Source organism: Pseudophryne corroboree, chromosome 11 (assembly GCF_028390025.1).
Source record: "Pseudophryne corroboree isolate aPseCor3 chromosome 11, aPseCor3.hap2, whole genome shotgun sequence".
Lineage (NCBI taxonomy): Eukaryota > Metazoa > Chordata > Amphibia > Anura > Myobatrachidae > Pseudophryne > Pseudophryne corroboree.
In genome coordinates this window covers 192,201,029-192,273,117 of record NC_086454.1, presented here as the reverse complement: position 1 = coordinate 192,273,117, position 72,089 = coordinate 192,201,029, and the positions used below count along the sequence as shown (strand labels likewise).

Genomic DNA, 72,089 nt, shown 5'->3' with positions numbered 1-72,089 from the left:
ATATACGCAACGTGTGAGTATGTGCACGTACGGCAGAGCAAGCACGCGCACGGAAGCCACTCTTTGTGGTGTTTGCATGTGATGCATGTGGCTATAATATTTTCGACTTTGACATATTATAGTCAGTGTTTGAAGTAAAGTATCTTGTATTTGGGTCCTGATTCAGATCTGTTGTGCGAAATCGTACAGTAGTCAATTATCGAATGGCTGTGCATGTACAGCAATGCGCAGGCCCGACAAAAAAACAGCGATAGGATGGTGCAAAAATTTCAATCGCGAGGCGTTCTCAAGGTGATTGACAGGAAGAGGACGCCTGAGAATTCTAACTGCCCGTTTTCTGGGAGTGTCAGGAAAAACGCAGGCATTCCCATGTGTTTTCTGGGAGGGTGTGTGATGTCAGCTCTGGCACCGATGAGTAAGTTTCTATCGCACTGTAGGAGTAGGTTCTGGGCTACGCACAGACTGCACAGTATGGAAAAATCATTTGATGGTGAGTGAGTTGTGAATTTATTTGCAGATGTCCACTGTCTGGCATAGTTTTTCGCACAGCATACACATGCATTCGCACTCTTGAACGGGGAAGGTTTTCACTCTCCCTGGGCAGCGACTATTTGATCACAGCCCCCTGCAAGTTTGCAGCACAGCGATCACGTCTGAATTACTGTAGGCCCTTGGATTGGAAGATCCTTCTGTGAGCCTCTTGCATTAGCATGGAGGTGGCAGTCAGTGTAGGTCTGGACCACTGTCAATTTTTTCTGGAAGCTATATATTTTGTATTTTTAAAATATTTTTGTATGGGTAAAAAAAAACATCAATATCAAATACCTTTATTTTTATTATCTTGTAAAAATCCTTTAAACAGTACTGTATTAATTAAAATGCATCTTTTAAAACAATAGTTATCTTCTGTTAAGGCTATATTAGCAGGGCTGTGCAGGGCAAAAGTTTCCATTTGCCTCACCCTCATGGAAAATAGGCTTAGTGTGCGTCTGAGGCGCGCAGCAAAAATAGGGGCGTGGTTTCAAGGGGAGGAGGCGTGACCACAGAACAGTGCCATTTCACATTGCCCCGCACAGTAGTACCCCTTATACACATTACACCAGGTAAAGCCCCTTAAACAACACAGGAAAAAAACAAACCATAATTCATACCCTTTACATTATTTGTCATTTTCCCACCTAAAAAGTAGTGCCCTTTACAGATTATGCCACACACTGTAATGCACATTCCACATTATTCCACACACCCTAATGTCCATTCCACATTATGCCACACATCGTAACATCCATTCCACATTATGCCACACACCATAATGCCCATTACCAATTATGCCACACACCTTAATGCCTATTACAACTTATGTCATACACCAAAATGGCTATTACACATTATGCCACACACCTTAATGCCCATTACACATGCCATACACTGTAATGTCCATTACACATTATGCCACATATAGTTATGCCCCTGACATAATTTTATGCCCCACAAACAATAATGTCCCTTACAAATTATGCCCAACAGTAAAACTTTTAATTATTTTTAAATTACCTGCTTGCTGCCATGGGTCTCATGCTTGTTTCCAGGGTTCTCTTGCTCTTTGTCAAAGGTTTCTTGATCTGGGATCCATGCTCATTGCCAAGGGTTTCCTGCTCACTGCCAGGGGTCTCATGCTCATTACCAGGAGTTTCCTGCTTGTTGCCACAGGGTTCATGCTTATTGCCACAGGGTTAACATGTGCCCACCGCCCAGCCGCAACCCACACTCCGCACCCCAGCTGCAGCAGGTGATGTGGGCTGCGTGGGCACCCACTGCAAACTGAAGGAAACACTAAGATCCTAGAGGTCCTACTCAACCTCTAGTCTCACTCCCTTCTCTCCTCCAGACATTAGAGGTCAAGTAGGACCTCTAGCATCTGTGTGTTTCCCTCAATGGTATTGACTGCTGTGGGAGCCCATGGAGCCCACGGCACCTGCTGCAGATGAGGTGCGGAGTGCGCAGTGTGGGGTGCGGGTGGGCTGCCCTCAGGCCGCAGTGCCCTGGGTGGCCACCCCGGCTTTCCTGCACCTAAAACCACTCCTGCATCAGAGGATAAATATACCAAAACAGCAAATACTGCCTCAAAGGTTGATAAACAAGTTCCTCAAATGTGGATATATAAGATGGTAACCCAATTAATATGAATGTTTATTTTTAAACAAAGATGTAAAAGGGAACTGCTTGCAATCAGACAATAAATTATGTCTGTTTCCTATTAAAATGAGTTTCTTATATCATGCTGTGCTACGCTTTTTAATACAATCAACAATCTAGTTATCTAATGTGTGACTACGACACCACACTTGTAGAAGGGTCAATTGGAATTATGTGTTAAAACAAAAAGTAAATCTGTAAAAGTTATTACCTTTATTATACAAACATCAAAATAAAATAAAAAATCTGATATAATTCAATAAAATGTCATCGGAAAGTTAATAATAAATGTAATAATCGTATGCAACCTTGATTGCACCACACTTGTAATATATACTATATGTAAACCAGTCCAAAATATCTCTAGTAAAATTACTATAAAGTCCAGCTTCGTCCATCAACAACTAAATAGCTCAGCACCAGAGGCATCACTCACCTCTGTAACACCCGGTGCGGCAGCGAGGAAAAAGGGGGGTGGGGCTTTACATGAATGGGTGGGGCCTAAATAGAGGGGTGGGGCTTTGCGGACGGCAACTGGTTTTAACCTATTGAAGGCACCAAAAGGGGGTGGGGCTTTGTGGGAGGGGGCGGGGCTTCACATACCGACACCCACTTTTTTGTCACTTGGGGGTGTGGGAGGTGAGGGCTGACTCCCGGGGAGTGCTGTCCCTGCAGTGCGGGCTCCTACACAGTGACAGGAGCTGAGTGCTGCACATAATATAACAGTGCAGCACTCAGCTGCTGTCACTGTGCAGGAGCCGGCATTTTGGGGTCACCCCTCGGCGGGTGACACCCGGGAGCAGGCCACACACCCCTTGTGACGCCACTGCTCAGCACACTACTGCAGTTTTAGTGCTGTAGGTCAAACAACATGTAATTTAAAGATCAAGTGTAAAAGTCTCTGTTCATCATAAGCTAGTACAGTATCTGGAGGTAAAACAAGTGTACTGTATCTCACTAAAATGGGAACATTCAGTACATCAGACATTGGGGGTAATTCCAAGTTGATCGCAGCAGGAATTCTGTTAGCAATTGGGCAAAACCATGTGCACTGCAGGGGAGGCAGATATAACTTGTGCAGAGAGAGTTAGATTTGGGTGGGGTGTGTTCAATCTGCAATCTAATTTGCAGTGTAAAAATAAAGCAGCCAGTATTTACCCTGCACAGAAATAAAATAACCCAACCAAATCTAACTCTCTCTGCAAATGTTATATCTGCCACACCTGCAGTGCACATGGTTTTGCCCAACTACTAAAAAATTTCCTGCTGCGATCAACTTGGAATTACCCCCTTTGTGTGGCCGTTAGTACTTTGCAGCATATTGGGGGTTATTCAGAGTTGGTTGCAGTTTTGCTAAAATGGCAAAAACTGTGACTACTAAAATTGCATGCTGGGGGCCTCCTAGCACAGGGCAAGGCTGCCCAGCAGTGTGGCACTGTCCAGTGATGTGATCATATTGCAGAAAAACTTCAAATAGAGGTTGACACCTGCCTATGCACCGCCGCCATGTTTCCGACCAAAGGAAGCACAAGCGTCATCATCGGGCCACCCCTAAAATGGCCATGACACCCCAGCATTTCCTGGTCTACACCCCCCAATGAGGCATCACTTCCCCAGGACATCAGCCGCTTGTTAATCATGATTCGATCTCATCCTTCTGGGATGTGATTGCATCATGACAGCTCACGTATGCGCACAAAGGCCGCTGCACTTGCGCAGACATCCGAAAATCCCACCTCTGAATGGTCACCTCATGATAAAGGCTCATACTGAAACATTTTAGTATGAGCCTTTATCATGAGACCTACTGTAGACAAATTACATGGCCCTATGCAGGGCCGAAACTAGGGGGGGGCTAGGGGGGCAGGCGACCTGGGCGCCAGATTGGAGGGGGCGCCGAGACCCCCTAACACCCGCCGCGGCACTTACTTTTAAACCCCCTTCTCCCGAGTGCCCAGCTCGGGGGGCGGGGTTTCGCGGAATGACGCAATTGCGTCGTGACGTCACGGCGCAAACGCGTCATTCCACGAAACCCCGCCGGAGGAGGGAGAAGGGGGAGCCCGGAGCCGCGCAGACGAGGAGGGAGAGGCGGCTGAAGAGCGGCGAGAACCGCTTCAAATGTAAGTCAGCCCCTCTCCCTTCCTCTCTCTCTCTCTCCCTCCACCACCTGCCGCAATGTGTAAAATGGGGACCTGTGCCTGCCGCAATGTGTAAAATGGGGACACTTGCCAGCGTACTGTGTAAAATGGGGACCTGTGCCTGCCGCTATGTGTAAAATGGGGACACTTGCCAGCGTACTGTGTAAAATGGGGACCTGTGCCTGCCGCAATGTGTAAAATGGGGACACTTGCCAGCGTACTGTGTAAAATGGGGACCTGTGCCTGCCGCTATGTGTAAAATGGGGACACTTGCCAGCGTACTGTGTAAAATGGGGACCTGTGCCTGCCGCTATGTGTAAAATGGGGACACTTGCCAGCGTACTGTGTAAAATGGGGACCTGTGCCTGCCGCAATGTGTAAAATGGGGACACTTGCCAGCGTACTGTGTAAAATGGGGACCTGTGCCTGCCGCTATGTGTAAAATGGGGACACTTGCCAGCGTACTGTGTAAAATGGGGACCTGTGCCTGCCGCAATGTGTAAAATGGGGACCTGTGCCTGCCGCAATGTGTAAAATGGGGACCTGTGCCTGCCGCTATGTGTAAAATGGGGACACTTGCCAGCGTACTGTGTAAAATGGGGACCTGTGCCTGCCGCAATGTATAAAATGGGGACACTTGCCAGCGTACTGTGTAAAATGGGGACCTGTGCCTGCCGCTATGTGTAAAATGGGGACACTTGCCAGCGTACTGTGTAAAATGGGGACCTGTGCCTGCCGCAATGTGTAAAATGGGGACCTGTGCCTGCCGCAATGTGTAAAATGGGGACCTGTGCCTGCCGCTATGTGTAAAATGGGGACACTTGCCAGCGTACTGTGTAAAATGGGGACCTGTGCCTGCCGCAATGTATAAAATGGGGACACTTGCCAGCGTACTGTGTAAAATGGGGACCTGTGCCTGCCGCTATGTGTAAAATGGGGACACTTGCCAGCGTACTGTGTAAAATGGGGACCTGTGCCTGCCGCAATGTGTAAAATGGGGACACTTGCCAGCGTACTGTGTAAAATGGGGACCTGTGCCTGCCGCTATGTGTAAAATGGGGACACTTGCCAGCGTACTGTGTAAAATGGGGACCTGTGCCTGCCGCTATGTGTAAAATGGGGACACTTGCCAGCGTACTGTGTAAAATGGGGACCTGTGCCTGCCGCAATGTGTAAAATGGGGACCTGTGCCTGCCGCAATGTGTAAAATGGGGACCTGTGCCTGCCGCTATGTGTAAAATGGGGACACTTGCCAGCGTACTGTGTAAAATGGGGACCTGTGCCTGCCGCAATGTGTAAAATGGGGACACTTGCCAGCGTACTGTGTAAAATGGGGACCTGTGCCTGCCGCTATGTGTAAAATGGGGACACTTGCCAGCGTACTGTGTAAAATGGGGACCTGTGCCTGCCGCAATGTGTAAAATGGGGACACTTGCCAGCGTACTGTGTAAAATGGGGACCTGTGCCTGCCGCAATGTGTAAAATGGGGACACTTGCCAGCGTACTGTGTAAAAATTGGGGACCTGTGCCTGCCGCTATGTGTAAAATGGGGACACTTGCCAGCGTACTGTGTAAAATGGGGACCTGTGCCTGCCGCTATGTGTAAAATGGGGACACTTGCCAGCGTACTGTGTAAAATGGGGACCTGTGCCTGCCGCAATGTGTAAAATGGGGATACTTGCCAGCGTACTGTGTAAAATGGGGACCTGTGCCTGCCGCTATGTGTAAAATGGGGACACTTGCCAGCGTACTGTGTAAAATGGGGACCTGTGCCTGCCGCAATGTGTAAAATGGGGACCTGTGCCTGCCGCAATGTGTAAAATGGGGACCTGTGCCTGCCGCTATGTGTAAAATGGGGACACTTGCCAGCGTACTGTGTAAAATGGGGACCTGTGCCTGCCGCAATGTGTAAAATGGGGACACTTGCCAGCGTACTGTGTAAAATGGGGACCTGTGCCTGCCGCTATGTGTAAAATGGGGACACTTGCCAGCGTACTGTGTAAAATGGGGACCTGTGCCTGCCGCAATGTGTAAAATGGGGACACTTGCCAGCGTACTGTGTAAAATGGGGACCTGTGCCTGCCGCAATGTGTAAAATGGGGACACTTGCCAGCGTACTGTGTAAAAATTGGGGACCTGTGCCTGCCGCTATGTGTAAAATGGGGACACTTGCCAGCGTACTGTGTAAAATGGGGACCTGTGCCTGCAGCTATGTGTAAAATGGGGACACTTGCCAGCGTACTGTGTAAAATGGGGACCTGTGCCTGCCGCAATGTGTAAAATGGGGATACTTGCCAGCGTACTGTGTAAAATGGGGACCTGTGCCTGCCGCTATGTGTAAAATGGGGACACTTGCCAGCGTACTGTGTAAAATGGGGACCTGTGCCTGCCGCAATGTGTAAAATGGGGACCTGTGCCTGCCGCAATGTGTAAAATGGGGACCTGTGCCTGCCGCTATGTGTAAAATGGGGACACTTGCCAGCGTACTGTGTAAAATGGGGACCTGTGCCTGCCGCAATGTGTAAAATGGGGACACTTGCCAGCGTACTGTGTAAAATGGGGACCTGTGCCTGCCGCTATGTGTAAAATGGGGACACTTGCCAGCGTACTAGAGATGAGCGCCTGAAATTTTTCGGGTTTTGTGTTTTGGTTTTGGGTTCGGTTCCGCGGCCGTGTTTTGGGTTCGAACGCGTTTTGGCAAAACCTCACCGAATTTTTTTTGTCGGATTCGGGTGTGTTTTGGATTCGGGTGTTTTTTTTCAAAAAACACTAAAAAACAGCTTAAATCATAGAATTTGGGGGTCATTTTGATCCCAAAGAATTATTAACCTCAAAAACCATAATTTACACTCATTTTCAGTCTATTCTGAATACCTCACACCTCACAATATTATTTTTAGTCCTAAAATTTGCACCGAGGTCGCTGTGTGAGTAAGATAAGCGACCCTAGTGGCCGACACAAACACCGGGCCCATCTAGGAGTGGCACTGCAGTGTCACGCAGGATGTCCCTTCCAAAAAACCCTCCCCAAACAGCACATGACGCAAAGAAAAAAAGAGGCGCAATGAGGTAGCTGTGTGAGTAAGATTAGCGACCCTAGTGGCCGACACAAACACCGGGCCCATCTAGGAGTGGCACTGCAGTGTCACGCAGGATGTCCCTTCCAAAAAACCCTCCCCAAACAGCACATGACGCAAAGAAAAAAAGAGGCGCAATGAGGTAGCTGACTGTGTGAGTAAGATTAGCGACCCTAGTGGCCGACACAAACACCGGGCCCATCTAGGAGTGGCACTGCAGTGTCACGCAGGATGTCCCTTCCAAAAAACCCTCCCCAATCAGCACATGATGCAAAGAAGAAGAAAAGAAAAAAGAGGTGCAAGATGGAATTGTCCTTGGGCCCTCCCACCCACCCTTATGTTGTATAAACAAAACAGGACATGCACACTTTAACCAACCCATCATTTCAGTGACAGGGTCTGCCACACGACTGTGACTGATATGACGGGTTGGTTTGGACCCCCCCCAAAAAAGAAGCAATTAATCTCTCCTTGCACAAACTGGCTCTACAGAGGCAAGATGTCCACCTCATCTTCACCCTCCGATATATCACCGTGTACATCCCCCTCCTCACAGATTATCAATTCGTCCCCACTGGAATCCACCATCTCAGCTCCCTGTGTACTTTGTGGAGGCAATTGCTGCTGGTCAATGTCTCCGCGGAGGAATTGATTATAATTCATTTTAATGAACATCATCTTCTCCACATTTTCTGGATGTAACCTCGTACGCCGATTGCTGACAAGGTGAGCGGCGGCACTAAACACTCTTTCGGAGTACACACTTGTGGGAGGGCAACTTAGGTAGAATAAAGCCAGTTTGTGCAAGGGCCTCCAAATTGCCTCTTTTTCCTGCCAGTATAAGTACGGACTGTGTGACGTGCCTACTTGGATGCGGTCACTCATATAATCCTCCACCATTCTATCAATGTTGAGAGAATCATATGCAGTGACAGTAGACGACATGTCCGTAATCGTTGTCAGGTCCTTCAGTCCGGACCAGATGTCAGCATCAGCAGTCGCTCCAGACTGCCCTGCATCACCGCCAGCGGGTGGGCTCGGAATTCTGAGCCTTTTCCTCGCACCCCCAGTTGCGGGAGAATGTGAAGGAGGAGATGTTGACAGGTCGCGTTCCGCTTGACTTGACAATTTTGTCACCAGCAGGTCTTTCAACCCCAGCAGACCTGTGTCTGCCGGAAAGAGAGATCCAAGGTAGGCTTTAAATCTAGGATCGAGCACGGTGGCCAAAATGTAGTGCTCTGATTTCAACAGATTGACCACCCGTGAATCCTTGTTAAGCGAATTAAGGGCTGCATCCACAAGTCCCACATGCCTAGCGGAATCGCTCCCTTTTAGCTCCTTCTTCAATGCCTCCAGCTTCTTCTGCAAAAGCCTGATGAGGGGAATGACCTGACTCAGGCTGGCAGTGTCTGAACTGACTTCACGTGTGGCAAGTTCAAAGGGCATCAGAACCTTGCACAACGTTGAAATCATTCTCCACTGCACTTGAGACAGGTGCATTCCACCTACTATATCGTGCTCAATTGTATAGGCTTGAATGGCCTTTTGCTGCTCCTCCAACCTCTGAAGCATATAGAGGGTTGAATTCCACCTCGTTACCACTTCTTGCTTCAGATGATGGCAGGGCAGGTTCAGTAGTTTTTGGTGGTGCTCCAGTCTTCTGTACGTGGTGCCTGTACGCCGAAAGTGTCCCGCAATTTTTCTGGCCACCGACAGCATCTCTTGCACGCCCCTGTCGTTTTTTAAATAATTCTGCACCACCAAATTCAAGGTATGTGCAAAACATGGGACGTGCTGGAATTTGCCCATATTTAATGCACACACAATATTGCTGGCGTTGTCCGATGCCACAAATCCACAGGAGAGTCCAATTGGGGTAAGCCATTCCGCGATGATCTTCCTCAGTTGCCGTAAGAGGTTTTCAGCTGTGTGCGTATTCTGGAAAGCGGTGATACAAAGCGTAGCCTGCCTAGGAAAGAGTTGGCGTTTGCGAGATGCTGCTACTGGTGCCGCCGCTGCTGTTCTTGCGGCGGGAGTCCATACATCTACCCAGTGGGCTGTCACAGTCATATAGTCCTGACCCTGCCCTGCTCCACTTGTCCACATGTCCGTGGTTAAGTGGACATTGGGTACAACTGCATTTTTTAGGACACTGGTGAGTCTTTTTCTGACGTCCGTGTACATTCTCGGTATCGCCTGCCTAGAGAAGTGGAACCTAGATGGTATTTGGTAACGGGGGCACACTGCCTCAATAAATTGTCTAGTTCCCTGTGAACTAACGGCGTATACCGGACGCACGTCTAACACCAACATAGTTGTCAAGGACTCAGTTATCCGCTTTGCAGTAGGATGACTGCTGTGATATTTCATCTTCCTCGCAAAGGACTGTTGAACAGTCAATTGCTTACTGGAAGTAGTACAAGTGGGCTTACGACTTCCCCTCTGGGATGACCATCGACTCCAAGCGGCAACAACAGCAGCGCCAGCAGCAGTAGGCGTTACACGCAAGGATGCATCGGAGGAATCCCAGGCAGGAGAGGACTCGTCAGAATTGCCAGTGACATGGCCTGCAGGACTATTGGCATTCCTGGGGAAGGAGGAAATTGACACTGAGGGAGTTGGTGGGGTGGTTTGCGTGAGCTTGGTTACAAGAGGAAGGGATTTACTGGTCAGTGGACTGCTTCCGCTGTCACCCAAAGTTTTTGAACTTGTCACTGACTTATTATGAATGCGCTGCAGGTGACGTATAAGGGAGGATGTTCCGAGGTGGTTAACGTCCTTACCCCTACTTATTACAGCTTGACAAAGGGAACACACGGCTTGACACCTGTTGTCCGCATTTCTGGTGAAATACCTCCACACCGAAGAGCTGATTTTTTTGGTATTTTCACCTGGCATGTCAACGGCCATATTACTCCCACGGACAACAGGTGTCTCCCCGGGTGCCTGACTTAAACAAACCACCTCACCATCAGAATCCTCCTGGTCAATTTCCTCCCCAGCGCCAGCAACACCCATATCCTCCTCATCCTGGTGTACTTCAACACTGACATCTTCAATCTGACTATCAGGAACTGGACTGCGGGTGCTCCTTCCAGCACTTGCAGGGGGCGTGCTAATGGTGGAAGGCGCATGCTCTTCACGTCCAGTGTTGGGAAGGTCAGGCATCGCAACCGACACAATTGGACTCTCCTTGTGGATTTGGGATTTCGAAGAATGCACAGTTCTTTGCTGTGCTGCTTTTGCCAGCTTGAGTCTTTTCATTTTTCTAGCGAGAGGCTGAGTGCTTCCATCCTCATGTGAAGCTGAACCACTAGCCATGAACATAGGCCAGGGCCTCAGCCGTTCCTTGCCACTCCGTGTGGTAAATGGCATATTGGCAAGTTTACGCTTCTCCTCCGACAATTTTATTTTAGGTTTTGGAGTCCTTTTTTTACTGATATTTGGTGTTTTGGATTTGACATGCTCTGTACTTTGACATTGGGCATCGGCCTTGGCAGACGACGTTGCTGGCATTTCATCGTCTCGGCCATGACTAGTGGCAGCAGCTTCAGCACGAGGTGGAAGTGGATCTTGATCTTTCCATAATTTTGGAACCTCAACATTTTTGTTCTCCATATTTTAATAGGCACAACTAAAAGGCACCTCAGGTAAACAATGGAGATGGATGGATTGGATACTAGTATACAATTATGGACGGGCTGCCGAGTGCCGACACAGAGGTAGCCACAGCCGTGAACTACCGCACTGTACTGTGTCTGCTGCTAATATATAGACTGGTTGATAAAGAGATAGTATACTCGTAACTAGTATGTATGTATAAAGAAAGAAAAAAAAACCACGGTTAGGTGGTATATACAATTATGGACGGGCTGCCGAGTGCCGACACAGAGGTAGCCACAGCCGTGAACTACCGCACTGTACTGTGTCTGCTGCTAATATATAGACTGGTTGATAAAGAGATAGTATACTCGTAACTAGTATGTATGTATAAAGAAAGAAAAAAAAACCACGGTTAGGTGGTATATACAATTATGGACGGGCTGCCGAGTGCCGACACAGAGGTAGCCACAGCCGTGAACTACCGCACTGTACTGTGTCTGCTGCTAATATATAGACTGGTTGATAAAGAGATAGTATACTCGTAACTAGTATGTATGTATAAAGAAAGAAAAAAAAACCACGGTTAGGTGGTATATACAATTATGGACGGGCTGCCGAGTGCCGACACAGAGGTAGCCACAGCCGTGAACTACCGCACTGTACTGTGTCTGCTGCTAATATATAGACTGGTTGATAAAGAGATAGTATACTCGTAACTAGTATGTATGTATAAAGAAAGAAAAAAAAACTACGGTTAGGTGGTATATACAATTATGGACGGGCTGCCGAGTGCCGACACAGAGGTAGCCACAGCCGTGAACTACCGCACTGTACTGTGTCTGCTGCTAATATATAGACTGGTTGATAAAGAGATAGTATACTCGTAACTAGTATGTATGTATAAAGAAAGAAAAAAAAACCACGGTTAGGTGGTATATACAATTATGGACGGGCTGCCGAGTGCCGACACAGAGGTAGCCACAGCCGTGAACTACCGCACTGTACTGTGTCTGCTGCTAATATATAGACTGGTTGATAAAGAGATAGTATACTCGTAACTAGTATGTATGTATAAAGAAAGAAAAAAAAACCACGGTTAGGTGGTATATACAATTATGGACGGGCTGCCGAGTGCCGACACAGAGGTAGCCACAGCCGTGAACTACCGCACTGTACTGTGTCTGCTGCTAATATATAGACTGGTTGATAAAGAGATAGTATACTCGTAACTAGTATGTATGTATAAAGATAGAAAAAAAAAACACGGTTAGGTGGTATATACAATTATGGACGGGCTGCCGAGTGCCGACACAGAGGTAGCCACAGCCGTGAACTACCGCACTGTACTGTGTCTGCTGCTAATATAGACTGGTTGATAAAGAGATAGTATACTCGTAACTAGTATGTATGTATAAAGAAAGAAAAAAAAACCACGGTTAGGTGGTATATACAATTATGGACGGGCTGCCGAGTGCCGACACAGAGGTAGCCACAGCCGTGAACTACCGCACTGTACTGTGTCTGCTGCTAATATAGACTGGTTGATAAAGAGATAGTATACTACTAATATTATATATACTGGTCTGGTGGTCAGGTCACTGGTCACTAGTCACACTGGCAGTGGCACTCCTGCAGCAAAAGTGTGCACTGTTTAATTTTAATATAATATTATGTACTCCTGGCTCCTGCTATAACCTATAACTGGCACTGCAGTAGTGCTCCCCAGTCTCCCCCACAATTATAAGCTGTGTGAGCTGAGCAGTCAGACAGATATATAATATATATAGATGATGCAGCACACTGGCCTGAGCCTGAGCAGTGCACACAGATATGGTATGTGACTGACTGAGTCACTGTGTGTATCGCTTTTTTCAGGCAGAGAACGGATATATTAAATAAACTGCACTGTGTGTCTGGTGGTCACTCACTATATAATATATTATGTACTCCTGGCTCCTGCTATAACCTATAACTGGCACTGCAGTAGTGCTCCCCAGTCTCCCCCACAATTATAAGCTGTGTGAGCTGAGCAGTCAGACAGATATATATAATATTATATATAGATAATAGATGATGCAGCACACTGGCCTGAGCCTGAGCAGTGCACACAGATATGGTATGTGACTGAGTCACTGTGTGCTGTGTATCGCTTTTTTCAGGCAGAGAACGGATTATAAATAAAACTGGTGGTCACTATCAGCAAAACTCTGCACTGTACTGAGTACTCCTAATGCTCCCCAAAATTAGTAAATCAAGTGTCTCTCTAATCTATTCTAAACGGAGAGGACGCCAGCCACGTCCTCTCCCTATCAATCTCAATGCACGTGTGAAAATGGCGGCGACGCGCGGCTCCTTATATAGAATCCGAGTCTCGCGATAGAATCCGAGCCTCGCGAGAATCCGACAGCGTCATGATGACGTTCGGGCGCGCTCGGGTTAACCGAGCAAGGCGGGAAGATCCGAGTCGCTCGGACCCGTGAAAAAAAACATGAAGTTCTGGCGGGTTCGGATTCAGAGAAACCGAACCCGCTCATCTCTACAGCGTACTGTGTAAAATGGGGACCTGTGCCTGCCGCTATGTGTAAAATGGGGACACTTGCCAGCGTACTGTGTAAAATGGGGACCTGTGCCTGCCGCTATGTGTAAAATGGGGACACTTGCCAGCGTACTGTGTAAAATGGGGACCTGTGCCTGCCGCAATGTGTAAAATGGGGACACTTGCCAGCGTACTGTGTAAAATGGGGACCTGTGCCTGCCGCTATGTGTAAAATGGGGACACTTGCCAGCGTACTGTGTAAAATGGGGACCTGTGCCTGCCGCTATGTGTAAAATGGGGACACTTGCCAGCGTACTGTGTAAAATGGGGACCTGTGCCTGCCGCTATGTGTAAAATGGGGACACTTGCCAGCGTACTGTGTAAAATGGGGACCTGTGCCTGCCGCAATGTGTAAAATGGGGACCTGTGCCTGCCGCAATGTGTAAAATGGGGACCTGTGCCTGCCGCTATGTGTAAAATGGGGACACTTGCCAGCGTACTATGTAAAATGGGGACCTGTGCCTGCCGCAATGTGTAAAATGGGGACACTTGCCAGCGTACTGTGTAAAATGGGGACCTGTGCCTGCCGCTATGTGTAAAATGGGGACACTTGCCAGCGTACTGTGTAAAATGGGGACCTGTGCCTGCCGCTATGTGTAAAATGGGGACACTTGCCAGCGTACTGTGTAAAATGGGGACCTGTGCCTGCCGCTATGTGTAAAATGGGGACACTTGCCAGCGTACTGTGTAAAATGGGGACCTGTGCCTGCCGCAATGTGTAAAATGGGGACACTTGCCAGCGTACTGTGTAAAATGGGGACCTGTGCCTGCCGCTATGTGTAAAATGGGGACACTTGCCAGCGTACTGTGTAAAATGGGGACCTGTGCCTGCCGCTATGTGTAAAATGGGGACACTTGCCAGCGTACTGTGTAAAATGGGGACCTGTGCCTGCCGCTATGTGTAAAATGGGGACACTTGCCAGCGTACTGTGTAAAATGGGGACCTGTGCCTGCCGCTATGTGTAAAATGGGGACACTTGCCAGCGTACTGTGTAAAATGGGGACCTGTGCCTGCCGCAATGTGTAAAATGGGGACACTTGCCAGCGTACTGTGTAAAATGGGGACCTGTGCCTGCCGCTATGTGTAAAATGGGGACACTTGCCAGCGTACTGTGTAAAATGGGGACCTGTGCCTGCCGCTATGTGTAAAATGGGGACACTTGCCAGCGTACTGTGTAAAATGGGGACCTGTGCCTGCCGCAATGAGTAAAATGGGGACACTTGCCAGCGTACTGTGTAAAATGGGGACCTGTGCCTGCCGCTATGTGTAAAATGGGGACACTTGCCAGCGTACTGTGTAAAATGGGGACCTGTGCCTGCCGCAATGTGTAAAATGGGGACCTGTGCCTGCCGCAATGTGTAAAATGGGGACCTGTGCCTGCCGCTATGTGTAAAATGGGGACACTTGCCAGCGTACTGTGTAAAATGGGGACCTGTGCCTGCCGCAATGTATAAAATGGGGACACTTGCCAGCGTACTGTGTAAAATGGGGACCTGTGCCTGCCGCTATGTGTAAAATGGGGACACTTGCCAGCGTACTGTGTAAAATGGGGACCTGTGCCTGCCGCAATGTGTAAAATGGGGACACTTGCCAGCGTACTGTGTAAAATGGGGACCTGTGCCTGCCGCTATGTGTAAAATGGGGACACTTGCCAGCGTACTGTGTAAAATGGGGACCTGTGCCTGCCGCAATGTGTAAAATGGGGACACTTGCCAGCGTACTGTGTAAAATGGGGACCTGTGCCTGCCGCTATGTGTAAAATGGGGACACTTGCCAGCGTACTGTGTAAAATGGGGACCTGTGCCTGCCGCTATGTGTAAAATGGGGACACTTGCCAGCGTACTGTGTAAAATGGGGACCTGTGCCTGCCGCAATGTGTAAAATGGGGACCTGTGCCTGCCGCAATGTGTAAAATGGGGACCTGTGCCTGCCGCTATGTGTAAAATGGGGACACTTGCCAGCGTACTGTGTAAAATGGGGACCTGTGCCTGCCGCAATGTGTAAAATGGGGACACTTGCCAGCGTACTGTGTAAAATGGGGACCTGTGCCTGCCGCAATGTGTAAAATGGGGACACTTGCCAGCGTACTGTGTAAAATGGGGACCTGTGCCTGCCGCTATGTGTAAAATGGGGACACTTGCCAGCGTACTGTGTAAAATGGGGACCTGTGCCTGCCGCTATGTGTAAAATGGGGACACTTGCCAGCGTACTGTGTAAAATGGGGACCTGTGCCTGCCGCTATGTGTAAAATAGAGACACTTGCCAGCGTACTGTGTAAAATGGGGACCTGTGCCTGCCGCAATGTGTAAAATGGAGACCTGTGCCTGCCGCAATGTGTAAAATGGGGACCTGTGCCTGCCGCTATGTGTAAAATGGGGACACTTGCCAGCATACTGTGTAAAATGGGGACCTGTGCCTGCCGCAATGTGTAAAATGGGGACACTTGCCAGCGTACTGTGTAAAATGGGGACCTGTGCCTGCCGCTATGTGTAAAATGGGGACACTTGCCAGCGTACTGTGTAAAATGGGGACCTGTGCCTGCCGCAATGTGTAAAATGGGGACACTTGCCAGCGTACTGTGTAAAATGGGGACCTGTGCCTGCCGCTATGTGTAAAATGGGGACACTTGCCAGCGCACTGTGTAAAATGGGGACCTGTGCCTGCCGCAATGTGTAAAATGGGGACACTTGCCAGCGTACTGTGTAAAATGGGGACCTGTGCCTGCCGCAATGTGTAAAATGGGGACACTTGCCAGCGTACTGTGTAAAATGGGGACCTGTGCCTGCCGCAATGTGTAAAATGGGGACCTGTGCCTGCCGCAATGTGTAAAATGGGGACCTGTGCCTGCCGCTATGTGTAAAATGGGGACACTTGCCAGCGTACTGTGTAAAATGGGGACCTGTGCCTGCCGCAATGTGTAAAATGGGGACACTTGCCAGCGTACTGTGTAAAATGGGGACCTGTGCCTGCCGCAATGTGTAAAATGGGGACACTTGCCAGCGTACTGTGTAAAATGGGGACCTGTGCCTGCCGCTATGTGTAAAATGGGGACACTTGCCAGCGTACTGTGTAAAATGGGGACCTGTGCCTGCCGCTATGTGTAAAATGGGGACACTTGCCAGCGTACTGTGTAAAATGGGGACCTGTGCCTGCCGCTATGTGTAAAATAGAGACACTTGCCAGCGTACTGTGTAAAATGGGGACCTGTGCCTGCCGCAATGTGTAAAATGGAGACCTGTGCCTGCCGCAATGTGTAAAATGGGGACCTGTGCCTGCCGCTATGTGTAAAATGGGGACACTTGCCAGCATACTGTGTAAAATGGGGACCTGTGCCTGCCGCAATGTGTAAAATGGGGACACTTGCCAGCGTACTGTGTAAAATGGGGACCTGTGCCTGCCGCTATGTGTAAAATGGGGACACTTGCCAGCGTACTGTGTAAAATGGGGACCTGTGCCTGCCGCAATGTGTAAAATGGGGACACTTGCCAGCGTACTGTGTAAAATGGGGACCTGTGCCTGCCGCTATGTGTAAAATGGGGACACTTGCCAGCGCACTGTGTAAAATGGGGACCTGTGCCTGCCGCAATGTGTAAAATGGGGACACTTGCCAGCGTACTGTGTAAAATGGGGACCTGTGCCTGCCGCAATGTGTAAAATGGGGACACTTGCCAGCGTACTGTGTAAAATGGGGACCTGTGCCTGCCGCAATGTGTAAAATGGGGACCTGTGCCTGCCGCAATGTGTAAAATGGGGACCTGTGCCTGCCGCTATGTGTAAAATGGGGACACTTGCCAGCGTACTGTGTAAAATGGGGACCTGTGCCTGCCGCAATGTGTAAAATGGGGACACTTGCCAGCGTACTGTGTAAAATGGGGACCTGTGCCTGCCGCAATGTGTAAAATGGGGACCTGTGCCTGCCGCAATGTGTAAAATGGGGACCTGTGCCTGCCGCTATGTGTAAAATGGGGACACTTGCCAGCGTACTGTGTAAAATGGGGACCTGTGCCTGCCGCAATGTGTAAAATGGGGACACTTGCCAGCGTACTGTGTAAAATGGGGACCTGTGCCTGCCGCTATGTGTAAAATGGGGACACTTGCCAGCGTACTGTGTAAAATGGGGACCTGTGCCTGCCGCAATGTGTAAAATGGGGACATTTGCCAGCGTACTGTGTAAAATGGGGACCTGTGCCTGCCGCTATGTGTAAAATGGGGACACTTGCCAGCGTACTGTGTAAAATGGGGACCTGTGCCTGCCGCTATGTGTAAAATGGGGACACTTGCCAGCGTACTGTGTAAAATGGGGACCTGTGCCTGCCGCAATGTGTAAAATGGGGATACTTGCCAGCGTACTGTGTAAAATGGGGACCTGTGCCTGCCGCTATGTGTAAAATGGGGACACTTGCCAGCGTACTGTGTAAAATGGGGACCTGTGCCTGCCGCAATGTGTAAAATGGGGACCTGTGCCTGCCGCAATGTGTAAAATGGGGACCTGTGCCTGCCGCTATGTGTAAAATGGGGACACTTGCCAGCGTACTGTTTAAAATGGGGACCTGTGCCTGCCGCAATGTGTAAAATGGGGACACTTGCCAGCGTACTGTGTAAAATGGGGACCTGTGCCTGCCGCTATGTGTAAAATGGGGACACTTGCCAGCGTACTGTGTAAAATGGGGACCTGTGCCTGCCGCTATGTGTAAAATGGGGACACTTGCCAGCGTACTGTGTAAAATGGGGACCTGTGCCTGCCGCTATGTGTAAAATGGGGACACTTGCCAGCGTACTGTGTAAAATGGGGACCTTTGCCTGCCGCAATGTGTAAAATGGGGACACTTGCCAGCGTACTGTGTAAAATGGGGACCTGTGCCTGCCGCTATGTGTAAAATGGGGACACTTGCCAGCGTACTGTGTAAAATGGGGACCTGTGCCTGCCGCTATGTGTAAAATGGGGACACTTGCCAGCGTACTGTGTAAAATGGGGACCTGTGCCTGCCGCTATGTGTAAAATGGGGACACTTGCCAGCGTACTGTGTAAAATGGGGACCTGTGCCTGCCGCAATGTGTAAAATGGGGACACTTTTTCCTGCCGCAATGTGTAAAATGGGGACACTTTTTCCTGCCGCAATGTGTAAAATGGGGACACCTGTCTGCCGCAATGTGTAAAATGGGGAATGGGGACACTTGCCTGTCGTACTGTGTAAAATGGGGACACTTTTTCCTGGATATGAAATTTATGTTAGAAAAGGTAGTTTTTCAGGTAAAAAAGTTCTGAAAGAGAGAGATATATATATATATATATATATATATATATATATATATATTATAATATTTTTATTCATTTATTTATTTATTTTTTTTGTTTATTTTTTTTATTTATTGTAAAATATATTTTTTTTTGCGGGGGGGGGGGGGGGGGGTGTCAAATATCCTAGTTTCGGCCCTGCCCTATGTGGGCACTGCTATTATGTAGTGTTGGGACTGCTGATATCGGAGAAGCCTTGGCGCGGTTCAGCAGCTAAACATGTCTTTGTAAACACGTATGACTAATTCTCTGAAATTCTATTACCATATAGGTTCAGGTATGGTTACAGGTAATTTTTTTAGTGTGCTGGAGGGATGCTGGGGTGGGGGGGGGAGGGGAAGCACCCCCTCCCTCTCTGTCTGCCTTATGTCTGGAATCAGCTCACACCAGTAAGGTAAGGAGATGCTCTGTACTATGGGGGTAATTCAGAGGTGATCGCAGCAGCAAATTTGTTAGCAGTTGGGCAAAACCATGGACCTAATTCAGACCTGGTCACATGCAGGCTATTTTTTGCACTGCTGCGACCAGGTAATCTCCACCTACAGGGGAGGGGGTAATCACTGTGCAGGGGTGCGATCGGCTGTGCAGTCAGCTGTACAAACAAAAGTTTGTGCAGTTTCTGCACAGCCCAGGACTTACTGAGCTGCTGCGATGATCCTGGAAGAAGGTGACATCAGGAGCCCTCCCTGGAAACGGCTGGGAACACCTGCGTTTTCTTGGACACTCCCTGAAAATGGTGAGTTGACACCCCCGGACGGCCTCTTTGTCAATCTTCTTGCGTTCGCCGAAGCGAATGCTTTCTTTGTTAATTCCGTTGCTCCGTGGTGACGGCCGTCGCCGGTGACCGACAAGCCTGCATATTGCGGCCCACGCGCATGCGCTGTTCAGACCCAATCGCACGCTGCCTTTTTTCGCAGTCTGATTGACCCCTCATGTGCACTGCAGGTGGGGCAGATGTAACATGTGCAGAGAGAGTTAGATTTGGATGGGTTATTTTGTTTCTGTGCAGAGTAAATACTGGCTGCTTTATTTTACACTGCAATTTAGATTTCAGTTTGAACACACCCCACCCAAATCTAAATCTCTCTGCACAAGTTATATCTGCCCCCTCCCCCCCCCCTTTCCCCCCTGCAGTGTACATGGTTTTGCCGACTGCTAACAAATTTTCTACTGCGATCAACTCTGAATTAGGCCCTATGGAGGTCATTCCGAGTTCATCGCTTGCTAGCAACTTTTTGCAGCGCTGAGATCAGATAGTCACCACCTATAGGGCAGTGTATTTTTGTTTTGCAAGTGTGCGAATGCTTTTGCAGCCGAGCAGCACATAAAAGTTTTTTGCAGTTTCTGAGTAGCTCTGGACTTACTCAGCATCTGCGATCACATCAGTTTTTTTGGTGCCGGAATTGACGTCAGACACCCGCCCTGCTTACGCTTGGACACGCCTGCATTTTCCCAAACACTCCCAGAAAACGGTCAGTTGACACCCATTAACACCCTCTTTCTGTCAATCACCTTGCGATCGGCTGTGCAAATGGATTCTTCATTAAATCCATCGCCCAGCACCGATCCGCTTTGTACCCGTAGACGCGCCTGCGCATTGTGGTGCATACGCATGCACAGTTTTGCAGAGTTTTAACCTGATCGCAGCGCTGCAAAAAGTTGCTAGCGAGCGATCAACTTGGCATGACACCCTATGTCTGTTGCTTGAAATGTATAAAGAAAAATAAAATGCTTATATATTTTAATAAGACTCGTTTCAGCTTGGTTTTATTTCAATATATATAACTATCATTGTGTAAACAAACAGTGGCTTTATCAGAAAGTGATCACATAGGGCCTAAATCAGCTGAAAACCTATTTGGTTCAACAAAGGAGAGCAGAAAAATAGGTTGTTCAAAACTGAGCAACCCTCTTAAGATTCTATATGCCAGTCTATATGATAAGATAACATACTGAGCACTTCAGTTCTTATATGGACTACATTGGCCATGTAATATCACAAAGCTAATTTCTTTTGCCGTTTATGTTATAAACTAGCTGTTCTAGCCGTTCTCCACACGCTAGTTTCTGATTTTCACAGTTGTACATATAAATGAGTGTTAATAATTTGGTAAATCTATAGAGATGTCAATTTGAGACGTCCTAATGTAAGTAAATACAGTTTTAGTCCATAGTGTTTGGCGTTACCCGAGGAGCACCCATAGCAGATAAGATGAAAAGTGACAGGAGCACTTGTGTGGTTTGTTATATTCTACACACTGGAGGTGCAATCCAAATCTTGATTCGATTGTCCATTTGGGCGTTATCGTTCACGCAACGCAAGCCACGCATCGGTAATGACGTCATTATGTCAACCCTCTTTTTATCCCCTTAGGGGAGGTTTATTAAGAATCTGATTACATAGTTGTTCTAGTTACCACCTGAAGAATACCTATGTTAAATTTTAGCTTCCTAACATATTGGTAAGTAAGAGAATTAGTGATGAGTCAGTAAATGATTGAGTGAGTGAGTGAGTGAGTGAGTGAGTGAGTGATGGCTTTTGGATTTATTTATATAGATAAAAATAAATAATAACTTGGCTTTCTGTCAGCTAAAAATTGTCAATAACATTGCACGTACAACTTGACATTTCATATTGATACCTCTACAAAAAGTGTACTATTGGTTACACAACTGTCAAGGATTAATGTTATGTTCAATTATTTTTATTCAGAATTGCAAACACACCCTGTAACATCGCAGTTAGAAGCTGATTGGCTGGTACTTTATAACTTTCCACTTTACAGATGTGTCCACAAATATCTAGCCTCATGGCACATTAAACAGCCGCTCTAGTCAAACCATGCGGTGGTTTGACTCGGTAACGCAGAGCAGCTTTATGCATGACTTTTCCATTAAAATGCATTTTACATTTCGTATGCAGATACAGCCGCCAATGCAGAATATAAGCAGAATATGCGCATGCTGCATATCACTTTAATCAGCATAGCAATGTGAATATGACACGTTTTCAGCAAAAAAAATGCCAGACGCTGAATTCAGCTCACTCATGCCAGGAATCTGCCGCTGTATGGCGTATTGAGGCAAGATGCATGAGGACACAATTGTAGCTCTCTCCAAGGCTTAGTACATCTGCCTCTAACTGTTATTTCCAGATCACTCAGCTAAACTGAAGAGCTGTTACTAGACATTTTGGTTCCCTGTGCTAGAAAGAGAATTGGCACCACCCCTTCCCATATTTACAATAGTTACAGTGCGCGTCGCAGAGGTGCACCAAAAATATAGGGGCATAGCTTCATGGGGAAGGGTCTGGGCCACAGAATAGTACCAATTAACATTACATCACACAGTAGTGTCCATTAATCACATTACATCACACAGTAATGTCTGTTATTTACATTACACCACATAGTAGTACCCCTTATACACAGGTAGGTAGACGCCGTTATACACATTACGCCAGGTTAACTGATGATTTTCCCCCTTAAAAAAAAAAATGCTCAGAAATTGTCAGAGTGAATTAGGTGAAGAACATGAATTTAACCTTATCCAAAATGATTTCAATTAAAAAAAAAAAATTATAATAATTTTTGGGAATTTTTTTAAATTAAATTTATCTAAAATATTGGTCAGGAAGATCGGTAACATCACAACGTTACTTTTTACACCCCAGACAGCTGACAGGTAGACAGGGGGTACTTGGGGTGGCTTGTGGGGGTTGGTTTACACTTCCCAGGGGCTGCTATTGTCTGCAGTGATCGGCAGCACGGCAATCACTGGGGGAGGGTGCAGGGAGGTGGAGGTACCTTTCAATCCCTCTGAGAGTAGCAGCGGAGGGAAGTTTTTCTTCCCTGCCGCTGCTAACACTGTTTATCTGACTGGTCGCATCCTGTGTGACCAGGTTAGATAGAGCACTTGCTGGTACGGTCAGATCAGAGCCGTAACTAGACATTTTTGTGCCGTGTGCCAGAAAAAATATTGTTGATGCCCTGTTTCATATGTTAAATAAGGACAGTGTGCGTCTAAAAAATGGAGGTCTCTTTAGTGGGAAAGGGATGTGGACACACAATAGTATGCCCAATCAAATTATGTCACACAGAAGAACAACCTTATTTATAATAACACAGCACAGTAGTACCCCTTATTCACATTACTACACACAGTAGTACCCTTTATACATGTTATGCCACACAGTATTACCCCTTATTCACATTACTCAACATAGTAGTACCCTTCATACATGTTATGCCACACAGTATTACCCATAATTCACATTACTCCACACTGTAGTACCCTTTATACATGTTATGCCACAAAGTATTACCACTTATTCACATTACTCAAGATAGTAGAACCCTTTAAACACATTACACTACACAGTAAAGCCCCTTATTCACATTATGCCCTCTCTCTGCAGGATCACTGTCCCCGATGATCTGTGGTAAAAGCTCCCAAACACCAGCAGATCATATAAATGCTCCAATCTCCAGAGTGATTATATGCTCAGTACTGTATATATTTGCAAAAATCTCCTCTGAACCATAAAATTCCCACCCGTTACACATACTGATTGCATTTCCGGTACCTCTAATGGAAAATGTGTTCCTGGTAAATAAACAAAACAGTTCTAATGCAAACATGACTAGTCAACACGGTCGCTGCCATAGGAATGAATGGAAAATCACTGATTGGCTGAGAGCATGGAAACAGTTGCTACAGTATGGCAGTGTATGCTCTCATCCAATCAGTTCTTCCCCATTCATTTCTATGGCAATAACCGGGGTGACTGAATCTTTTTGCATTATGACTGTACACTCTACAGTGCCCTTGGTGTCTCACTAATTTTGTATTTTTACCAATACCTTTGTATTGCCTACTTTGACCGAAGAGGAGGCCATCTATGGATTTGGTAACTGTTAAGTTATTGCATATATGATGTTTATTTTTTATTTTTACAATAAATTAATACATGTGGTGTGTGAGGCCTGTCATTATTTTAAAATCTTTTTTTACAGGTAGACTACAGGTGCCAACAGCCCTTTAAGCCCAGGGATAGATGTTGGAAAGGGGGATTTTGGGATCCCAATTTTCTGAGTAATTCTAGCCCTGGGCTGCCCTGTTTGGGCTGGTTGCTGTTATGATGTGGGGATACCACTTTGTATGTCCCCCTGCCATAGCATCAGTCCTCTGGCTGGTTCAGCATGGTGCTGGTTATTGCAAAATAGGGGTGATCTCACACCATTTTCTTAAATCCCAGACCAGGCACAGAAGTCCAGGGCTGGTTATTGATTTGGGGGGGACATTTTTTTTCCATTAACTATTTTGATGCTACAGATGCACAGTAGCCATGCTCATTGTGGCTTCTCCTAGGTGCATTCATGCCTTGCTTGCTGTGATTGTGTCATGACTGTAGTTTTGTGAACCTTGCATGTATGTGAAGTTAGTGTGGGTAACTGGAGGACTGTGTGTATATTGGCTGGTCTATGGGAATCTGTGAGATGAAGAGCTCAAGGAAAACTATGGACGATGAAGTAGGTACAAAAAGTAAGATTTAATAGAGTAACGATAATTCACACAAGCTGAGGTTACCACAATGCCTGAACTGAAGAATGGAGTTAATAATTGTAAAACAATGAGGTAGCAACTCTGTATGAAGAACAATGACTGTGGCTGTGACTTTAAGACGAGGCTGAAGGAGAACTGAAGACTGTGGTTGTGACTTTAAGATGAGACTGAAGAATACTGTGACTGCGTCTTTAAGAAGAGACTGAAGAATACTGCAGCTGTGTCTTTAAGACTAGACTGAAGAATACTGCAGCTGTGCCTTTAAGACAAGACTGAAGAATACTGCTACTGTGTCTTTAAAATGAGACTGAAGAATACTGCAGCTGTGTCTTTAAGACGGGACTGAAGAATACTGTGTCTGTGTCTTTAAGATGAGACTGATACTGGATATAACTGGTAACATAACTGTTAGCTGGACTGGGTAGCAAAAGAGTAGAGTTTTACAGGAACTAAGGTAATAGTGTTACCTCTTAAAGTGTGTACACACGGTGAGATAAATCTGTAAGATATTTACTATATAGTCAAAACCTTATGAAAAGTTAGTGCATATCTCAAGGTGTTAGGCAGCTTGCAATACAGATTCGATCCCGATGCGCATTCTCGTGCGGTCGGTATCGAAAAGGCTAGATAGACTGTGCAGGCAAGTCAATCTTGACTATCTAGTGTACTATCTAGTACAAAGTATAATAAAAATTGGCACTTAGGCCCTAATTCCAAGTTGTTCGCTCACTAGCTGCTTTTAGCAGCCGTGCAAACGCTAAGCCGCCGCCCTCTGGGAGTGTATCTTAGCTTAGCAGAAGTGCGAACGAAAGGATTGCACAGTGGCTACAAAATAATTTTGTGCAGCTTCAGTGTAGCTCCAGACCTACTCCTAGCTTGCGATCACTGCAGACTATTTAGTTCTTGTTTTGATGTCATGAACACGTCATGCATTCGGCCAGCCACACCTACGTTTCACCAGCCACGCCTGCTTTTTTATCTGGCATGACTGCTTTTTTTCACTCACTCCCTGAAAATGGTCAGTTGACACCCAGAAACACCCACTTCCTGTCAATCACTCTGCGGTCAGCAGTGCGACTGAAAAGCTTCGCTAGACCTTATGTGAAACTACATCGTTCATTGTAAGAGTACGACGTGCATGCACATTGTGCCGAATATGGATGCGCAGAACTGCCTTTTTTTTGCCTGATCGCTGCGCTGCGAACGAAAGCAGCTAGCGATCAACTCGGAATGACCAACTTAGTCAAAATCGTACACAGTCAAAATCTCAAGCACAGATAGTCAAAATCTGTACTATCTGTGCTATCTAGGCTCTGGAGGAGTGCAAGGGAAATCGCATAGTCAAAATCAATATCAGACATAGCAAGGATATCGCCGTGTGCACACACCTTGCGGTAGCTCAGCTACTTAACTCACACTGAGCTGTGTGACTCAAGGAACTGGCAGCTTCTGTAACACAGTTCTCTCTACTTATACCTCTTGGTCCTTGGTGATTGGAGTCAGGTGATTCAGCGAGTCTCAGGCTGGCACAGGATATGATAGCTCATGGTCAGGTGATCAGACCCTGTCACATCAGTACTCCAGGTTAGGCTCTGATGTGGAGTGAGGCCAAGCCCGAAATAAAAATGCATAGAGGATGCTGACTTTTAGACCTAAACTCAGAGGGCTGAACACAGTGAAGAATCAAATGCTGCTCACAGCTGATTACTGATTACTCAGAGGAATTCCTACTCAGGCAGCTAATCAAAGGTAAGCAACACAGATTTGAAGTCTCTATGCTGAGTTGAAGCAAATGCAAGTTACAGGATATGCTAAGGTAAACCACAGAATTTGAGAAATATAGTTAGGCTTATGACAGACTGCATGCATGTACATCTTAGTCGTGCACGCGCCCATTAAGAGTGTATTAAGTGGCAGTTGCTGCAGCTCGTTGTGGATGTGACTAAGTGCGCCGGGTTTGCATTTGCAGCCATGGCGAAGCCACAATAAGCATGGCTACATCTGTACTAGCATCATTTAAACTAGCAGCTTTGGAGAAGTGTGTTGGTAATCTATTAGATTTCTGCTACACTTTTCATTTTAGACTATTAGTTTTTGATTAATAAAAACATTCTACAGTGTTGTATAGTTTATTAAACTGCCAACTTGTCTGCCACTGCTGTGCCATTGTATTTCCTAGATGTGCTGTATTCTTTTAAACTGCCATGTGTTTGTGCTGTTGCACTGTCACTTAGATTAATTGATATTTATTTATTTCTTCTTAATAATCCGTTTCTTGTACTACCCTATTGCTCTGCTGGTACTCGGGCTTAAATTGCCTATATTAGCCTGAGGCCTGTGATTTCTGATTTGATAGTTGGAAAGTATATTGGGATCGATAATATATTTTCTACTAGGCTTTTAATTTTAGGCTTTTAGTTCTTAGCCTTTGGCCAATATTGGCGAAAACAATATTATGAGCTATGATGTGGTCAAAACTGCTTGGAAATAACTGGAAATTAATGTTATTTGTGTTAAGAACAAAAACATGCCCAAATTTCATGATTTTAGCTTTTTTAACATTTTTTTCAAGAAATCCAAATTTAAAACCAAAACATTTATGGGTAGTTTTACTAAAACCAAAACACGATGAAGATTTAAAATCAACAGCAAAACACTGGGATCTGCAGGCACCACTACTTTCAGCTCAGTGTTTCCACTTAAGCTAGGTACGGTACACACTGTCAGATTTTTTTTTGGGTCTGCCGACAATTGGACGGTTTTCAGGAAATTGTAGTCACCAATATCTGAGCTACACACTTAAAGATTTTTTTTCAGTTACCAATTTTCTGCCACATCACACTGCATTTGCATATGCCCACCCACAAGGAGGATGATGTAGTGAGAGGAAAACATAGGAAATATGGGCAGATTATTGAGAACGCACAAACACTGCTCAATATCTGGAGATTGTGGCAAATATTTTTGGTCTGGGCCAATAGATCGGAAAATCGATCATTCGGTTGTGTGTACAAGATTTTCCCGAATTATCGGCGAAACGACAACACGATTGTTTGTACACACTATACAATAAATCAGGTCGATGTCCCAATTATTGGCAAATCGGCCCAATAATTGTATAGTGTGTACCTACTAGCTTAAATTTTTTCCCCTTTTCCTTTAATCACTAGGATACACAGCTAATGAAATCTCCAAGTGTGAAGAAATTCATTAGCATCCCTTGGTCTCCACAAGGATTCATTACTGGGACTCCTTTGGCTGTTCATTATATAGATAGTAAGCTTGCGAGCAGGGCCTTCCTACCTCTGGCTGTTTGTTATCACCCAGTTTGTTATTGTTATTTCCAATTGTAAAGCGCAACGGAATTTGCTGCGCTATATAAGAAACTGTTAATAAATAAATAAGTGTTCACCCAGTTTCATAATCTGTTGTCTACCATTCTCATGGCTGTTGATCTCCGCTTTGCTGCTACTGACACAACTGCCGGTTTGATTGTCCATTCAGTTTGGCCGAGCCAGTGTTGTCCAGCATTTTCCACAAGCTTCCTGGTGGTGTATTACCTTACTGTGACCACTAACAGTTTATGGTTCAGTGGTTGCTCCCTTCACTCTGGTCATTGCCATTCTGACACACTGCAGCTGTTGCTGGTGGTATCCCTGGAGAGTGCTCACTTTATTTCACTGTGCAGTGCTGAGTAGGCAGCTCACTGCTTAGTGTCTGGTGCACAGTGATTTCTACCTGGCAGCCACTGGCCACGGGAATCAGAGTAGATAACTGATACCATTTGATCCAGTTATCACAGCAGACAACAGGATTTTAGTGTGTTTCTGTCACCTGCCACTATTTGCAAGATTTAAAGCAGTCACCTTATCCATACCTCCCAACAGGACCCTCTCCAGGATGGACAAAATGCTCTGCTTCTGGACTTTTCTCTTAATTTATGATTGCTGGCACCTGTGTTGAACAGGTTAATGGATAAGAAAGGAGTTTCAGCACAGGTGATGGCAATCATATATTACGAGGGGAGTCCAGGAGCAGAGCGTTCTGTCCCTCCTGGAGAGGGTCATGTTGGGAGGTCTGCCTTATCTCTGAAGTCAGCCAACTTTTGCTCCATTGTAGATATTGAGAGACTCACCGTTGGCATTTGCTATCAAAGCTCACAGAGGCATCCAGAGCCATATTAGGGGGGATAAAAAGGAGAAATAACCACCGCTAGTATTATATTAGTCACCAGTCCTATTTTTCAAACCATGAACAGGTGGTGAGTACTCACTCCTTCTTCCATATACAATATTTTTTTAAACAATAATTCCTACAACCAAATACAAATACTACAACTTTTTTGACATAATATACTCCAGATTCAATATTGCTACAATGTTACTGAACATTTGACAGTAATTACTAACATATTTAATTAAGTACAGTACTGAACCAATTTATTTGGCATAGTACAGCAACATTCTAAATACCCTAGTGGGTGTATAGCCTAGCCACACAGCATTTCCAATATTTTGTGGATCTTAGCCAATGTTGAATTATATACTGTAGGTATGTGTTTTACATGCTTTTAAGATTATATTATATGTGTTATACTCTCTTTTTTTCCGGTTATACAAATTACTAATGTGTTTTTAATCCCATTGGTCAGTTTTGAGACATATCACTACATTTAAATTGGGATTTAGCACTCAGATTCTTTTTCCATTTTTTCTTTATTTAGGTGGCTGCAGCCATCTCTCAGCAGCTACTTAGTAACATCCATTTTCCCTTATTTTCACTCTTTTTTTTGTTCAGTGCCTGGGTTTATTTTCCATACAGTAAGTGACATGAACAATACATTGTGAAAGGCACTGACATTCTGTTTTCATAGTAGGTTAGAATTATCACATTATGGTCTACATCTCAATTAGAGAATGATTTATCAAAGGTCTGAAAGCCCTACTGCTAACAACAACAAAGGATTACCTCCAGCAATAACACTGCTATTACCATCGGAAACCCCAGCCAGAAGTAAGTGACATTGGGGGTAATTCCAAGTTGATTGCAGCAGGATTTTTGATAGCAACTGGGCAAAACCATGTGCACTGCAGGGGAGGCAAATATAACATGTGCAGAGAGAGTTAGATTTGGGTGGGTTATATTGTTTCTGTGCAGGGTAAATACTGGCTGCTTTATTTTTACACTACAAATTAGATTGCAGATTGAACACACCCCACCCACATCTAACTCTCTCTGCACATGTTATATCTGCCTCCCCTGCAGTGCACATGGTTTTTCCCAGTTGCTATCAAAAATCCTGCTGCGATCAACTTGGAATTACCCCCATTGTACAGGGCAGACTTATTATTGTGCATATAAAAGATAAAAAAAAAATTAAAATATGTTATTACTAGTGATGTGCATCGGAAATTTTTCGGGTTTTGTGTTTTGGTTTTGTATTTGGCTCCGCGGCCGCGTTTTGGATTCGGATGCGTTTTGGCAAAACTTCCGTGAATTTTTTTTTGTCGGATTCGGGTGTGTTTTGGATTCGGGTGTTTTTTTACAAAAAACCCTCAAAAACAGCTTAAATCATAGAATTTGGGGGTCATTTTGATCCCATAGTATTATTAACCTCAATAACCATAATTTACACTCATTTTCAGTCTATTCTGAAAACCTCACACCTCACAATATTATTTTTAGTCCTAAAATTTGCACCGAGGTCGCTGGATGGCTAAGCTAAGCGACACAAGTGGCCGACACAAACACCTGGCCCATCGAGGAGTGGCACTGCAGTGTCAGGCAGGATGGCACTTCAAAAAAATAGTCCCCAAACAGCACATGATGCAAAGAAAAAAAGAGACGCACCAAGGTCGCTGTGTGACTAAGCTAAGCGACACAAGTGGCCGACACAAACACCTGGCCCATCTAGGAGTGGCACTGCAGTGTCAGACAGGATGGCACTTCAAAAAAATAGTCCCCAAACAGCACATGATGCAAAGAAAAAAAGAGGCGCACCAAGGTCGCTGTGTGACTAAGCAAAGCGACCCAAGTGGCCGACACAAACACCTGGCCCATCTAGGAGTGGCACTGCAGTGTCAGACAGGATGGCACTTCAAAAAATAGTCCCCAAACAGCACATGATGCAAAGAAAAAAAGAGGCGCACCAAGGTCGCTGTGTGACTAAGCTAGCGACACAAGTGGCCGACACAAACACCTGGCCCATCTAGGAGTGGCACTGCAGTGTCAGACAGGATGGCACTTCAAAAAAATAGTCCCCAAACAGCACATGATGCAAAGAAAAAAAGAGGCACACCAAGGTCGCTGTGTGACTAAGCTAAGCGACACAAGTGGCCGACACAAACACCTGGCCCATCTAGGAGTGGCACTGCAGTGTCAGACAGGATGGCACTTCAAAAAAATAGTCCCCAAACAGCACATGATGCAAAGAAAAAAAGAGGCGCACCAAGGTCGCTGTGTGACTAAGCTAGCGACACAAGTGGCCGATACAAACACCTGGCCCATCTAGGAGTGGCACTGCAGTGTCAGACAGGATGGCACTTCAAAAAAATAGTCCCCAAACAGCACATGATGCAAAGAAAAAAAGAGGCGCACCAAGGTCGCTGTGTGACTAAGCTAAGCGACACAAGTGGCCGACACAAACACCTGGCCCATCTAGGAGTTGCACTGCAGTGTCAGGCAGGATGGCACTTCAAAAAATTGTCCCCAAACAGCACATGATGCAAAGAAAAATGAAAGAAAAAAGAGGTGCAAGATGGAATTGTCCTTGGGCCCTCCCACCCACCCTTATGTTGTATAAACAGGACATGCACACTTTAACGAACCCATCATTTCAGAGACAGGGTCTGCCACACGACTGTGACTGAAATGACTGGTTGGTTTGGGCCCCCACCAAAAAAGAAGCAATCAATCTCTCCTTGCACAAACTGGCTCTACAGAGGCAAGATATCCACCTCATCATCATCCTCCGATTCCTCATCCCTTTAACTGTGTACATCCCCCTCCTCACAGATTATTAATTTGTCCCCACTGGAATCCACCATCTCAGATCCCTGTGTACTTTCTGGAGGCAATTGCTGGTGAATGTCTCCACGGAGGAATTGATTATAATTCATTTTGATGAACATCATCTTCTCTACATTTTCTGGAAGTAACCTCGTACGCCGATTGCTGACAAGATGAGCGGCTGCACTAAACACTCTTTCGGAGTACACACTGGAGGGAGGGCAACTTAGGTAGACTAAAGCCAGTTTGTGCAAGGGCCTCCAAATTGCCTCTTTTTCCTGCCAGTATACATACGGACTGTCTGACGTGCCTACTTGGATGCGGTCACTCATATAATCCTCCACCATTCTTTCAATGGTGACAGAATCATATGCAGTGACAGTAGACGACATGTCAGTAATCGTTGGCAGGTCCTTCAGTCCGGACCAGATTTCAGCACTCGCTCCAGACTGCCCTGCATCACCGCCAGCGGGTGGGCTCGGAATTCGTAGCCTTTTCCTTGCACCCCCAGTTGCGGGAGAATGTGAAGGAGGAGCTGTTGACGGGTCACGTTCCGCTTGACTTGACAATTTTCTCACCAGCAGGTCTTTGAACCTCTGCAGATTTGTGTCTGCCGGAAAGAGAGATACAACGTAGGTTTTAAATCTAGGATCGAGCCTGGTGGCCAAAATGTAGTGCTCTGATTTTAACAGATTGACCACCCGTGAATCCTGGTTAAGCGAATTAAGGGCTCCATCCACAAGTCCCACATGCCTAGCGGAATCACTCTGTTTTAGCTCCTCCTTCAATGTCTCCAGCTTCTTCTGCAAAAGCCTGATGAGGGGAATGACCTGACTCAGGCTGGCAGTGTCTGAACTGACTTCACGTGTGGCAAGTTCAAAGGGTTGCAGAACCTTGCACAACGTTGAAATCATTCTCCACTGCGCTTGAGTCAGGTGCATTCCCCCTCCTTTGTCTATATCGTGGGCAGATGTATAGGCTTGAATGGCCTTTTGCTGCTCCTCCATCCTCTGAAGCATATAGAGGGTTGAATTCCACCTCGTTACCACCTCTTGCTTCAGATGATGGCAGGGCAGGTTCAGGACTGTTTGCTGGTGCTCCAGTCTTCGGCACGCGGTGGCTGAATGCCGAAAGTGGCCCGCAATTCTTCGGGCCACCGACAGCATCTCTTGCACGCCCCTGTCATTTTTTAAATAATTCTGCACCACCAAATTCAATGTATGTGCAAAACATGGGACGTGCTGGAATTTGCCCAGATGTAATGCACGCACAATATTGCTGGCGTTGTCTGATGTCACAAATCCCCAGGAGAGTCCAATTGGGGTAAGCCATTCTGCGATGATGTTCCTCAGTTTCCGTAAGAGGTTGTCAGCTGTGTGCCTCTTCTGGAAAGCGGTGATACAAAGCGTAGCCTGCCTAGGAACGAGTTGGCATTTGCGAGATGCTGCTACTGGTGCCGCCGCTGCTGTTCTTGCTGCGGGAGGCAATACATCTACCCAGTGGGCTGTCACAGTCATATAGTCCTGAGTCTGCCCTGCTCCACTTGTCCACATGTCCGTGGTTAAGTGGACATTGGGTACAACTGCATTTTTTAGGACACTGGTGACTTTTTTTCTGACGTCTGTGTACATTTTTGGTATCGCCTGCCTAGAGAAATGGAACCTAGATGGTATTTGGTACCGGGGACATAGTACCTCAATCAAGTCTCTAGTTGCCTCTGAATTAACGGTGGATACCGGACACACGTTTCTCACCAGCCAGGCTGACAAGACCTGAGTTATCCGCTTTGCAGCAGGATGACTGCTGTGATATTTCATCTTCCTCACAAAGGACTGTTGGACAGTCAATTGCTTACTGGAAGTAGTACAAGTGGTCTTCCGACTTCCCCTCTGGGATGACGATCGACTCCCAGCAGCAACAACAGCAGCGCCAGCAGCAGTAGGCGTTACACTCAAGGATGCATCGGAGGAATCCCAGGCAGGAGAGGACTCGTCAGACTTGCCAGTGACATGGCCTGCAGGACTACTGGCTTTCCTGTGTAAGGTGGAAATTGACACTGAGGGAGTTGGTGGTGTGGTTTGCAGGAGCTTGGTTACAAGAGGAAGGGATTTAGTGGTCAGTGGACTGCTTCCACTGTCATCCAAAGTTTTTGAACTTGTCACTGACTTCTGATGAATGCGGTCCAGGTGACGTATAAGGGAGGATGTTCCTAGGTGGTTAACGTCCTTACCCCTACTTATTACAGCTTGACAAAGGCAACACATGGCTTGACACCTGTTGTCCGCATTTGTGTTGAAATAATTCCACACCGAAGAGGTGATTTTTTTTGTATTTTAACCAGGCATGTCAATGGCCATATTCGTCCCACGGACAACAGGTGTCTCCCCGGGTGCCTGACTTAAACAAACCACCTCACCATCAGAATCCTCCTTGTCAATTTCCTCCCCAGCGCCAGCAACACCCATATCCTCATCCTGGTGTACTTCAACAGTGACATCTTCAATTTGACTATCAGGAACTGGACTGCGGGTGCTCCTTCCAGCACTTGCAGGGGGCGTGCAAATGGTGGAAGGCGCAAGCTCTTCCCGTCCAGTGTTGGGAAGGTCAGGCATCGCAACCGACACAATTGGACTCTCCTTGGGGATTTGTGATTTAGAAGAACGCACAGTTCTTTGCTGTGCTTTTGCCAGCTTAAGTCTTTTCATTTTTCTAGCGAGAGGATGAGTGCTTCCATCCTCATGTGAATCTGAACCGCTAGCCATGAACATAGGCCAGCAGTGGCAAACGCAGGATTTTGAAAGGAGGGTTTCCAAATACTTATACCCCTTTTACACCACCAGCTAGTAACACAGGTTATTGCACATGAGCGCGCATAACCCGTGTTGCTGGCTGGTGTAAAAGGGTTGAGTTGGAATAGTCCGGGTCGAGTGACCCGGACATAACGCGCGCAAATACCACTACCTCCGCCATATCGTAGTTTCATACATTTACCCCATAGTGTGGTAAATAAAAGATATCCGTGTTCCCCTTTCTCAGTGGAACATGTCATAAAAAAATGAACACACACACCCCCAGTGGAACATGACACAAACACACACCACCCCACCCCCAAAGTAAGTGAAACATGAAGCAGACTCCCAGTGAAACATAGACACACCCTCCCCCCCCCCCGTGAACCATGAGTGACGCACACCCTCCCCCCACAGTGAAACGATACACGCAGATTCCCAGTGAAACATGACACACTCCCCCCACCCAGTAAAACATGACAAACACATGAAACATGACACCCCACTCCCCGCCAGTGAGACATGACACAGACCCCAGTGAAATATACACCCCCCCTCTACCAATGAAACATGACAGACCCTCAGTAACCCCCCCCCCGTGAAACACACACACACACCCTCCCCACCAGTGAAACATGACAGACCCCCTCCCCACGAGTGAAGCACACACACACTCCCCACTTGTGAAACATGACAGACCCCGAGTAAAACACACACACACACACACACCCCCTCCACCCCCAGTGAAACATGACAAACAACTAGTGAAACACCCCCACCCCCACCAGTGAAACATGACAGACCCCCTCCCCACCAGTGAAACACACACATACACTCACACCCTCCCCACCAGTGAAACATGACAGACCCCCTCCCCACGAGTGAAACACACACACACTCCCTCCCCACTTGTGAAACAAGACAGACCCCCAGTAAAACACACACACTCCTTCCCCCAGTGAAACATGACACAGATGACCCCCAGTGAAACACAAACACACACCATCCTCCCCTGCGTTAGACATTTCCCACACACACACCACACACATCTCTCCCCACCACCAGCTAAACAAACAGCATTAGCACAGAGCCTCACCTGGCCAGCAGGAAAAGAAAGCCACCCGCATCTGACACACACCACGGACATTTGTTCACCGGCACATGGTCCGGCCAGCTCTCTTGCAAAGCACCACTGGGAGATCTGCCTGGGAGGAGCTGCATGCTGCTTCTGCAGCTAGCTCCCCCTACTGTACGTTCAGCCAGCCTCTCTGCAATAGGAGGCACTGCTGTTGGATGCTGCCGGCAGCCTCAGAGGCTTCGTGAAAACATTAAAAAAAAAAAAAATTGGTGCGCTGCACCGATAATTCGGCGGCCAGGGGGGGGTTTCTAGGTACTCGGAAACCCCCCCTGCGTGCGCGTGTGGCCAGGGCCTCAGCCGTTCCTTGCCACTCCGTGTCGTACATGGCATATTGGCAAGTTTACGCTTCTCATCAGACGCTTTAAATTTTGATTTTTGGGTCATTTTACTGAACTTTTGTTTTTTGGATTTTACATGCTCTCTACTATGACATTGGGCATCGGCCTTGGCAGACGACGTTGATGGCATTTCATCGTCTCGGCCATGACTAGTGGCAGCAGCTTCAGCACGAGGTGGAAGTGGATCTTGATCTTTCCCTATTTTAACCTCCACATTTTTGTTCTCCATTTTTTAATGTGTGGAATTATATGCCAGTATCAATAGCAATGGCCTACTACTATATATACTACGCACAACTGAAATGCACCACAGGTATGGATGGATAGTATACTTGACGACACAGAGGTAGGTAGAGCAGTGGCCTTCCATTACGTACTGCTATATATACTGGTGGTCACTGTCAGCAAACTGCAAAACTAAAATGCACCACAGGTATAGAATCTAGATGGATAGTATACTTGACGACACAGAGGTAGGTAGAGCAGTGGCCTTCCATACCGTACTGCTATATATACTGGTGGTCACTGTCAGCAAAACTCTGCACTGTACTCATCCTATATAATACTGCTGGTCCCCAGTCCCCACAATAAAGCAGTGTGAGCACAGATATATGCAGCACACTGAGCACAGATATGGAGCGTTTTTCAGGCAGACAACGTATAATACTGGTGGTCACTGGTCAGCAAAACTCTGCACTGTACTCCTCCTATATAATACTGCTGGTCCCCAGTCCCCACAATAAAGCAGTGTGAGCACAGATATATGAAGCACACTGAGCACAGATATGGAGCGTTTTGCAGGCAGACAACGTATAATACTGGTGGTCACTGGTCAGTAAAACTCTGCACTGTACTCCTCCTATATAATACTGCTGGTCCCCAGTCCCCACAATAAAGCAGTGTGAGCACAGATATATGCAGCACACTGAGCACAGATATGGAGCATTTTTCAGGCAGACAATGTATGATACTGGTGGTCACTGATCAGCAAAACTCTGCACTGTACTCCTCCTATATAATACAGCTGCTCCCCAGTCCCCACAATTAAGCAATAAGCACAAATATTTGCATCAACAATATAAACGGAGAGGACGCCAGCCACGTCCTCTCCCTAACATTTCCAATGCACGAGTGAAAATGGCGGCGACGCGCGGCTGCTTATATAGATTCCGAATCTCGCGAGAATCCGACAGCGGGATGATGATGTTCGGGCGCGCTCGGGTTAACCGAGCCATACGGGAAAATCCGAGTATGCATCGGACCCGTGTAAAATGGGTGAAGTTCGGGGGGGTTCGGTTTCCGAGGAACCGAACCCGCTCATCACTAGTTATTACTAGAGATGAGCTGGTTTGGTTCTCAGAGAACTGAACCCTATCGAACTTCACTACTCGAGCCTGTATCCGAGCCCGGCTTGGGTTTTCCCACCTGACTCAGAAACCAGAACGAGGCAAAACGTCATCATCCCGCTGTCGGACTCTCGCAGGGTTTGGATTCTATATAAGGAGCCGTGTGTTGCCGCCATTTTCACTCCAGTCCTGAAGAGTGTAGTGAGAGGACGTGTCTCCATCCTCAGTGTCTGTGCGGGCGGAAAAGTGGGGTGGCGATTATAGTGCTGTCTTGTGCTGCTCAGTAAATTGTAGTGTCTTAGCTGCATCAGTGAGTCCAGTGACCAGTCACAGTGGTGGTGTCCTCTGCTGCCATATGTCCAGTGCTGTTGTATAATAAGTCCCTTACAGTGTTGCTGTGTTGTCCTGCATCAGACCAGTAATAGTGTACTGTGCATCAGTCAGTCCAGTGACCAGTCACAGTGGTGGTGTCCTCTGCTGCGATATGTCCAGTGCTGCTGTATAAGTCCCTTACAGTGTTGCTAGTTTGTCCTGCATCAGACCAGTGGTATTGTCCTGTGCATCAGTCTGTCCATTGACCAGTCACAGTGGTGGTGTCCTCTGCTGCCATATGTCCAGTGCTGCTGTATAAAAAGTCCCTTACAGTGTTGCTGTGTTGTCCTGCATCAGACCAGTGGTAGTGTCCTGTGCATCAGTCAGTCCAGTGACCAGTCACAGTGGTGGTGTCCTCTGCTGCCATATGTAAAGTGCTGCTGTATAATAAGCCCGTTACAGTGTCGCTGTGTTGTCCTGCATCAGACCAGTGGTAGTGTCCTGTGCTGTATATTATTTACTCCAAATAAATGTTATTAACATTTAATCCAAATATAATTTTTACAGGGTTTGCCCTGTGTGGTGTAGGGGTATGCTATCCTGTGCCGCATATTGTGTTATATAACTCCAGAAACATAATGGAGAACAAACATTTGGAGGCTAAAATAGGGAAAGATCAAGAACCACTTCCTCCTAGTGCTGAAGCTGCTGCCACTAGTCATGACATAGACAATGAAATGCCATCAACGTCGTCTGCCAAGGCAGATGCCCAATGTCATAGTAGAGGGCATGTCAAATCCAAAAAGCAAAAGTTCAGTAAAATGACCCAAGAAAATAAATTTAAATGGTCTGAGGAGAAATGTAAACTTGCCAATATGCCATTTACGACACGGAGTGGCAAGGAACGGCTAAGGCCCTGGCCTATGTTCATGACTAATGGTTCAGCTTCACATGACGATGAAAGCCCTCATACTCCCGCTAGAAAAATGAAAAGAGTTAAGCTGGCAAAAGCACAGCAAAGAACTGTACGTTCTGAGATGGTATCACAAATCCCCAAGAAGGGTTCAAGTGTGTCGGCGGTTGTGATGCCTGACCTTCCCAACACTGGACGGGAAGAGGTAGGTGGTTCCTTCCACTATTTTCATGCCCTCTGCAAGTGCTGGAAGGTGCACCCACAGTCCAGTTTCTGATTTTCAAATTGGAGATGTCACTGTTGAAGTACACCAGGATGAGGATATGGGTGTTGCTGGTGCTGAGGAGGAAGTTGACGAGGAGGATTCTGATGGTGATGTGGTTTGTTGAAATCAGGCACCGGGGGAGATAGTTGTTGTCTGTGGGATGAATAAGCCCATTGTGATGCCTGGGCAAACTACCAAAAAAGCAACCTCTTCGATGTGGATTTATTTCTCCACAAAGTCAGACAACAGGTGTCAAGCCGTGTGTTGCCTCTGTCAATCTATAATAAGTAGGGGTAAGGACGTTAACCACCTAGGAACATCCTCCCTCAAACGTCACCTGCAGCACATTCATCAGAAGTCAGTGTCAAGTTGTGAAACTTTGGGTAAGAGCGTAAGCAGTCCATTGACACCTATATCCCTTCTTCCTCTTGTACCCAAGCTCCTGCAAGCCACACCATCAACTCTTTCAATGTTAACTTCCTCCTCAGTCAGGAATGTCAGTAGTCCTGCAGGCCATGTCACTGGCAAGACTGAAGAGTCCTCTCCTAACCGGGATTCCTCCAGAGGATCCTTGAGTGGTACACCGAATGCTGCTGCCGCTGCTGTTGTTGCTGCTGGGAGTCAATCGACATGCCAGAGGGGAAGTCGGAAGACCACTTGTACTACTTCAACTAAGCAACTGACTGTCCAACAGTCCCTTGTGAGGAAGATGAAATATGACAGCAGTCATCCTGTTGCAAAGCGGATAACTGAGACCTTGACAGCTATGTTGGTGTTAGACGTGCGTCCGGTATCTGCCATTAGTTCACTGGGACTTTGAGAATTGTTTGAGGTAGTGTGTCCCCGGTACCAAATCCAATCTAGGTTCCACTTCACTAGTCAGGTGATACAGAGAATGTACAGAGATGTCAGAAAAAGAGTCACCAGTATCCTAAAAAATGCAGTTGTATCCACTGTCCTCTTAACCACAGACATGTTGACAAATGAAACAGGGCAGACTAAGAACTATATGACTGTGACAACCCACTGGGTAGATGTATTGCCTCCCGCAGCAAAAACAACAGCAGCAGCACCAGTAGCAGCATCTCGCAAATGCCATCTCGTTCCTAGGCAGGTTATGCTATGTATCACCTCTTTCCATAAGAGGCACACCGCTGACAACCTCTTACGGAAACTGAGGGACATCATCGCACAATTGCTTACCCCAATTAGACTCTCCCAGCGATTTGTGGTATCGGACAATGCCACCAATATTGTGTGTGCATTACATCTGGGCAAATTCCAGTACGTCCCATGTTGTTTGTGCCGCACACTTGTGTCGCTTAGCTTAGTCATACAGCTACCTCATTGCACCTCTTTTTCTTCTTTGCGTGATGTGCTGTTTGGGGCCTAGTTTTTTTAAGTGCCATCCTGTCTGCAACTGCAGTGCCACTCCTAGATAGGCCAGGTGTTTGTGCCGCACACTTGTGTTGCTTAGCTTAGGCATACAGCTACCTCATTGCACCTCTTTTTCTTCTTTGTATGATGTGCTGTTTGGGGCCTAGTTTTTTTAAGTGCCATCCTGTCTGCCATTGCAATGCCACTCCTAAATGGGCCAGGTGTTTGTGTTGCATACTTGTGTCGCTTAGCTTAGCCATCCAGCTTCCTAATTGCATCTCTTTTTCTTCTTTGCTTCATGTGCTGTTTGGGGCCTATTTTTTAAATCTGCCATCATGTCTGCCACTGGTGTTTGTGTTGCACACTTGTGTCACTTAGCTTAGTCATCCAGCCACCTCGGTGCAACCTTTTGGCCTAAAAAAATATTGTGAGGTGTGAGGTGTTCAGAATAGACTGGAAATGAATGTTATTGAGGTTAATAATACCATAGGATCAAATTTACCCTCAAATTCTGTGATTTTAGCTGTTTTTATGTTTTTTTCAAAAATCATCCAGATCCAAAACCAAAACACGAAAGGGTGGTTTTGGCAAAACCAGTCCAGATCCAAAACACGAGCATGGAATCAGAACCAAAACACGGAAAAAAATCGCCGCACAACTCTAGTTATTACTAAACCATTGAATTTTATGTTTTTTCCTTATTAGAGTTTTATTTTGACAAGTGAATCTGAATATCAGATCAGACGTGCGGTCTACAGAGAATAACCTGGAGTTGCTGTAAGTGTCCCTCTTCAGCTCCATGCCAGTACTGCCACCACAGCTGACCAACACTCAACTGCATTAGTGATTTCCTGTCAATACATTTTTGTGATGAGGGATATTTTATTGCAGCAATAAAAAAAGTCAGACATACTGGGGTAAATTTACTAAGATTCGTAATTTTCCGTTTGAGGTCAAAGTTCAATCACGAATGACATCGAAAGTGTAAATATGCAACTTTTTGAATTTAGTACGACTAATTTACTAAGCTGCCGTATTCTGCATTTTCGGTTTTACCGATATCGATGTCATTCGTTTTTTTAGGCAGTGTTTTACGTGAGTGACTTGTAAAACACTGCCGACTTTAATACAATGAATCTCGGCCGGATCTGAGAGATCCGTGCTGGGCTTCATTGTGCACTTTTTTTATTGAAAAAATCAGTGTTAAATTACAAAAAAAAAATGCGTGGGGTCCCCCCTCCTAAGCAAAACCAGCCTCGGGCTCTTTGAGCCGGTCCTGGTTGCAAAAATATGGGGGGAAAAATTATAGAGGTTCCCCCATATTTCAACAACCAGCACCGGGCTTGCGCCTGGACCTGGTTCCAAAAATACGGGGGACAAAAAGCGTAGGGGTCCCCCGTATTTCTGAAACCAGCACCGGGCTCCACTAGCCAGATACATAATGCCACAGCCGGGGGACACTTTTATATAGCTCCCGGCGGCCCTGGCATTACATAACCAACTAGTCACCCTTGGCCAGGGTACCCTGGAGGAGTGGGGACCCCTTCAATCAAGGGGTCCCCCCCCTCCAGCCACCCAAGGACCAGGGGTGAAGCCCGAGGCTGTCCCCCCCATCCATGGGCTGCGGATGGGAGGCTGATAGCCGTTGTGTAAAAAAATGAATATTGTTTTTAGTAGCAGTACTACAAGTCCCAGCAAGCCTCCCCCGCAAGCTGGTACTTGGAGAACCACAAGTACCAGCATGCGGAGGAAAACCGGGCCCACTGGTACCTGTAGTACTACTACTAAAAAAATACCCCAATAAAAACATAAGACACACACCTTGAAAGTATAACTTTAATACATACATACACACCTCCATATACACATACTTACCTTATGTTCACACGAGGGTCGGTCCTCTTCTCCATGTAGAATCCATGGTGTACCTGTGGAAAAAATTATACTCACAAAATCCAGTGTAGAAGCCTCTTCTTCTTTTAATCCAGTTGTAATCCAGGTACTTGTCAAAATAAAAAAACGGATACCAAACCTCGCACTGAAAGGGGCCCCATGTTTTCACATGGGACCCCTTTCCCCGAATGCCAGGAACCCCCTCGTTGTGGCATCTTCCTGATCGGCTGTGTGCTCCTGTACTGTATGACAGGCGGCACACGGCAGTGTTACAATGTAGCGCCTATGCGCTCCATTATAACCAATGGTGGGAACTTTGTGGTCAGCGGTTGACCGAAAGTAACCTCACCGCTGACCACAAAGTTCCCACCATTGGTTACAATGGAGCGCATAGGCGCTACATTGTAACACTGCCGTGTGTCGCCTGTCATACAGTACAGGAGCACACAGCCACTCAGGAGGGTGCCACAACGTGGCGCTCCCTGATTGGCTGAAGAAACCCTCTTAGACATAAGTCAGAGGGGGTTTCTGGCATTCGGGGAAAGGGGTCCCATGTGAAAACATGGGGCCCCTTTCTGTGCGAGGTCGGGTGTCCGTTTTTTTTATTTTGACAAGTACCTGGATTACAAATGGATTACAAGAAGAAGAGGCTTCTACACTGGAGTATGTGAGTATATTTTATCCACAGGTACACCATGGATTCTACATGGAGAAGAGGACCGACCCTCGTGTGAACATAAGGTAAGTATGTGTATATGGAGGTGTGGATGTATGTATTAAAGTTATACTTTCAAGGTGTGTGTCTTATGTTTTTATTGGGGTATTTTTTTAGTAGTAGTACTACAGGTACCAGCGGGCCCGTTTTTCCTCCGCATGCTGGTACTTGGGGTTCTCCAAGTACCAGCTTGCGGGGGAGGCTTGCTGGGACTTGTAGTACTGCTACTAAAAACAATATTCATTTTTTTACACAATGGCTATCAGCCTCCCATCCGCAGCCCTTGGATGGGGGGGACAGCCTCGGGCTTCACCCCTGGTCCTTGGGTGGCTGGAGGGGGGGGACCCCTTGATTGAAGGGGTCCCCACTACTCCAGGGTACCCCGGCCAGGGGTGACTAGTTGGTTATGTAATGCCAGGGCCGCCGGGAGCTATATAAAAGTGTCCCCCGGCTGTGGCATTATGTATCTGGCTAGTGGAGCCCGGTGCTGGTTTCAGAAATACGGGGGACCCCTACGCTTTTTGTCCCCCGTATTTTTGGAACCAGGACCAGGCGCAGAGCACGGTGCTGGTTGTTGAAATATGGGGGAACCGCTATCATTTTTCCCCCCATATTTTTGCAACCAGGACCGGCTCAAAGAGCCCGAGGCTGGTTTTGCTTAGGAGGGGGGACCCCACGCAATTTTTTTTCAAAAAATACACACTTTCCCATCCCCTTCCCACTGATAAACATGCACGGATCTCATGGATCCCTGCATGCCTATCCAAACACGGGATAAAAAAGCAGGTCTGTTTTTTTTTAGCACTTTTTCACGAATTGTATTTCTGCACGGCAGTGTTTGGCTATTGTCGGCAGTGTTTGTGATTTGCACTTTTTAGTAAATTACCGATTTCTACCAAATTGCAGGCGTATTTGACCGATGGTGTATTGATTCGTGATTTTTTCCTAGGACTTCCAAAATATTACGAATGCCCTCATCACTGCCGAGATTTTAGCTTAGTAAATTACCGAAATGACACTTTGCAGAAAAAACTGCATCTCGGTCAAAATCGGGACCTTAGTAAATATACCCCACTGTATCACAGCAAACTTAATATAGCCCCCTGTTCCCAACCAGTCACAGAGACAGGAACAGGCATAACTGATAAATTTGAAGAAAAATGGACATGACAGCATTGATAAAAGACATGAGGAATTGTAAATGCAGGAAACACCTAGTAGGATGATTGCGTGGTATGGTGGAAGAATCTCAGTGCCTCCAAACACAATATTTGGCCAATAATTCCCACTCCACTCTGGAGTGGCCAATAATTCCCACTCCAGCCCACCATACACACCCTTATGCCACCACATACAGCAAAATAGTATTATTTCTAAAAGGATATAATTAGCAAAGTAATAAGCCCAATTTATTTAAACATGCATAGTAATAAACCCAGGAATATGTACTATGTCCAATTATAAGCAAGAAGATTTGAATCCTAAGTAGTTTGTCTACCAAAATACCTTATGCTCTACCAGAAAGATGGCTTGTATAAGCCCAGCAAAATGTCCTGGAAAGCGTAGAAATAGGTAATGGATGTGATTGACAAAACCAATGTTAATAGATATCAGCGGTGTGTGATTGAGGTCATTCGATGCGATAAATAGCTTAGCCAAGGATTGGTTTATTAACCAGGTAGAACAGCAGGATGTAAGTCAATACAGTTTTAATGTAGCATAATTCAGGTGTCAGGATGCACGGCCAGCACTGGCGCCCTAATCGCCTACTACTTACACTGTGGGTGCGGGGCGGGGGGGGTGCCTGTTGGCTCCTGTGGGAGCAAGGCTCCAGCATCTGGAGTCTGGTGGTGTTGTTAGGCTGGTGTCCTGCCTGTCTCCTGCATGGGCGCCGCCATCTTTCCTCTGGTCATATGATGGCAGGGGCCAATGAAAGGCTATCCTCATTGACACTCCCTGCTGCTTCCTGCACAAGTATAGAAGGAGGTTCTTTACAAAAATTCAGGTCCTGTGCAACTAGTTACATTGTTAGTGTGACAAGTGACCCTGCATGTTGTCTCCTGTGCAGCTCTACCATGTCCAGTTAAACCCTTCAGCCGGTAACCAGTCCGGTCCTGCTTTAACCCTTCAGCCGGTAACCAGTCCGGACCAGTTTTCTTTATTTAATAGAAGTCACTAGAATAGTCTATCTTGTGTTGAATGAGGCTAACAAGTGTTGTATTTGATTATAGGTGTTTGGCATAACAATATTTATTATATTTAACTGGCCATTTACACTACACACACATTAGACAAACTTGCCTACAGTACAATGTTTTTTTTTCATCACATCCAAAGCTCAATTATGAGAAGGGGGAAGGACCCCAAAGAAACATTTGTTTTGAAATGTTAAAGAGACAAAAGAAAGCTAAAAAGAGATAGAAATGTATGCTTACATTGGTGCAAAAATGCAAATATATTGTGGCAATAGGAGCAGTGTGCTACAGAGGAACCAAGGGTGTTTAGCTGATAAAAAGGGGATTTAAGGGGGGTAGGGGGCGCTGGACTGCATACCCTAATATCAAATATAATAAGAGGTTCTACCATGCTGAGAATTATAGTGCCACACAGAAAAAAGCAGGCACACACTCTTAGAATACTAATAATCAGTATTTTAGTATATGAAATCCAGGGAAGTCACATATTTGGAGGAAAGAAAATACGTCTCTTGCCTGCTTAACTGACTTCAGTGTGTTTCTCCTCTGTAGCCTGGGGCTGCTGAAAGCATGTGATTAATCAACCAGAGCAGCTATGAGGAACTTTCTTAAGAAGGCAGGGTGGGCGTGTCACTTGTCTGTAGGGCTGGGAGGAAGAGAAGTAGTCTAACGTACAGTATAAAAAGCCTGTCTGGGGATTTAACCGTATGACTAATGCCAGAAAAGCTGGCCAACTGGGGATTAGGTCTCTGTTAGTGATAGGGTCATGAACATTTTTAGTATCATGGTTAATGGTCTGACATAATAAACTGTAGTGGAAAAGTCCAGAGTCAGTGTGTGCTTCTACTACATAGCTTCTTTATCACAAGTGGTTGTGAGAAATGGAATTCTAAGGTAAGCAAGATCCGCCTCCCAACACACAAAGAAGACAAAAAGGTGGAAATACTTATAATGTTTCTGAGCTGGCAGCAGCAGAATCAGCAGCAGCTGAAAAATGCAACAGTAGCAGGAATGAATGGCTGCTGCTGCTGCTGCTGCAATGATAGCAACAGCAGCCGGGACTTAAGGAGGAGTACAGACTTCAGGAAATGTCAGATGATGATGACATAGAAGCCTACTGCACCACCTTCAAGAAAATGGAAAATAGGGTGAAATGGCCACCAGAGGACTGGGTGAAAAGGCTAGCGCCATACTGGTGAGGCCCACCAGGTTTATATGGACCTCAAAGAGAGGAAGGTGTCTACTCGACCTTAAAGACAGTGATACTGGCTTATGTCAGCATTACTGGGCCAGGTCAAGCTCAACACGTCCATGATTGGCGTTTCTCCAAAGAAATTCTGGTAAGAACTCAGTTGGCCGCCTTATTCAAAATACATAGTAACATAGTATCTAAAGTTGAAAAAATACAATTTGTCCATCGAGTTCAACCTATTTGTGGTTTCCTATGCAGTATTAATTTTGGACTAATTTTGTCTGATGCTGATGTCAGCCGTTGTGTTTTATTTCTCTTTTTTTAAATAACTATAGTGCGTGACTACGCACCATAACCCTGGATGCGCTTATCCATTAGGTGTTTATCTAACCCATTCTTAAAGGTGTTGACTGAGTCCACCGTTACTACTCTCTCAGGCAGAGAATTCCATACACGTATTGTACTTACTGTGTAAAAACCTTTTTTTTTTTTCTTTGTTCGGAATTTCCTCTCCTCTAACCTAAGAGAGTGACCTCTGTGCTGATCTTACCAAAAACAGGCCCCACACAAGCTCTGTGTATTGCCCCTTTATATATTTGTAAATGTTGATCATGTCCCCTCTTAGTCTCCTCTTTTCCAGTGTAAACATGCCTAGCCTTGCAAGCCTTTCCTGGTATTCCAGCGTCTCAATACCCTTAATTAGTTTTGTCGCCTGCCTCTGCACCTTTTCTAGCTCCAGTATATACTTTTTGTAGTATGGTGCCCAAAATTGTACACAATATTCAAGATGTGGCCTTTCTAGTGATTTATATAATGGGAGTATAACACTCTCATCCCTTGCGTCAATTCCTCATTTTATCATCAATAGTTTTTATGGAATTTTTGTGGTGCAAAACAGGGGTACAGAAGGAAAAAAGGGGGGGGAGATAGGTACATGAATACAGGAGACAACATAATGGCAAACATGTACAAACAGTTCAAAGTCAATCAAACAAGTACATCAAAGAACTTGCAGTAAACCTAAAATAATGGAAGATGGTAAAAAAGGAGAAGAAAAACAGAAGAAAAAGGGAGAAAAAGGCGGCAATTGGCATATTATATATACAGCACTAGAGAGAAGACCATCTCAGTCTTACGGAGGGGGGGGGACCTCATCAGCCGAGAGGTCAGGAGAATGCAAGTCTGAGGAAGAGGAACGTAGTATCAGTGTAGCGCCCTCACCTTCCGTGATAAACAGATGCCAGGGCATCCAACGGACCAGAGGGGATTTAGCGGAGAAGGAGTATGGGATGTGTTCAGTCTCCATCAAAAAGTGCAGCTGTATTTTGTGTATAACCTTCAACAGGGGAGTTGATGTGGGTTGCTTCCAGTTTTGGGCTAAGGCCGCACGTGCAGCGAGGCAGATATGTCCTAAAACATAATGTAAATGGGCACCCACGGATCGCGGGTATACATTCAATAAAGCTATAAGGGGGGAAGGGGACAAATCAAGATTCAGAACTTTATTGATAAGCCCAAATACCTCCACCCAGTACACTTGAATATAGGAACATGTCCAAAAAATATGAAAGAGGTGGCCCACCTCTCCGCAGAGACGCCAACAAAACTTCGAACATGCAGGCTAAATCGTATGCAACCTATCAGATGTGAGGTATAATCTATGTAGTAACTTGACATGCATTTCGTAGTGATTCAGACATTTAGACATAGTAAAAGACGACAAAAAGATGTGCTGCCATTGGGAATCATGGAGAGTACAGCCAATATCCGTCTCCCACCTGATTTGGGCTCTGGATTTAGAAACGGGGATCAGTGACAGTAATGCTCTATACCATAAGGAAATTTCCCCCTTAGAAGTAACAGTAAAAAGTCGGCCTATGGCATGTGCAATAACAGGCGGTGGTGGAGTGAGAGTAAGGTGGAGGCTATTCCACCAGTGCTGGATTTGGTAGTATCGAAGCCTCTCAGAGTTAGGCAAAGAGAAGCGTCTCTGAATATCAGAAAAGGAGGCGAGCACAGACCCATTAAACAAATCTCCCAGGACCCCCATCCCTCTTGAACTCCAGTTTGCCAGATTAAGATTAGGGACTAGGGCGGCCACCGCTCGTAATGATACTAAGGACATATTATGATAAGAGGGGGACATGGACATAGTCAACCTGTCCCAGGCCTGTAGCGTGGCTCGGGTAGAGGGAAGGAGGTTTAAGCCCTGTGGGCGCAGGGATTTGGGCAGCCAGAAGAGATCTTTCAGGGGGAAACGGGGACAAGCCGTCTCCTCCAGACACGTCCACCCCGGACGCATATCACTACAGAATTCCTTAATCTGAGCCAAAAGGCAGGCTTCCTGGTACAGTAAAAGATTAGGCATAGCCAGGCCGCCGGCACTCCTCGGCAGAGACATACTCGCGCGAGAGAGTTTAGGCGGGCGCGAAGACCATATATAATTGGTAAGAATTGCAGTGGCCTTATCTAGATATTTCTTTAGGAAGATAAAAGGGATAGTACGGAACAGGAACATTAATTTGGGGAGCAACGACATTTTAAAAGTGGCCAGACGCCCCAGCCACGAAATTTCATAATTGAGCCATGATTTGGTGAACAGCTGAAGGGAGGACAACAGAGAGGGAAGATTAACCTCAAAAACAGAAGAGGTAGACGGGGGGTTGAAAATACCTAAATATCGTATCGAGGATGTTTGCCAATTGTAAGGGTACTTAGCGCGTAAGAGGGTCAAGGAATGGGTGAGATTAATAGGCAAAGCATCGGTCTTAGAGGCGTTTAATTTATAATAGGATGCTGCAGAGTACATATCTAAAGTATTGTGTAAATGAGGGAGTGTAGTGCAAGGGTCAGTTACAAATAAAAGAACATCGTCCGCGAACAGACAGAGCTTGTGAAGCGAGGAGCCTAATCGCAGTCCAGGGAACTGCTGGTCCGCTCGGAACTTAGCTGCCAAAGGCTCAATGGCCAGGACAAAAATGAGAGGGGAGAGAGGACAGCCCTGGCGGGTGCCATTGGAGATTGGAAAAGAGGAGGATAAAAAACCATTACTAAAGACCCGGGCCGACAGGGAGCTATACAAGGCTAATATCGAAGAAAGGATGCGGTCGCGCAGGCCAAATTTTAATAGAATGTCTCGCATGTAAGACCAGTTTAAGCGGTCAAAGGCCTTTTCTGCATCCAAAGACAGCAGAAGAAGACCATGCTTAGGGGACAAGGAATCTGCAAGGTTAAAAACCCTGCGTGTATTATCAGATGCTTGTCTTCCCGGGATAAAGCCGACCTGATCCGGATGTATCAGGGAGGGGAGTAGGGCATTCAAACGAGAGGCTATTAATTTAGCATATATTTTAATGTCCCCATTCAATAGCGCAATGGGACGATAATTTTGACAAGAGGTCAAATCTTTGCCTGGTTTGGGGATTGTGACAATACGCGCCTCGAGCATCTCCTCAGGGAGGGTACCACGAGAGGTAACGTCATTGTAAACTGTCACTAGAGAGGGAGCTAGGAGGTCTTGGAGCGAAACATAGAAGTCATTAATAAAGCCATCGGGGCCCGGCGCCTTACCCCGGGGTAGGGACTTGATCACCTGCAGGATTTCCGATAAGGACCAAGGGGCATTCATTAATGCTAATTGATCATCTGAAATAGTTGGGAGGCTTATATCAGCTAAGAAGGAGTTGATAGAAGAGGGAGTGGGCTGAGGGGTAGAGGGATCAGTCGAGAGATTATAAAGTTGGGAGTAGAAGTTGGCAAACTGATTCGATATCTCCCTCGGGTTAGAAATTTTGGCGCCTGCGGGGGACACAATAAGCCTGATTCTATTCCGAGCGTGCTGCGCTCTGAGCTTGCGGGCAAGCATTTTCCCTGGCCTGTTCCCCGCTAGATAAAATTTCTGACGCATCCTATTTAGTGAGGCCTGGGTGCGCGCCATAAGTAATTTCTGGAGTTGGGACCTAGTGTCGGCTAGCTCCCTCTGTAGGGTTTTCGTAGGCCTAGATTGATTTTTGTCCTCTAAGTCCTTCAACTTAAGCTCCAAATCGGCCTGGCGTTGTCGATTAAGTTTTTTAAGCTGCGCTCCTGCCTGAATTGCTGCCCCCCTGATAACGGCCTTAAGTGCGCACTAAAAGTTCAGGGTGGATGTGTCCGAAGGGGAATTAAATTCCATATAGGACGAGATACTGTCAACTATGATTTTTTTTTGAGACTGGATTAGACAGCAAGTGAGGAGAGAGTCTCCAAGGGTGGGGGGGAGAATGCTGGCTAGTAACATCCCATTTAAGAGTCAGGGGGGCGTGGTCTGACCAAGTTATAGGGAGGATGTCCATGGATCTGGCAAACTGAAGGGTCCATTTATCTGAGAACATAAAATCAATACGGGAGTACGAGTTGTGGACTGGGGAATAGTAAGTGTACTCCCGACCAGTGGGGTTTTGCATTCGCCAAATATCATAGAGGTCAAATTCAGCTAAGAGATTACGAAAGGCTGAGGAGGGGGCGTTGGGGGAGGCTGAAGAGGAGGGAGAGGGCCTGGGAGACCTGTCCAATTTAGGGTTAAGGACTAAATTAAAATCCCCCGTGAGAAGAAGGGAGCCCTTACGGATCTTCTGAATGGCCACACACAACTTACGGATAAAAGCGACTTGGTTTGAATTCGGGGCATAAGCTGAGACTAGAGTAACCGGCCTATCGTTTAAAAGGCCGCTCAATATGAGATACCGGCCATTTTTATCGGCTATCTGAGAATGCAAAGTAAAGGAGATGGAATTCCTAAACAGTATGGCCACACCGTTCCTCTTAAAGGGGCCATTAGCAAAATAACCCAAAGGGAATCTGCGGTCTTTAAAAATAGGGGGCGCTGCAGATGAAAAGTGTGTCTCCTGCAACGTGACAATATCCGCTTTAAACCTAGCAAAATAACCCAAAGCTAGCCTTCTCTTATTAGGGGAGTTCAGCCACTTAACATTCATGGATAGTACCTGAACCATCGGGGCAAACTAATGGATGTTGTGGGCAGTGAATGACCTTGACACATACACAGATAAACTTGTCTCGAACAGTGAATACCTACATCATAATATAGGGGGTGGGGAGGAAAAGGAAGGACAATGGGAGGGAAAAGGAAAGGAACAAACCAAAATGACCCAGTACATCGGGTCGGCATAACTACTGCAAGGAAAACAAAAAAAAATGCAGTAATGTATTACCAGGGGGGAACATGTGGCCTAGCGCCACCACCCTTGAACCTGAACAGGAAGAGAGGATATAAAAAAAAAATAGAAAGCAGGAACAAATATGCCTACCAACAGTACAAATTAGAACAGAAAACAGATACATATAGTCTAAGATATAAACAAGGAGATGAGACTCCATTAGCACAACTACGAGCAGGACAACTTACGTGAACTCAACATGGAGAATGACTGAGTCCCTTCTATGACAGCAGTACAGGACAAAGTTCAAAGTGAAAGCCAAAGCTGAAGGAGTCGACATCAGGCTGTGGACCATTCCGATTGAAGAGTTGGCTGCTTCTTGGATCCAGGAGGCAGCGTGACAGAGATATCCCACTCCGCCAGCAATTTGACTCCAGCCTCCAATGAAGTCAATGTGTAGAACTTGTTTTCATACGAGATGACGAGCTTCACCGGAAAACCCCATCTATAAGTGATGTCTTGATCGCAAAGTGCCAAAGTTATAGGAAGGAATGATCGTCGTTTGGCCAAAGTCAAGGCAGAGAAATCCGGAAAAAGTTGTAATCCGCCAAGCACATCCGATTCGGAGTCACCCGCCTCCCTAGCCGCTTTCAGGATGCGTTCTTTAGTTGTGAAAAAATGCACTCTCATGAGCGTATCTCTCGGGAGTGAGGGAGCAACAGAGCGTGGTTTAGGCAGTCTTTGAATCCTGTCTATAAGCAGCTCTCTGGTGTCGGCTCCAGGCAGAAGTTTCCGGAACAGCGCGGTAGCATAATCCTCCAACTCGGAATTTCGCACTGAGTCTGGAATGCCTCGGATCTTTATATTATTGCACCGGGATGTGTCCTCTATATCTGCAATCTTGAGTTTAAACGCCTCAAGGTCATTTTGCTGCTGATCATGGGCCGCTATAATGTCATTATGGAACGAGACCAGTTCCTCTACTTTCCGTTCTAAATGGTCCGTACGGTCTCCTATAGCGTGCAGCTCCGTCTTAACTTCCCGAACAGCGGCCGTGAGATCTTGAGTCAACTCAGACTTGAACACTGAAAGGGCCTGGTACAGAGTTTTGACCGTGAGAGGGGCATCAGAGTCAGGGTCAAACCCCGGCATAGAGACAGGGCTGCAGGGGGTATCCTGTGCAGAAGCGGCACTCGGGGACTTCTGTATAGAAGAGGCAGTAGGGGCCGCTTTCTGAGGTGGAAAAGATATTCTGGGAGGCAGCACCCCTTTAACCTTTTTCGGAGGCATTCTAATGGATTGAGATTCCATAGGCGGGATGACGATGATAAAGGAGCGCAGAATCTCGTAGAATATATGACGGAGAGTTAGGTAAGCATAAAGAACAACAGTGGTGGCGGACAAGCGGTCTGAACTACATCAGAAGATCGGTGTCACACAGGGCCAGGCAGAGGATCATCTACAGCCTGCAGCACCCAGTCGGTAGGCTCCCAGCCGGGAGAGAGGGGTGAGAGGTCAGACACACAGCCAGGATCCAGCAACACTGCACCCGAGGTGAAAGGAGACAAGGCTGCACTTATAAGGCAAGGCTTCCCTCCAGGGACTCCCCAGTAGCAGAGTGCAGGGGCCAGCAGGCAAGAGAGGGGCCAGTAGACGATGTTGGCCACCCAGGAGTGCAGGCAGGCCGGAGAAAGGCCAGCTCCGGGATTCCACTCCAAAAGGGCACTTCCGGCGGGGAGGGGGCACAAATCCAGGCCGCGGCTCCCGGTTCTCATGTAGGCCGCGGTCGGCCGAAGCATCCAGGAAGGCAGCAGGCCCCTCCGCTACTCCACGGGAGGGCGTCTAGGTGATCCAGGGTGGATATGGGCGCAGCCGGTGCCCGCCAGAGCGGGACGGAGCAGCTGAAGAGGAGGTCGGGTGAAAGAAGATGGCCGCCGGGAGGAGAGGGGCAGACGGAGACACACCGCAGCCGCGGCTCAGGAGGGCAGATGAGGGAGCCCCGGTCTCACCGCCGGTCCCGGAGCCGTAGAGCAGGTGAGAGACAGCTGGGGAACCTCGTCAGGGGCAGGAAGGAGCCACCGCAGATCCCAGTCCGGCACCGGTGCTTTCTCGGAGCTCACGGCCGGGGAGGCGTCAAACTCAAGGCCCCGGTCTCAGCACGGATGGTAGGCCTCGGTCGGAAACAGTCACAGGGGGCCTCCCCGGGACCCACACGCCAAGCAGGGCCACGGGTGGGACAGCGCAGGGTAAGATAAGCCGCAGGGGCCAATTATTTAATAGAAAACAGGCCTCTGGCAACAGGAGCTCTAATAGTGCACATCCACACAGAGCCAGATCCAGGCCAAATTCCTCATTTTATGCATGCTAATATCTTATTAGCCTTCTTTGCTGCAATCCCTCAGATGATATGCCAAAAGTCATACATGCATTTGTATCATCTCGATTAGACTACTGTAATGCCCTCTACCTTGGTCTCCCAGCAAAAGAATTGCAGCGCTTACAGCTGGCGCAAAACACAGCTGCCAGGCTGTTAACCAACCAACCCCGTTCTAGCCACATAACACCCATTCTCTACTCCCTTCACTGGCTGCCTGTAAGATGGCGAATCATCTTCAAGATTGGCTTAATGAGTTTCAAAGTATTACATGACCAGGGCCCAAGGTACCTGAAACAGCTTCTGACCCCATACTGCCCCACTCGATTACTGCGATCTGTAGATGAAGGACTTTTAGCAGTACCTAGAATCTACCATAATTCATCTGGGGGTCGAGCTTTTAGTCATGCGGCTCCGACTCTATGGAACTCACTTCCCCGCACAGTGCGAGAGGCCCCAACTATAGAATCCTTCAAAAGTAGACTCAAGACTTTCCTGTTTCCTCAAGCATTTCCATAGTGTCCCTTTTAGTATCTGAATGCTTCTGTATTTTATGAAAATGTACTTCATTATTTTCTGTACTATATTATGCTATGTATCTGTTAAGCGCCTTGCGTCCTATTGGAGAAAGAGTGCTATATAAATAAAATTATTATTATTATTATTATTATTATTACTTTGGGTACTGCTGCTTAGTTTGCTATGTGAACACCTAAGTCTTTTTCTAGTACATAATCCCCTAATGTTATCCCATTTAGTATGTAGGTGTTATTTTTGTTCTTGCTACCACAGTGCATTACCTTACACTTGTCTGTATTGAAGCTCATTCTCCATTTTGCTGCCCATGCTTCTAGTTTAACTAAGTCATTCTGAAGAGACTCAGCATCCCCCTCCATACATATAACCATACACAATTTGGTATCGTCTGCAAAAATTGACACCATGCTCTCTAGACCTACTGTTAGGTCATTAATGAAAATGTTGAACAATAGTGGTCCAAGTACAGACCCTTGTGACAGACCACTTAGCACAGGGGCGGCCAGACTTTTGGAGTCGGCGATCTACTTTGAAAGCTAAAAAGCTTTTGTGATCTACCTAGGAGGAATAATAGCGCGCAAAAAAGGGCAAAAAAAAGGGCGTGGTATAACAAAAAAGTGGGCATGGCATAACAAAAAGTGGGTGTGGTATAACAAAAAAAGGGACGTAGTCTTGCTGCACGGAGTGTATTGACTGCCTCACACGAAATAACACATTGGCCCCCACAGGTAAAAACCTCAAACACTTATGCCCCCACAGTGCCAGATACACATGCCCCCACAGTGCCATGTGCCCACAGTGCCAGATATGCCCCCACAGTGCCAGATACAGATATGCCCCCACAGTGCCATGTGCCCACAGTGCCAGATATGCCCCCACAGTGCCAGATTACAGATATGCCCCCACAGTGCCAGATATGCCCCCACAGTGCCAGATATGCCCTCACAGTGCCATATGCCCACAGTGCCAGATATGACCCCACAGTGCCAGATACAGATATGCCCCCACAGTGCCATGTGCCCACAGTGCCAGATATGCCCCCACAGCACCAGATTACAGATATGCCCCCACAGTGCCATGTGCCCACAGTGCCAGATATGCCCCCACAGTGCCATGTACCCACAGTGCCAGATATGCCCTCACAGTGCCAGATATGCCCCCACAGTGCCAGATATGCCCCCACAGTGCCAGATACAGATATGCCCCCACAGTGCCATGTGCCCACAGTGCCAGATATGCCCCCACAGCACCAGATTACAGATATGCCCCCACAGTGCCATGTGCCCACAGTGCCAGATATGCCCCCACAGTGCCATGTACCCACAGTGCCAGATATGCCCTCACAGTGCCAGATATGCCCCCACAGTGCCAGATATGCCCCCACAGTGCCAGATACAGATATGCCCCCACAGTGCCATGTGCCCACAGTGCCAGATATGCCCCCACAGTGCCAGATATGCCCCCACAGTGCCATGTGCCCGCAGAGCCAGATATGCCCCCAGTGCCACATATGACCCCACAGTGCCAGATATGCCCCTCATTGCCAGATATGCCCCCACAGTGCCAAATGCCCACAGAGCCAGATATGCCCCCAGTGCCACATATGACCCCACAGTGCCAGATATGCCCCACATTGCCAGATATGCCCCCACTGAGCCATGTGCCCACAATGCCAGATATGCCCCCATAGTAGAGCTCACCGGAGTGGAGAGCGCAGCGCGCGCTTCTCCTGTCTGCCACCCTGCTTCTCAGTCTAATCTCCGGCGGTGACGGCAGCGTGTATAGCTCAAATCAGGCGCCGGTCCGCGAGCTCTCATTTGGCTAACGAACCGGCACCTGATTTGAGCTACACACTCCGCCGTCACTGCCGCAGACCAGACTGAGGAGGCAGAGCGGCAGGCAGGAGAGGCGCGGCTTCGGGTGGCTGGGCGGCGGATCGCGATCGACTGGTCGCATGTCCGCGATCGACCAGTCGATCGCGATCGACTGTTTGGCCACCCCTGACTTAGCACTTCATTCCAATTTGAAAATGATTCATTAACCACAACGCGCTGCTCCCTATTATCTAACCAATTTCAGACCCATGTGCATATTGTGCTCCCTAGCCCTATTTCTTGTAGCGTATAGATAAGTCGCATGTGTGGTACTGTATGGAAAGCTTTGGCAAAGTCTAAAAAGCTTACATCCACCTCCTTACCCTGATAAAGGTTTACACTATCTGTTTCATAAAAGCTAAGTAAGTTGGTTTGACATGATCTGTCCTTTACAAATCCATGTTGGTTCCTATTAATGACCTTATTGGCTTCAAGGAACTTCTGAATACTATCCCTTAGTATACCTTTCAATACTTTCCCCACTATAGATGTAAGACTAACTGGTCTATAATTACCCGATTCAGCTTTACTTCCCTTTTTGAATGTCGGCACTACTTCCACTATACACCAGTCTTGGGGAACCATACCTGATATAACTGAATCTTTGAATGAAGATCAAAAATAGCGGTCTTGCTAGTTCAGAGTGAAGCTCCATGAGAACCTTTGGATGAATTCCATCAGGACCAGGTGACTTATAAATCTTTAACTTTTTTAATTGGTCACAGACTACCTCCTCACTTAAATAAGCACTTAGCAGTGTGACATTGTCTTTGTTGAGATTGTGTGTTAGTCCCTGCACTTGGTCCTCTCTTGTAAATACCGTTGGAAAAAACTCATTTAGTTTGTCCGCTATGTCATTATCATTTTTGATGAAGACTCCCAACTTGTCTTTTAAAGGGCCTATACTTTCCTTCTTTAATCTCTTTCTGTTGATGTATTTAAGCATTTTTTGGGATTTGCTTTGCTTTCCTTTGCTACTAGTTTTTCAGTTTCTACTTTAGCAGCTCTTATTTCTTTTTTGCATATTTTGTTACAATCCTTATAGTGCTGAAATGACTCTGCATTCCCATCAGATTTGTATTTTTTGAATGCTCACCTTTTATTGCCCATTAGCTCCTTCATCTTTTTGTTTAAGCCACATTGGATTGGGATTTTTATTCCTTTTGTTTGCTACTCAAGGGAATAAATTTGGTAGTATTTTTAACTAGCAGTGATTTTAATACATCCCATTTCTCTGTAGTATTTTTTACAGAGGAAGTGATTTAAGCCAAGGAAAATTTATCCCATTGAATAGTAGAGCTGCTAGAAATTTACCCCTGTGTATGATCTTTGGACTGGGGTCTTCAAAAATGGGGATGCAAGCAGATCTCCAAACCCCCAAGTACCTTGCAATGCTAGTGGAGAGATTTAGGACATTGCAGCAAATGGCCAAGTCTCAAAAGACAAAAAACAAAGTTATCCAGGAACCGCCCATGCCTGATGATGAAAAACTCTGTGGACAAATAAGCTTTTTAAGTTAATATGTTTCAAGTGTGGGGAACCTGAACACATCCAACTGAAATGTCTCGCACTGCAGGAATCTATGGACTGCTCCTAAGACCTGGATGTAGAATCAATGTACCCAAGTTACTGAACCATGATTTTACCCCTGAAGGGCAATGGGTTGTTGTGTGTAACAATCCTTGTTAACCAAAATATGGTCCTGGCCTTAGTGAACTTTCTTTGGTTTCGGTGGTTCACTGATCCTGGCAGAACCAGCACCTCAGTTGCCAAAAGTGAATGTCTTGTGTATTTATGGGATGTCTGAGAAATATGAGAAGACCCTCCTTCCAGTCACCCTCAGGGGCCACTCCACATGGACCATAGTGGCAATAGCTCCCAAGCTGCTGTATACACTTATCTTGTGATGTGATTTTCCATTATACCAGGGGGTGATCTTAGAGCAAGTCTGACCGGAACTACTGGCAACTGATTCACCGGCCGGGTCTTTGGTTTCAATTGACATGCCCAAGGAAGAGCAAGAGCTGCACCTCAAGACAGTGGAATTGCCATTGCAGTATCAGTGAACCACCGAAATGGGGGATGTCATTATCATTGGGGACTTTAATTACACCGACATAAATTGGAACACTGAAACAGTATATACAGCTAGGGGTGACAGGTTCTTAAACATGCTAAAAGTCATTACTTGTCCCAGATAATCGAGGAATCAACAAGGCATAGGACTATACTGGACCTAGTACTAACTAATAATGAGGAGATAATATAAAATACTAAAGTAGGGGAGACCTTAGGAAATAGCAATTATAATATGATCACATTCGATTTCAGCTTCCAAAAATAACACTATAAGGGTCTAACTAAGGCTTTTAACTTTAGAAAAGCTAATTTCAATTTGCTGAAACAAGCAATGAAGAACATAGATTGTGAAATTGTATTTCATGGTAAGAATACGGCTGAAATGTGGGATGTTTTTACAACTGTGCTCAATAAGTACACTCATTTTTTTATTCCCAAAGTCAACAAAAACAGGAGTAGTAAATTCAAACCGATGTGGCTTAATAAGAAGGTCAAGGAACAAATGGATAAAAAGAGGCATTCATTCAAAGCATTTAAGTCTGATGGGAAGGCGGAATCATTACAGTTCTACAAGGAAAGTAACAAAAAAATGCAAAAAAGAAATCAGAGCAGATAAAATAGAAAACAAAAAACAAATCGTAAAGGAGAGTAAAACAGACCCCAAAAAGTTCTTTAAGTATATAAACGGTAAAAGGTTAGAAAAGGAGAATATTGGGCCACTAAAGGGTGAGTTGGATGTCTTGATTAATGATAATAGGAAAAAAGCCGATTTATTGAATAAATTCCGAGAGAGGACAGGTTGACGAGAGTAGAGCACAACATAAGCTATAATAACGACCCGTTGCTAAGTACTTGGTTAAACGAGGAAGTAGTCTAGGAGAGACTAAGTAAAATTAAGATAAATAAATCTCCTGGGCCAGATGGACTTCACCACAGGGTTCTTATGGAACTTAACGCAGAGCTATCGAAACCCCTATATCTGATTTTCAGCGAGTCATTTACATCAGGAATGATACCGAAGGACTGGTGTATAGCAGAGGTAGTCCCAATATTTAAAAAGGGTATTAAAAATCATCACAGTAACTATAGACTGGTAAATTTGACATCTATAGTGGGGAACATATTGGAAGGTTTATTAAGGAATAGCATACTAGAGTACTTGGATACCTCCAAGGTTATTACTAGGAAACAGCATGGTTTTGTGAAGGACAGGTCATGTCAAACTAACTTAAGCTTCTACGAGAAAGTGAGCGATAATATTGATCAGGGTAAAGCAGTGGATGTGGTCTTTTTGGACTTCGCTAAGGCCTTTGACAAAGTCCCACATAAAAGACTAATTTTAAATTAAGAGAGCTTGGGGTAGGAAACACTATTTGTACTTGGGTGAGTAATTGGCTGTACAACAGGGAACAGTGAGTGGAGATTAATGGGATGTTCTCTGAATGGGCCTCAGTGCTCAGTGGAATACCCCAGGGTTCAGTACTCGGGCCATTGCTGTTTAACATATTCATTAATGACCTAGGAGTGGGCTTAGAAAGCACAGTGTCAATTTTCACAGACGATACTAAACTATGTAAAGTAATAAATTCAGACAAGGATGTTGAGTCTCTACAGAAAGATTTATCTAGACTTGAGGTCTTGGCAGACAAATGGAGAATGAGGTTCAATATAGACAAATGTAAAGTTATGCACTTTGGGACTAAGAACAATCGGGTAGCCTATAAACTAAATGGGGAAAATGTAGGGATAACAGTAGTTGAAAAATATTTGAGGGTGCTCATCGATAATAGACTTAGAAGCAGTACGCAATGTAAAAATGCAGCAACAAAAGCAAATAAGGTGTTAGCATTAGAGATGAGCGGTTTCGGTTCCTCGAGATCCGAACCCCCCCGAACTTCACCCATTTTACACGGTTCCGAGGCAGCCTCGGATCTTCCCACCTTGCTCGGTTAACCCGAACGCGGCCGAACGTCATCATCCCGCTGTCGGATTCTCGCGAGATTCGTATTCTATATAAAGAGCCGCGCGTTGCCGCCATTTTCACTTGTGCATTGGAGATTGAACGGAGAGGACGTGGCTGCGTTCTCTCCCTGAAAAGCTCCGTAATCTGTGCTCAGTGTGCTGCAAATATCTGTGCTCAGTGTGCTGCAAATATCTGTGCTCAGTGTGCTGAAAATATCTACGTTCTCTGCCTGAAAACGCTCCATATCTGTGCTCAGTGTGCTGCAAATATCTGTGCTCAGTGTGCTTTATTGTGGGAACTGGGGACCACCAGTATATAATTATACTTATAGTAGTACAGTACAGTAGGCCATTGCTGTATCTTGCAGCTCTGTGTCACTGCAAGTATCCATTCCATATCTGTGCAGCATTTTTGTGAGCAGTATATATAGTATTACAGTGCAGCATTTTGGTGACCCAACAGTATATAGTTGTGTACAGTAGGCCATTGCTGTATCTTGCAGCTCTGTGTCACTGCAAGTATCCATTCCATATCTGTGCTGCATTTTTGTGAGCAGTATATATAGTATTACAGTGCAGCATTTTGGTGACCCAACAGTATATAGTTGTGTACAGTAGGCCATTGCTATATCTTGCAGCTCTGTGTCACTGCAAGTATCCATTCCATATCTGTGCTGCATTATTGTGAGCAGTATATAGTAGTACAGTGCAGCATTTTGGTGACCAGCAGTATACATATATCGTACAGTACAGTAGGCCATTGCTGTATCTTGCAGCTCTGTGTCACTTCTAGTATCCTGATCAGTGCTCAATATCTGCTGCATTGTTGTGACCAGTATGTATACTGTACTGTGCGACGTGTGTTATACACCTGGTGATTATACATCCTGTAATCTGTACTGAGCGATGTATAAAATACACCTGGGGATTATACACCCTATATACTGTACTCTGTGATGTGTGAGATACACCTGGGGATTATACACCCTATATTATTATTATTATTATTATTATCCTTTATTTATATGACGCCACAAGGGTTCTGCAGCGCCCAATTACAGAGTACATAAATAATCAAACAGGAAAACAGCAACTTACAGTTGATGACAGTATAGGACAAGTACAGGGTAAATACACATAGTTACATCAGCAGATGACACTGGAATAAGTATCAGGTGGCAGAAGACTGCTGGATGTGGTACAGCTGAAGATCATTAAAGTAAGACAAAGGATAAGCACATGAGGGAAGAGGGCCCTGCTCGTGAGAGCTTACAATCTAAAGGGCAGGGGTAGACAGACATGGGTGACAAAGATGGGGTACATAGAGAACGTGGAACAGAGGGTTAGGATGAGATTTGGCTGGGTTTGGTGAAGAAGTGGACCCCCAGAAGGCACAAGTCAATACTTAACATTGCAACATTTTACTGGGCTATGCAGGAGAAAATTAAAAATAGGGGAAAAAAAAAAAAGAATCGATAACTTCTACCGCTTTCAAAAAGGTAAATGGAAGCTGAAATAATGGACAACTACCTCATGGAAGCCAGATACAGCATACCAAACAGTACTTAGCAGAGTTAGGAATGAGTGCTTATGAAATACAGTAACATTTTGTCATAATATTTCAGAAACTGCATGGCTGGTCTCTTGCACTCTTTTGCTCTAATACACGACCTGCTTTAAGATTTATATTCAAAAACATTATGTCTCCATAATCCCAAAAACGTCAGTCTTCTTGGAAAGTGGTTTGTTCCTTTGTAAGGGAAAGAGAACAAACATTCTCAAGCAACGGTTTCTCAATTTCTTTTTCCTCTGGGAAGGGATTGTGGATTCGCAGGGATATCTGAGCATTTCTGTAATCAGAAAGCAGCGACTTTCTACAAATGTTTACGAATAATTCCAGTGATTTTGTCATTTTCTTCCAGTGATTTGGACCAATAATACCATTGATTAGAACGAATAATTCCAGTGATTTTGTAATTTTCTTCCAGTGATTTGGACCAATAATACCATTGATTAGAATTAATAATTCCTGTGATATTGAGATGTTTGTGTCGCTTAGCTTAGCCGTCCAGCGACCACAGTGCACCTCTTTTTCTCTTTTCTTTGCATCATGTGCTGTTTGGGGCCAACTTTTTTAAGTGCCATCCTGTCTGACACTGAAGTGCCACTCCTAGATGGGCCAGGTGTTTGTGCCGCCCTCTTGGGTCGCTTAGCTTAGTCATCCAGCGACCTCGGTGCAATTTTAGGACTAAAAATAGTTTTGTGAGGTGTGAGGTGTTCAGAATAGACTGGAAATGAGTGGAAATTGTGGTTATTGAGGTTAATAGTTCTATAGGATCAAAATTACCCTCAAATTCTATTATTTAAGCTGTTTTTGAGGGTTTTTTGAAAAAAAAAACACCCGAATCCAAAGCACACCCGAATCCGACAAAAAAATTTCAGGGAGTTTTTGCCAAAACGCGTCTGAATCCAAAACACGGCCGCGGAACCGAATCCAAAACCAAAACACAAAACCCGAAAAATTTCCAGTGCACATCTCTAGTTAGCATGCATAAAACGGGGAATGTAGACAAGGGATGAGGGTATATTCCTGCCACTGTATAAATCATTGGTGCGGCCACACCTGGAATATTGTGTACAGTTCTGGTCACCTCACTCTAAAAAAGATATCTTGGAATTCGAAAGTGTTCAGAGGCGAGCCAACAAACTGGTTAAGGGATTGGAGGCACTGAATTATGGGGAAAGACTTAAAAGGTTAGATTTGTTTATACTGGAAAAGAGGCGATTGAGAGGGGACATTATTAATATTTCTAAATACATAAAGAGACAATACAAGGATTTATCAAACGATCTGTTCATCAAAAAAACGATACATAGGACACAAGGACCCCCCCTGGTTTTAGAAGAAAAAAAAGTAACACACAATGGAGAAAAGGGGTCTTCACAGTAAGAGCAGTAAGGATTTGGAATTTTCTGTCAGAGAAGGTAGTAATGATGGATTTAATCAATAAGTTTAAAAATGGATTAGATAAATTCCTAGCTGAAAGAAATATCCAAGGATACAGCATTTAATTAATATAAAATTTTATAATACAGGTTGAACTCGATAGACATTTGTCTTTTTTCAACCTCAAAAACTATGTAACTATGTAGCTATGAGGGTCATTCTGACCTGATCGCATGCTGCAGTTCTTCGCAGCGCAGCATTCAAGTCAGAACTGGGAATGCGCCGGCGCCGCAGTGCACCGGCGAATGGCTGACAGCCGAAGGCTGTCATTGCCTAGGATCGCCTCTGCCTGATTGACAGGCAGAGGCAGTCGCTGGACAGGAGGGGGCGGGTCAGCAGCCATTTTGTGAGTGCAGTCCAGCCAATCAAGGCGTGGCCGGACAATGCGGGGGCGGGCTGCAGCGGCTGCATGATGTCACACGTAGCCACTGCGACCCGGGCAACGACGAGTAGCTCCCGGGGCAGCACGCAATAGCTGCGCTGGCCGGGAGCTACTCCTGAAGTGCAAAAGCATCACCACTGTGCGATGCTTTTGCCCTTCTGCGACAGGGCAGGAACTGACATGCAGGATGGGCTAGCCCTGTGCTGGGCGTCCCCCTGCATGTCTGTGTTCCTGGTCGTAGCTGTGCTAAATTTAGCACAGCTACCATCATGTCAGAATCACCCTCTATGTAAGTTGATCCTGCAATCGCAAGCAAAGCATCACTGAAAAAATACTAGTTGAAGACCACAGACAGACCATTTGTGGTCCTGCTAGGCAACTAACAGATGAGCCCATTCTGGAGCCCAAGGCTAGTTACCGGTGTCAAGTTCTATTTCCATTACAGGATTTTGATAAAGGTACCCTTTGAATTAATCAGTATGGATTTTGTGGGGTCTCTAGAAAAGTCGGCACAAGTTCATCCGTATGTTTTGGTGGTGCTAGATTATACAACATGCTATCCAGAGGAAATACCCTTATAAAATATAAAGTCTAGAGAGCTGGTTAACTTATATACCTGACTGGGAATCCCTAAGGAAATTCTTACCAATCACGGTACATCATTCATGTCCAGGCTAATGTGGGATATGTGTCAGTTGCTAGGTATGAAAACACTCTGAACCTCTGTTTACCATCCACAAAGAGATGGATTAGTGGAGAAAGTTTAATAAATATTAAAAGCTGTCTGCAACCATTTTTATATGATACATACATGATATTTGAATTTTCGAGCCAATAATTAAACACATTTTAATTTGAATACATGTAGTCATAAAGGAAGAACCACTAGTGCCTGGGACAGCATTGCAACATCTAAATTATAAATTTAATTTCTTGACCGTTTACAGTTTTTCCATATGGTATTTAGCATAGGAGTACAAGGTACCACACCAGCCATATCCTATTAAGTAAAAAAAAAAAAAAAAGCAGTTTGCTCTCTTAAATACCCAGCTCTGTATCACCTTCAGGGTCTGCCTGCACCACAGGTGATCCATATTGCTGCCATAACAAGGTTCCTCACTGTTGTTGTGCTTTATGTTGCTGGTAACAGAGTTAGGATGGTCCTTATTCCCTCTCTGAGACAACACCCCTTCTGTCTACTCCCAAATCTCTGCCCCATCATTCTCTCTACCTATCACTGTCTTTTTCTGCTCTCTAGACCCTGACCACTTCTGTACCCTACCCTATTTATTTTTTAATAGGAATAACAATTTATTAGAAAGATTACTGTAGTCTCTGAGCGCTTATCTTTTTATGGGTTTTAAGATATATACAATTATATGGATACTACTTGTGTTTGCCTACTCAGGCTGAAAGTTGCCAGCAAGCCCCACTTATCACTTTAGCTGCAGTGGCTTATAAACAATACTTAACTGATACTGTCAGGTCTCATTTCTGTCTCAGGATGTACAATAGAAACACCGGGCCCTCTCCTTAGCCGTATTCTGGTTAGCAGTTACTGTAGGTGTGTTTGCACACTTATTAAAGTGGGTGGGTTAATTTACATTTTGAAAGGCTCCCAATCTCCAACAATTGAAGAGATTGAAGAGAGATGGCAAGCTAACACAATCTAGCCTGTAGACACCACAATAGTTTCCACCAGCATGGAGTCTGGCTTGTACACTAACCATCCACTCACTGTATATTGTAGTTACTGGAATCCAGATAGTGGCAAGCAAGGGCAAGCAGGTTGTCAGAGGCACCAAGTTTCTTGATGTCCACTTCTTATGTAATGTTTAAGTAGCTTATGAGGCATGTAAACCTAAGGTGAAATGGAGTGTTCACAGTATTTAGCTAAGGTAGCTGGTTAATTGCAGTTCTACAACTAACAAGCAAAGTGTTTCAGGTACCTGTATTAGCAATAACTCTTTCTGGTAACCTTAAATAGACTGAGTGTTGGGAAATTCTGTGCATGTGTTCACCCCCTTTTGAATGAGTTTGTGTGTGATGTTCCCGGCTGTACCCTTAGGCATAATGTGGAATAAAGAAGCCTGAAGCACCACCTTACTCTCCCCACCCTCCCTGATATTAATTATGAAATGTGTCTCTGTTTATCCAAATTTATTAACAAGATATGTTTTGGTTTCATTTTTAAATCATCATCATCATGTTTTGGTTTTGGCAAAACCATACTCAAGGGATTTGGTTTTGGATTTGGATTTCTTTAAAATTCATAAGAACAGCTAAAATAATTTCTTTGTTCCTACAGTATTGTTAACATCAATAACATTAATTTTAAATAATTTTCAGGGTGAAATGGCACCATCATGAAGGAGGGACTTAAATACAATCCAGAACAAGCGGGATTCAGTTTCAGACCCAAGACCTGAACATGACGAGAGGACCCAAGCTGGGATTCAGTTCAAATCACGCCTCCAAAATTTGATTGTGTTCAGTTTTCAGCAAAATGGAACCACTCATATTATTAACTCATTTACAGTATATACAGTACATTCAGCTACAGCATTTCCATAAAGCAGACACCAACAGTCCGTAATTGCTCACATTTGTATTTACTGTCTTTCTTTCCGTATTTGTTAGTCAGTATTAACAGTAGACTTTTTTGTCTTGTCTTTCTGCTCAAGTGATTGTCTACTGAAACTGGTCATCTTGCAAATCTGACTCGCAATGCAATCAGCAGGTTTTTGTTTAGGCTACAACATTTTCCAGTAATGAAATATTTTACCTGTTATCCTGAATGACCAGAGAGCTTGTTCACAGAGATGTATTACATCCCTGTGACTTTCTTCTGTACTCGGTGCACATAAAACTAGATCATTCGCTAAGCGGAGAGACTGATCATTGCAGTGTACCTATTTGTGCTTGCTCTGCACTCTATTTGCATGCAAAATATCAGTTATTGTAATGAATATAGAGAAAAGCAATCACGTACAAAAAAGTGTCAGGGAGATAAAATGTTAAACACATACAATTGTTAAGTCTTCTTTTAGATGAGGTTGGACAATTGGCACGTACAGTACACAGTAGTAACTGAATATAAATAATTAAATACACCTGTTTCTGGAGCTGATCTAGACAATCACAGAGGCCGAAATTCTTTATGGCAATCAGTATACATTTTAGTCTAGCCAGTGGCTACAGGTGAAACTCAGAAAATTAGAATATCGAGCAAAAGTTCATTTATTTCAGTAATTTAACTTACAAGATTAAACTAATACATTATATAGACTCATTACATGTAAAGTGAGATATTTCAAGCCTTTATTTGTTATAATTTTGATTATTGTGGTTTACAGCTTAAGAAAACCCCAAATCCAAAATCTCAGAAAATAAGAATATTACATAAAATCAATAATAAAAGGATTTTAAATACAGAAATGTCGGACCTCTGAAAAGTATAATCATGCATGTGTACTCAGTACTTGGTTTGGGCTCCTCTGCAGTGTTTTAAGGGAGAGAATAGTAAAACACTGCCGGACATTACACAATGAAGCCCGGCCAGATCAGTGAGATCCGTGCAGAGCTTCATTGTGTGTACAGTATTGAAATAGTTAAAAGTAAAAAAAAAAAAAATTGCATGGGGTCCCCCCTCCTAAGCATAACCATCCCTGGGCTCTTTGAGCCAGTCCTGGTTGTTAAAATACTGGGGGGGAAATGCGTAGGGGTCTCCAGTATTTATAGAACCAGTACTGGGCTCTTGGTCCAGTCATGGTTCCAAAAATACGGGGGACAAAAGATGTAGGTGTCCCCCATATTTTTAAAACCAACACCGGGCTCCACTAGCCAGGGACATAATACCACATTTATATTGGTCCCTGCGGCCATGGCATTACCCCCCCCAACTAGTCACCCCTGGCTAGGGTTCCCTGGGGTAGTGGGGACCCTTTAAATCAAGGGGTCTCCCCTTCAGACACCCAAGGGCCAGGGGTGAAGCCCGAGGCTATCCCCACCCCATCCATGGGGGGGGTGGATGGTGGCTGATAGCCAAAAATGTGTTAATTTTTTTTACCTTTTTCTGTGGAACTACAAGTCCCAGCAAGCCTCCCCTGCATGTTGGTACTTGGAGAACCAGAAGTACCAGCATGCAGGGAATTAACAGGCCCGCTGGTACCTGTAGTTCCACAACAAAAGAAATACCCCCAAAAAAATCACAACACACACACACCGTGATAGTAAAAGTTTATGTACACAAACATGCACACTTACATACTCAAACATACTTACCTAGTGTCCCATGCAGCACTTCGGGCCCCTTGTCCATGTAGAATCCATTGGTGTACCTGTAATAAAAACCCAATATACTCGCCTATTATCCAGTGTAGATCAGTCGTAGATCACTTTTGTGGGTGACCTCAATTAACTTTGCGGTCTACAGCAGACCGCAAAGTTCCCACCATTGACTATGATGGAGTATCAAGATTCTCCATTATAGCCGGTGCAGTCAGCTTGATTGACAGGCCAGGAGAGCGCTATGCCGTGGCGCTCCTTGATTGGCTGCCAGGTCCTCTAGTGACAGAAGTCATGGGGGGTCCCGGCATTCAGGGAAAGAGGATACATGTGTAAACATGGATACCATTTAGTGCGATGGTTCGGGATTTTTGGTTTGTTATTTTTTTAACCCCTGGTATGCCTACTTGGACAGAAGAGAACCATTCTATGCCTGATAATAGGCGAGTATATTGGGTTTTTTATTACAGGTTTACCAATGGATTCTACAAGGACAAAGGGACCGAAGTGCTGCGTGGGACACTAGGTAAGTATGTTTGAGTGTGTAAGTTTGCATGTTTGTGTAAATAAACTTTTACTGTCATGGTGTGTGTGCTGTGGGTTTTTTATGGTATTTATTTTGTTGTGGAACTACAGGTACCAGCAGGCCTGTTAATTCCCTGCATGTTGGTACTTGTGTTTCTCCAAGTACCAGCATGCGGGGGAGGCCTGCTGGGACATGTAGTTCCACAGCAAAAGACAAAATTCTTTTTTAACACACGTTTGGCTATAAACCCTCCATCCACCACCCACGGATGGGGGGGAAAGCCTTAGGCTTTACCCCTGGCCCTTGATTTAAGGGGTCATCATTACCCCCAGGGAACTCCAGCCAAGGGTTACTAGTTGGGGGGTAATGCCACGGCTGCAGGGACCAATATAAATGTGTCCCCCGACTGTGATATTATGTCCCTGGCCAGGCTGGCCTACATGTTTTGTCCCCTGTATTTTTGGGACCAGGACTGGACCAAGAGCCCAGTGCTAGTTGTATAAATACTGGGGCCCCTAAGCATTTTTTCCCTAGTATTTTAACAACCAGGACCGGCTCATAGAGCCCGGGGCTGGTTATGCTTAGGAGGGGGGATCCCATGCAATTTTTTTTTGTATTTCACACACTTTTAAACAGAGAAGCATGCACGGATCTTACTGATCTGTGCATGATTCTACATACACGCCAGACAGAATCTGGTCTATTTGAAAGTTCAATTTCTGTACGAATTCCATGCTTCTCTGACAGTGTTTGGCTATTGTTGGCAGTGAAAGAGAATACGAATTCTTAGTAAATTACCGTGTTGTATAAAATAACAGGCACGTTTGACCGATGGTCTATTGATTCGTATTTGTGTGGACAGCAATGTATCTCAATACAAATAGCCCTAACACTGCCGAGATTTGTAATTAGTAAATTACCGAGATGACACTTAGAAAAAAACAAACTGTCACACGCCAGGGGCAGCGGGCCCGCCGCGCTTGCCCCTACGTGTCTGCTGGTCGCTCCGGCGGTTCTCGCCTCCGGCGGTCCTCGGGTCCCGGCGTCTGGCTGGCGCGGCTCCCATCGGTTCCCTGGAGCGTGGGCGCCGTCGTGACGTCCGACGTCACGGGGGTGGAAAGCGGCTGACGTCACCTACCCGCTTAACCAATCGCGAAAAGGCGGGGAATTCAAAAACAGACGCCGGGCAAAGCCCCGGCGCCTGAGTATCGTCTTTCCTCTAAGGTGGATGCCAGTGCTCCTGTTCACCGTGTGTCTCCCAGCGGCTGTACTCCAGTGCTTCCAGCATTTCATGGTGTCTTTCGGCAGCCGAGTTTCCAGAGTACCCAGCAACCAGCGTGTTTCTTTGCAGTGCAGTTAACAGTGTCTTCAAACACCGCTCTCAAATTCTTCAGTGACCTTTACCATCGCTCACCAGTTCTTCATGCAACAGTGTCTTTAAACATCGCTCACAAATTCTTCAGTGTCTTTCACCATCGCTCACAAATTCTTCAGTGTCTTTCACCATCGCTCACAAGTTCTTCATTCACCAGTGTCTTTAAACATCGCTCACAAGTTCTTCATTTAACAGTGTCTTTAAACATCGCTCACCAGTTCTTCATACAACAGTGTCTTTGAACATCGCTCACAAGTTCTTCATTTAACAGTGTCTTTAAACATCGCTCACAAGTTCTTCATTTAATAGTGTCTTTAAACATCGCTCACAAATTCTTCAGTGTCTTTCACCATCGCTCACAAGTTCTTCATTCAACAGTGTCTTTAAACATCGCTCACAAATTCTTCAGTGTCTTTCACCATCGCTCACAAGTGCTTCATTTAACAGTGTCTTTAAACATAGCTCACAAGTTCTTCATTTAATAGTGTCTTTAAACATCGCTCACAAATTCTTCAGTGTCTCTCACCATAGCTCACAAGTTCTTCATTCAACAGTGTCTTTCAACATCGCTAACAAATTCTTCAGTGTCTTTTACCATCGCTCACAAGTTCTTCATTCATCAAGTGTCTATTACCATCGCTCTCAAGTTCTTCATTTGTTAGTGTCTCTCAACATCGCTCACAGGTTCTTCATTTGTGTCTGTAGACATTGCTCACTAACTCTTCAGTCACCTTGGACATTGCCCACAACTTCACTTCTGTCTATGTGTCGCTGTATTGCTCCCTTCCCATAATAAAGTCCTTCAGCATTTTACACCAAATCTAACTGTCAGAGTCCTGTATGAGGAAAACCTATATCCGGCCATCTCTGCTCTGACCCAACTGTGGTTCCTCTTCCCGATCATTGGAAGAACCCCCGAGTTTACAACACCCCCAACCCAGGTCAGTGACACAAACCTTGAATGGAGTCGGAACCTTAGTAAATATACCCCTGTGTGCCCAAATCTAGCAGCCCTGCACAAAAAAAAATAATTAAAATAATGCATATGGTGTTGTCAATGTAAATAATAACATTCTATAAATAGTGTCACAGGCCATCCCCACATAAACATGTGGCACAGTGGATAAACTATTTTCTTTATTACAATAATACACGACTGTACTTGCACATAATACAAATTAGTTTACCATTTTATGTATTGTTCTTTCCAAAACACCAGTTACTCTGAATGAAGAGAAGATCCAAGCTAATACTAAAAGTATGTCTTGAGTGAAAAATACAACATATTTTATGTACTGTAAAACAAGATTTTTCACAATTTGCTATTGACTGAGTATTCAAAAGTAGTTCAAACCCTCAAATGGTAAATATCAATAGGGGTCAAAAAGCACATCTTAATCTAAGACAAATGATATTAAAGAGATAGGTAATTTATAACTTTTTTAATGTGTAATTTAGTACATAAAATAATTATACATCCACTTTCCACCCACCTTAGTCCTTGAATACTCATTAGATCTTTCACGCTGTTGCTTCCTTATCTCCTGAACATTTTGTTTTATTATACTTTTGGGCATCCTGATTTCAAAATTCTCCTCCTTTCCTTCTTTCCACTACCCACACCTCCCGTTCCTAATAGCCTCATTATGTTTACTTTAGTATATAATGCTTCATCTACTGTGACTGACAAATAAAAAAATCTGTCGACTGTTGGTCTTTATTTTTTGCTTTTTCATACTGTGACTGTGTGTTTTATGCCTGAGTCCTGTTAAATAAAATAATAAATAATAAAATAAAACAATACATTGATCACATTGTTTAAAACTTTATTAAGATATGATATTTAAATCAGGTGAATTCAGTTGTTGTCAGCAGATAATTAGTGGGAGCCTGAAGGAGCAATTCAATTGTTGCTCTATTTGAGTGCATATGCAGTAGGTGGACACATATCTGCTGCAACATTCCTGAGGGGGCGAATACAAATGTGCAAAATGTCCATGGTTTGTGTGCTCAAATGGGAGTTTGAGCAGCCTAACTAGGACCTTTGACAGGTTTATCCATTTTACTGGTCTGGGTGCCCAGAAACAACTGAATTGCCCATTAATTATCCTGCTATTGAAAACAATTGAATTTTCCCCTAGTGTGTATTAAAGATCTATAAATAAAAAAAGTATAAAATTAACTCTATCAGATATCAAGTAAAGTATCTACTCTATAAAGTTATATTAAACAAGTATAAAGCCTGGTTTGTTGACATGTAATCTGACTAATAAAATGTTAAACGTATGAGATTAAAATTAATAATGACTGGCAATTGTTATTATAAAATCCCATCTAAAATTATACAGAGATATGTGTACAGTAATTAAATTAGTGTTCCACATGAGTATTACAATAAAACCACATAAAAGCATATAAAATAGGTAAGAGAAAGTTTGTTATACCTCTGTCTACTGAAACAGACCAATCTGCATACAGTAGTTGCTAAAAAAAACCTTTTGATTTTGGCAGGAGAGCTTTAAAACATCATTAGTATGATCAATGGATATTGTCTGGTGCAATGAAATGCATCAGTGA

General features: G+C 45.4%; 1 long non-coding RNA gene across 1 annotated transcript; it reads left to right on the top strand.

Annotated features, from left to right (window-relative positions):
- Positions 1–28,507: 28,507 nt before the first annotated feature.
- LOC134970098 (uncharacterized) lies at positions 28,508–66,191 on the top strand. The gene is made up of 3 exons (XR_010189659.1): positions 28,508–28,733; positions 40,664–40,735; positions 65,674–66,191. It is a non-coding gene; the product is annotated as an uncharacterized LOC134970098 (long non-coding RNA).
- The last annotated feature ends 5,898 nt before the right edge of the window (positions 66,192–72,089 follow it).